Here is a 72089-nt window from a genome sequence, read left to right as displayed (position 1 = left end):
TTTCATTTTGTGCTAATATTTCACAACTTCTCTGCAGGACTTTTCTCCAGGGTTTTTTACTAGACAAAGCTTAGCAATGAAGTGACTGTAATGAAGTATTTCTGTGAAGAGCTCAGTGAGGCTGGAGGTGGAAATGGTTATCTTGGGCTGCAAGAGGCAGTTAAAGCATCAGACTATATAATGACTTCTATGTCTTATATTATACTCTGCCTGTATGTTTCTCCTATTTGTCTGAATTTTTATTTCCATATAGCCCTCACTGATGCTTCCTTAAAAGGATTCCCACACAAAGATCACAACTGCAGGGCCCAATAGCATTAATATATACAGCTCAACCAACATAGAAACAGAACCCTTGCATTAGCCAGTGTTACTCCTGAGTTGAAAAGTCCCATGAGCTGGGCATGACTTGTATGACTTCACTGCTTCCAAAATCCAGAGTAAGGATAACTATGGGCTCTCTTCCACCCTTCACTCCAGAATGAAGAAAATTCTGAGTTTTTCCTGATGTGTTTATCCTTTTTGGAGAAATCCACCTGCTGTATTTACTTTACACCCATTTATCACAAACTGTATCAACAATTAATCCAACTGTTAATCGCTCAAAGGGATCTTTTTGGTCGAATCACTACCCACTGTCAGAAACCATCAGTGTGGTACTTTTTAAGAGGTGTTCCTTGCTCTGGGCTTATTTATTGATTTTGGATTAGCAGAAAACAACTTCACACTCAAGGAAATTAGTGTGACATGTAAGAAAGCTACGTAGTTAGAAGGTTTATTCTGCTGATTTGGTTCCTAGAAAGCCGTGCCTGTAATTTGAATGGTTTGGTGACATCAAGGTAATTTTTCTCTTCTTCTTTCACTCTACTCTCACCACACTGGTGAAAACACTTAAATTACTAGACTTTCAATCTGCTAAAGGACTTACAATTAAGTATGCACCTCAGTTTTGGTTAGTCACCATGGCACTTAAACATTTCTTTAGTTCCTACTGATATATATAAGCTTAAACTGAAATACACACTTATTTGCTTTCATGAAGCAAGGCTCAACTGAGAAATAAATTTGAAATTGATTTATCCAAGAAAAGCTTCAAGCTGCCATCTGATTCCATTAAAATTAATTAAAGATTTTTATCCTGCTCAAAATCCCTGAGTATAGCTGCAGAGATTAAATTGTCAGCATCTGAAACCTCATCTGAAGATAAAACCTTTCCATCAAAAACCTTTAAATAAGTATCAAAGCTGTCACATTATGTTCAGCAAATAACTACTGTGGGTTTTTTTAGAAATAGAAATAAAAATAATATGATGTAATGAGATTAAGATAAGCAATATTTGTAATACTGCTAAATAAATGCTGATAGTCCTTTTTAAATTCATGAAAGCCACTTCTCACTGAATCTCAGAAATAAGATCACTGATTATTCTCACATCGCTTTGCAAATGTAGAAGACATTGTACTATCTCTTAGAATCATAGAATCAACCAGGTTGGAAGAGACCTCCAAGCTCATCCAGTCCAACCTAGCACCCAGCCCTAGCCAGTCAACTACACCATGGCACTAAGTGCCTCAGCCAGGCTTTGCTTCAACACCTCCAGGGACAGTGACTCCACCACCTCCCTGGGCAGCCCATTCCAATGCCAATCACTCTCTCTGCCAACAACTTCCTCCTAACATCCAGCCTAGACTTCCCCTGGTACAACTTGAGACTGTGTCCCCTTGTTCTGTTGCTGGTTGTCTGAGAAGAGATCAACCCCACCTGGCTACAACCTCCCTTGAGGTAGAACATTGTACATCTGTGCTATCTCTTTTCTCCTATCAAGTATTACAAAGGAAAGAAGTTTGGTAGAACAACAGACTACGCTGTTGAAAACCTTAATATTTATAGTGAATGGAATATCTGCCAATAGTCAAGTAGAAGTTACTCTATCCCAAATAACAGAATAGAGAGTACCAAACAAAACATTTAATGTTTTCATCTCTCAATTTAGCCTTGTTACTCTACTGTGTTGCAATCATAATATGATTTTCATGTATGAATCTTTTTCCTAACTTACGAAAACCTGCCTGCTTGTTCCTGTGTTAAGACCCTCGGTCATCCTTCATGACATTTGCTGGGGACACTGTCTGGCACAGTTGGGTATTTCCACTGTCAGAAAAAGGAGGTGCTCAGCTGTTCAGCCAAAAGAGCATTAAGTTCACTCAGAAATAACGGACCAGGTGATCTCCTAGTCACCTGTACCCTAGAACCTGTATCAGTATTTTTTTAATGTAACTTCATCATTGCTTGTTTGTGAAATCCCTGTGTTCCCTTACCTACATTCCTTTCTGAATTACAGTCACTTCCTTCTTTTCTATATGTCCTGAGTTCCACCTGCTCAAATTCAGGTACTAAAACTAACTAACTAACCCAGATAAGTCCTCACTAATTAATCTTTTTATTTTTTCCATTAATTTTAGAATCAGATTCATATCTGGAGTCTGTGTCAAGCAAAAGTTACATAAACTACAGGCAGTACAGATGCGTCGACACACACAAAAAGGTGCTACCATATGTGCACTTATTGCCCATGGGATTTGGAGTGGACAGAGATGACCAGGAAAGTGATGTTGTGAGCCATGGTATGGTCAAATTCAATTTACCTCTTCAGTAGTTTCTTACAGACTGGGCTTCTCAGTCACAAGTGAAATGTTAATCTGCCATTCCCTACTGGAAGTTCAGAAGGAAGCTGGGAAAGAAAACCATGCTAATGATCTCCTTTGAGAGGCTGTCTCCAGGACTCAGAAACCTTCAGCAGCTCTCCTCGGCACTCTCACCTGGAAGTGATGCCCTGGCACTCACTATCCCACCCACTCTGCATTTCACTCAGGAAAGTGTTTTTAAATAGGAAAACTCTTCTTGGCCCTGTATCTCTGCAATTATTTACTACTAGCATTTGTCATTTTTCACATATTATGTTTTTCTAATTGAGATAATTCTTCATAATTGGTATCAAGCCATCTGGCACAGTTTTCTATTAATTTCTAAGTAGCAGCCTTCTCAGCTGTGTAAGTGTCATTGAGAGATATGAACCTAAGCAAGGAGAGTGCTTGGCTCTCTAATGAAAGGGTGTGTGAAAACAGAGACAGATAAGAAATATGCAGCATATAAACATGAGAACAGTTTCTTATAACATGAAAGCAGCACCACTGATAAAGTAGTTGAGGCAGCAAAATATCTGAAGAACAAGTCGCAAAAGAGGAGTAACTAAACAAAGATCAAAACCCTATCCTCATGCTACAGGACCTACCATGTAGTTGAATGCAGCCCAAGGCTGAAATAGAATTAACTAGACAAATAAAAGACATACATAAAATACGTATATATTTTTAGTAAAATAGGTTATGTACATCTATGTGGCTTTCATGACACAGAAAACAGACATGAAAGAGAAATATGGGGGGGAAAAGAACTGTTCAAAATGACAATAATTTAAAAAACCCTCAGCATTTCCAAAATAGGTTCAGAAGGAGCACTCCTATGCTTTTTGTCCTCTCCCTCACCCTGAACTCTAATCTTCCCCCTCCTATTTCTAGGTAATTTGCTGCAAACAAACACAGGCACATCTGAGAGTGCGATGACATCAAGAGCTGTATTTAAATGTGGGGAAAATGTGAGTGCAGACACAGTAGGTAACATAGATTACAGATACATTCTGTATGTAAAATGTATTAAACTAATCAATACATACTATTAAGGATCGAAAAACTGTAAAAAGCCATGCCTTATACCACACCTAAAAGAAAGAGCATCACTTTATTATTGTGTATCTGTTGATGCATTAGACTATCACACCAAAAGAAAGGTGTTTCAGTTCTCAAGCATAGCTATAAACGGAGAAGCAGGATGTTCAACAAAGGATGTGAACCCAAGTGTTTGCCTTACAAAGCCCATCTGGAGCAGATGGCAACTCTGAAGAGACAAGCCATGGCTGAAAACAAAAGCTCAGAATTCATTTAAATAGAAAACTAGTGAGAGGTCTCTCTTGCTCTATGGTGTGCTGATTAGAGGTCAGCTCCATACCCCCCAGATGGTGAGCCGTGTGAAATCAATAGCAAAACTCCTCTTGTTTTCAACACAACCAGAATCACCCATTACGTTTATAACAGATAGCAGCAGCTACAGTGTTATCTGCAGTTCAGGTACAATCTTGTAATCTTCTATCTGCGTTTTCGGTTACCTGAAAATACACCTCAATGGGAAAAAAGCTACAGACAGAGCCAGTGAAAGCCTCTTGCACGAGATGAATAAAAACACACCTGCAAAAACTGTCCACAGCATTTCAGACAAACTGAAAGTATTACAAGAACTGCCTACAGTAATGTCAAGGAATTCTACCTGTGCTTTCTGTTACCTGAAAATACACCTCAACAGGAAAAAAGCTACAGTCAGAGCCAGTGAAAGCCTTTTGCACAAGATGAATAACAGCACACATTCAAAAACTGTCCACAGCATTTCAGACAAACAAAGCATTACAAGAATTGCCTACAGTAAAACATTTGACATATTTAAATGGCAATCTTTAAAAGTGGATTCTGAGTTATAATAATAAAAGTAATCTTAAATACTACTTACAGTTGTTGGGTTTTATATCTAGACATATACATCACAGGAACTGTGAACAAGCATATAATACATTTTGTGACATTTCCTAGAATGGAGAGAGGAAAACATCAGAAATACAGATAATTTTGCTGTAGCTTCTTCTTCTACAAAATTACATTATCTACTGATCTTGGAGTGCAAAATTCATGTTAATTTCCCCTATGTTTGAGTCAGTATCTAAACATTCATCTTGCAACACTTAAAGAGCATTGTTACTAATTAATCACAACAAACCAACCAACAAATCAGTCAACCCCAAAAGGATGCAGATTATAGTTCATACAAAGCCTCTGTCATCATCAAAATATCCCTAAGAAAAATAATCATGGGAAAAAAAGAGGTAAACATGTTGAGAAACTTTTCACTGTGATAAAGTGAATTTGTTAATTATAAGAATGATTTCTCTGCCTCATGATGCACTAAATTCAAACCTGGCACAGAATGCTGCATTTATTTTACTGACTAAAAAGCCTCTCCTCTTCCTAAATGAAATTTTCCTCTGATTCAGGTCATTGTCCCTCATTTTTCTGAGACTCACAGCAAACTGTCAGTGTGTCAGTTACTTATTTCCTAAAGTGGTATTGGCTTGAATTCCAGTTGTCAGATTTTGCATATAATTAAATAACCCTAATTTCATCTGTAGAAAGTTTCTAAAATCACAGAAGTCTGAAACCTGGATACCAGAATGGCTGTGCACCAAACCCTGACTTTCTAAAGGTTTTTAACTTTAACAGTACTATATTGCAAGTGTTCCACTCCAGCTGTCCAAAGAAATCATCAGAACCACAGAAACTGGAAATGAGATCTGCTCAAAGGCCAGAGATCAGCTACCACATATAGCTGTTTTGTAATTAGGTATTTGGCAGGATGAATGAACTACTGGGGAGCTTATATGTTGCTGAACTAATCTACATTCACATTCTGTATTGCCCAACATTCACTACACTATTTGTTACTGCTGACTATTTTGCAGGTTTTATACAATGCAAAAACAATAGAAAAGGAAAAATAAAATGCACCTCAAATGTCAGAGTACAAAATGAACTCCCATGTAAAGCCTTTGATGGGAAACTCTTCAAGGGTGAATGGGACAAGCTACATAGCATGTAGGCTTGGACATTAGCTAGAGTTTTTACAACTCTATAATGACCATTTATCAACCTAATTTTTACAAAAAGCCACAATGTTTGTTTCAAATGTTGGTTCTGGGCTTTTTTAATGCTGATGTTCACAGTTAAATGTGCAAGATGCATGAGTAAAATTGATTTCATTTTCTATTTGAAAACAGTTGCTTGAACAGCGTTGTGGGTTTGGGTTTATGCTCCCACTCATAAAAGAACACAGGTGTAGGCATGGCTTTCAGTTTGCATGTAGACTCAAGCACAGTCACTGAAACACTGCACCTTGTGACTAACTCCATTGGCTTTAAGACATGCTTAAAACTGAGAGAAGTAGTTGCTTGAGTACTTCCAATAATGAGTCTAAAATAACTCTCATGTACTAAACAGTTCCTGAACTGAACTGTAAACAAAAGAATGAATCACAGTGATATCTCTTTATATATATATGCAGCAGTATATACATTTGATTTGCAAAAAAAAAAATACACTTGTTCATACAAGTGAGTACAAAAAACAAATTATAAGAACTCTAAAATACATTTTGTCACCTTCAGTGGTGATCAGATTGTGTAAAATTATAAGCAGAAATATTTTGAAGGCTTTTATATCCACTTTAGCTCATGTTTCAGTAATGATATTAACCAACTGTGGAAGACAGAAATATAAATCAGGCCAGCTTGGCGTTTTAAAGTAGTAAGTGCACCATTACAGAATGAATTTGCAGAATTTATAGTATTTCAACTAAAATAGCTTACTTCACAGCAGAGGACAGCAGTTTAGGATAAACATGGAACCAGAGAATACTTTATATTGGAAGGGACCTTTAAAGGCCATCTAGTTCAAGCCTCATAATAAAGATATATCAAAGCAAACTGAAATGGAAGAAGAGAGTCTACAGATTATGGCAGGAGGAGCTGGTCGCTTTGGAGGAGTATAAGATTGTTGTCAGAGGATGTATGGAGGCAACTGGGAAGGCTAAGATCTCCTTGGAATTCAACCTTGCAAGGGAGGTCAAGTACAACAGAAAGGGCACTTTCAAAAACTAACACTAGAGGCAATGCTGAATGAGGTGGGTGCCCTGATGACAGAAGATACAAATAAGGCAAAGTTACTAAATGCCTCCTTTGTCCCCATTAGAATTAGGTAATAGTTACCTGGGCATCCTTAAATCCATGGGTCCTAAGGGCATGCACCTGTGAGTGCTGAGGGAGCTGCCAGAGGTCATTGCCAGACAACTCTCCACCATCTTTGGTAAGTCACAGTGGACAGAAGAGCTGCCTGGGGACTGAAGGAAGGCAAATGTCACTCCAATCTTAAAAAAAAAGGCAAGTAAGAGGACCCAGGTAACTACAGACCAGTCAGCCTCACCTCTGCTCCTGGAACAGTAATGGAACGACTTACACTTGATGCTGCACTAGGGCATATCAAGGACAAGAAGGTCATTGTGAGCAGTCAACATGATTTTACCAAGGGGAGGTCATGTTTGATCAACCTGATAGCCTTTTATGAGGACATAACCAGGCAGATAGATGATGGTAGAGCACTGGATGTGGTTTCTCTTGATTCCAGTAAAGCATTTGACACCATCTCCTACAGCATCCTACAGCAAGCGAGGCAGTGTGGTCTGGATGATCAGGTAGTGAGGTGGATTAGAACTGGTTGAAGGAAAGAAGCCAGAGAGCTGTGCTCAATGGGATGGAATCTAGTTGGAAGCCTTTATCTGTTGGAGTCTCTCAGGGGTCAGTACTGGAAACAGTACTATTCCATGTTTATCCATGACCTGTATGAGGACACAGAGCTGAAACAGCTTGCTGAAAACAAAACCTGCCCCAGAATTCCCCACAGATGATTAAAGCATTGAATGCCCTAAAACCTTGTGCACGGCAATGGTTTGGGGAACCAAACAGGCTAAAACCCCCACTTATTTTATAAATGATCCCAGAATTAATTCCTGAACTGGCTCACCAGAGAGTTACTTAAATGTCAAATGCATGGGATGTGAGTAGGACTGCTGATGTGAGAAAGGAAGGAGGATGATAGAATCATGGCAGACAGGATTTAGATCAGCTTAAGATAAACCACACCTTTCTAAGCCTGAAGCCCTCATAAACTGCAACACGGGGAAAACCTGACACTAAATCAATGAAGACACGATGGAATCTTAAGCCTGGCATCTTTCTCACTTTGATGCCTGTGACTAAAGGAAAATCTTAGCTGTTTCTCCTTCCTTATGCAAGTCCTTAGCCTTGGATATGAAGATAGCAAATAAAATTTCAAAACCTGTTGAATTAGAAGACTTACTCTGTTCAAGTATTAGATATATGTGCCTTAGAAAAGACATTATATGCCATTTCATTTTCAAAGTCCTTCAACTACTCTAACTATAGGGGGAAAAAAAATGTTTGGCAGAGAAATTTTACATTAATTTAACAGGTCACCTAAAAGAGATTACTTAGTTCACTAAGGTTGTTAGCAACATATAGGTTTTGTTACTCTGACTATCCTGAATGTTATAAAGTTCACATAATGCAAGTCATGCTACAAAAAAAAAAAATGTATAAACCTCATAGTAAATTAATAATAAGTGGAACTTATTTTACAGTAATCCTTGCCAACCCTTGCTAAAAACAACCCACAGTTACACATACTACATATTGTATACATAAATGTGGCTTGTACTATATTAATTTCTACAGTACATTTTTTGCACCATTCCACAGAGAAGTGAGCCAAAGATTGTGTCTCATGGTACAGTGAAAACAGAGTGTTTGTAAAGTGGGAATGCACAGTATGGGACAAAATGTCCTGCAGTTGCCTTCAAGAATTTATAAGGAAGGAGACTGGAATAAGAACTCCTTTCATTCAATGAGGACCAAAAATGCTAGATATTCCATTGTCTGAGTGACTGCTAAAACCAGCACACTACCAAAGTATTCAAAATGAGATGTGCTAATATAAATATACATAGCTAGTTCACTAGGGAAAAGAACAACAAAAACATGTCCTAGTGCATTGCTGTTCTGCTCTGCCTTTCACCTCAAGAAACACCACCACCTGTCTTTGAAGAGCTTGTCTAGCACAGAGTTATTTCAGTGTCTCCTATTAGATAACACAACTATATTTTTCTTTCTTTCAATTTTTGAGGGAAGTAGTTTTACATATATGTGAGATATGCTTTCAGAATGCTTAACAGAACAAGTTCCTCAGCAAATGCCAGCAAAGCAACATCTTGTTTCCAGATTTCAATCTAGTTTTGGCAGAAGTTAGGTATAAACCTGCTCAGACTGGACAGAAGTCTAGACACAGTAGTAACAGCATTTCCATGTCTAAACTAACTTAAGCCGATGCACTTCTGAAGTGAGGATTCAACTCAGCAAGTCCCTAAAGAGTCAAGATTGTGGATGCAGGCATACACATTGTATTCTTGATGGTTAAATTCTTATCTGGATTTATCCACAATACTAATAATCATTTAAATAAAAAAAAATAAAGATAACCATATTAAAATACAAGGGTGAAAAGTGTCTTATGATCATGTAGACACATTCTCATGATCTGTGATTGCTCATTCTAAGAATGGTCTTAGCTCCATACAGTGAAGGAACTACTACAGATGGGTGGAACACCTTCAGCTCCCGTTTGTCATAGGCAGGGATTTCTTGCACGAAAGGATACTTCATAGAACTTGCCTTATCAAGAGTTTCTTTAGCAAAACAAAACCATATAGCAGTAATAACTACCTTTCCTAACTATTCTTCCTCCTCAGAGCAGTCCCATACTTCTAGGCACTGTACACAATGTGACAACAACCAGATTGATAGAGAATTATTTATTAATAGTAATCACCATGGAAGGAGTCCTCCATTTCCTCCCTACATGTTTGTACAGGTTCTCTAGTAAACCTGTTGTAGTAGTTTTACTATGACGGTGATGGCAAAGATATGCTTTAATATGATTTGTAAGGAAAATGATACATTTGCAGGGAAGAACAAAGCATGCTTTCAGGCAGACAAATGCAAACCTGCTTAAAGCACAGGAGAGACTCTTTTGTCTGCAGTCATGGAGACATTTAAATGACTGATTCCTTCCTCAGAGGACAAAAGACCAAGAGTTAGGTACTTAAATCATGAGTATTGAGAAATTTATTTAAATTACTGTTCTCTATATGTAAGAAAAAAAAAAAAACTCCAAATCTTTTAGTAAGGCATTCACTGTCTTTGAAAAAAAAAATCACCTGAAACATCTGCTGCTTTTAAGAGAAAATTAAAATAGAGCTAACCTATGGTGTAAGCACCTACAAGGTACAGAAATGGAAACATAAAGCATGGCCAAAATGGGCAAGAGCCTAAGTTTCATATCCACTATCGCAACCCCATGGCCAGCTCTGCTTTCACCTGCAATTTATGAAGCTATGAGTTTTGCTTCTCAGTTTTGTTGTATATAGAAAGAACATTGTTTTCTTTCTCTGAAATACTGTAATAATTACTATCTGCAAAATACATTCTAAGCAGGTTACACAGAGGTGATAAAGTACACTAATAATATGTGTATTCTAAATATAAACATTGCAATTATATTGCTACAACTACAACTAACAAATGCTTTGGATGCCAGTCTAGCGAGGCAGGAAGCTAACTTTAATCATAAGAGATGAGACACTGCACTGAATGGAGCTAATCCTGTGCTTACAAAACCTTGCTGAATCATAGCCTTTTTAAACGAGTATTGTCATACAGGCCTACAGTTGAAGCATGGCAGTAGGAGACTTAAAAAGACAGTTTTAACTTCCCAAATACAAGTAATGCAATCATTAAGTATAGTTTGGAGCATGAACAGAAATACCAATTGAAAATAATCAATACTATCTACACTTGAGAGAGTAGTTTGCCATTGGAATGGGCTGCCCAGGGAGGTGGTGGAGGCACCATCCCTGGAGGTGTTCTAGAAAAGCCTGGCTGAGGCACTTAGTGCCATGGTCTGGTTGACTGGCTAGGGCTGGGTGCTAGGTTGGACTGGATGATCTTGGAGGTCTCTTCCAACCTGCTTGATTCTATGATTCTATGAAATACTGGGGGAGAAAAACAAACAAACCAACAACAACAAAACCCAAACAACTTTCAGGAAGATCACTTATTGTTCATCTTGGATAGCCTGACGTTAGGATACTCTCTCTTGAAAATTATGATCACAATCCTAAAAGAAACCCTCAACTCGCAAGTTTTTAGCCAAAACCCAAAGTTACATAAGATTTCTTCAACATATATTTTTATTTTTTCAAACTCTTATCTTTCAACAAATATTCTAATATTCATCAAAGAGGTTTGTTGGCTGGCTCATCTTTTGACCACACAAGTAATAACTATAAAACCTGCCAGAAAAAAAACCCACAATTTGCAATTAAGAAATCTTTAGCATTTTTGATTGAAGGCATGAATCACAGTATTTGTTTTGTATACAATGTGCAGAATTTAATACAAAAGGAAACTAAGTAAAGTAGTAAATCAAAACAGAAGTGCAAAACCTGCATTCTGAGTGGTGTACAAGTGAAATGTGAAGTTTTGTAGCAAAAGTAACATAATCCTTGACTGGTGATTCTTGTCAGGCTGACAGGAAGCAGAGGTGAACTAGCATTTTTCTGACTTAGGCATCAGCCTTCATGTCAACAAGCTAAAAGGTAAAAACATATGTGTATCATCTGGGCATCATGACTATAAATGCGACTGTAGGGACCCCTTAAGATTCAGGAAAGATATACACTGATTTGTAATACATATATAACTTACACATTTATGCTTTTTTGGTTGTGTACGCTGTTATTTCCTTTTATTATTGGACCAACTCCACAGAGAGACTCGTAGGCCCATGTTTTCATGTTTAATAGAAAGGAGATGCCAAATGCCACCTGTGTGACGTGATTTAGACGCCGCCATAAGAGATACCCTACTTATTGGAGCACAGAGTAGGAGCTGTAAGCAGTGTGAAATTGGGGTGAAACAAGGCACGGAAAAAAATAGGTTTTCCTTCCCAATTTTGACAGGAATGCTTCTCAGTGACTTGGCTCACATACCAGCTTTCCCTGTCTTTCAGCGCAATGGTCAGCAGTTTCTTGGCCGCTGTGGCGTATTAGGTGCGTGGCTGCTGCTACATCAGATGCTCTCCCAGCTCGGCCGGGCGCAGCTCAGCGCTCCCGCCAAGCCATCCCGTCACCTAAATGTTTTCCAGGCTCGGGCAGATGACACGGAGGGGCTGTGGCCGTCGCAGTACCCACACCTACTTGAAATCAGGAAGCGACGTGGGAGTAACCCTGTGAAATGTGCGTGTGAAGGAGGCTCGCCAGCCCTGACACAGCCGAGTTACTGCAACAAGCGCTTCTATGCGACTCCTCCTGCAGCCGTCAATGCAAAAGCAGGCAGGCCGGGTAGCCACCTTGCAAGGGCCTCAGCAACTGCTAACTTTCCGCGGGGAGCGGACGGGACCTCCCTCTGTCCCTCGGCAGCCGCGGCACTGAGAACGCGCAGGAGCGGGCGCGGCAGCCACTAAGGTCCACTCCACCCTACACCCCCACTTAGCAGAGCGCCGCTGCCTCAGGCAGAGCGCAGGAGTGGCAAAAAACGAGCGTAGAGCAGCGGCGTCACAGGGCGCACGGGGCAGTGCCCACGGCAGCGAACGAGCTCGGCACCCCCGCGGCGCGGCGGGAACGCGCGTCCCTTCGCCCCGCCCCGCCCGGCCAGCCCTCCGCGGGACCGTGCCGCAGCGGCGAGAGGGAAACCCCGCCCCTCCGGCCCGCGTGTGGCGCGGCTCGGCTCGGCGCGCCGCTGGCAGGGCTCACCCTCGCCATTGTCTGTCTGTGCGGCGGTCCCTGCTGCGAGTGGCGGACTGCGCGGCGGCTAGCAGCGATGCTGAAAGGCTCCGCGCCCCGTCACAGGCGGCAGCGGGAACGGGCTCCATCTTCGGGGAGCAGCCACTCCGCCTGCTGAAGACTGAAAGTTTGTGTCCCCGCCGCTCCCTCTCCTCTCCCTTCCCTTCGCCGGTCCGGCTGGTCCTTCTCCATGCGCTGAGCGGCCGCGGAGCGCCCGCTCGGCCCCATGGACGCCTTCAGCGCCGCAAAGGCCAAAATGGGGGCGAAGAGTGGCGGCGAGGCGGCGGCGGCGGGGTTGTCCGTGCCTCAGCCCGCCGCGCCGGCCTCCAGCCCCACCGGTCCTTGCTCGCTCGCTGCGCCCGAGCCGGCCGCCTACAAGCTGGAGGACCTGGAGACTCTGGCGACCGTGGGTGAGTGTGGAAAGGGTAAGACGGAGTGACTGGGGAGGAACAAAGGAGCTGCCCAGGTGCCTGCCTGTGGCCGTGCCCGGCTGGAGTAGGGCGGGCAGCGTTCTCGCCTGATGCCGCCGGGCGCGGCCCCCGGAGGTATCCCAGAGGCCGTCTACACCTTCTCTTTTTCCGGGAGCTTTCTTTTTTTGGAGTGTCCCGCTGCTCTTTTCCCCCGCCGCACCTCGGAGCCTCGGCCGCTGGGTATTGTGGGCCCGTTCGGAGGCAGCGGGGTTGGACCGTCGGCAGTTTAACGGCTGGCAGGTGCCGCTCGGGGCTGTTCTCCCTCCCCTCCCCGCACACCCGTGGCGATGGGCAGGGTACGCTGGCTGGCATAACGGCTGCTCTGCGCCGCAGGGCTGCCAGTGGTGGCTACTTGCAGCTCAGGAAGACACACTGCAGCCTTCGTGTAGTTTGAGAGGTGTGCTTTGAGCCTGCGGGAGGCTGTCGGCATTGTCTGTCCCTGGCGTGGCTGTGCGGGTGGGCTGACGAGCCCCAGCGCTGCCAGTGTCCTCGTCTCTGGCTGCGAAATCATGCTTTGATCTGCGACAGGACGACTCTCTAACCGGGTTTGGCCTGTCTGTGAGATAGGGACAGTCACAGCTGAAGACGAAAGATCTTTGGGTGTACCCGATTTGCCTGATTTAACTTAATTCACCTACATCATGATAAAAAATTCATCATGTAAATGTAGTTGCTCAGTGAACAGATCAAGCAGATTAAATTAATATCTAACCTAAGTATATTTTAAAACCCCAACACTCTTGGCCTGAACACTGATGCAAAGATGCTTTGCATGTACAGAATTTTGGTAGAGGGCCAGGTTGCATCTCGCATCTACAACATTGCTGACAACTGCCCATGTTCAGCAAAACTGAAGAGTGAATACATGTGTAAGGATGTTGTGATCGTATTCACTGGTTTTGTCTGTGCATTTGTGTTTGAATGGATGTGTGTATAGTTCCATACGTTTTTATGCCTGGTTTAGGGGCTTGTATGTTCATCTACATGGACACTTTATTGTTTGTTTTTTTCTTTATGAAATTGTGAAATGATTTTTTGATATGCTTATTCCAGTCAACACTGTAAATCTTAATTGCCTCTAAGATCTTTTCAGCCAGAAAAGTGCGATTTGAGCTCTTCCTTAGTGAAATAGATGGTTTTAATAGGTCTAAAATGAAGTTGGAAAGTTCTGTTAGTGTAATTGGAGAAGACTGCATTATCTTCCTTTAATGTGCATTGTTTTTTGAGTTTTTTTTTTTCCCAATTTGAAATGTGAACAGGCATTTTATGTGGAAATTAATTAAGATTATTAACAGACTACTTGGAAGGTTGTGGGGTTTTTTTTTTCCTCCACTGGAAGTGATTGATGTTGTTTGTTACGTTGTAACTGGTTGCCATGGATATGATTGTCATCACAGAGGATTATGACTTCAAATGAAGCATAGGCTACAGAAAATTAGCAATTTTTACAGAGGCATTATAGTCATGGTAAAGTTCCTGATGGCAGTGAAGAAATGTGGAAATAATACTGGTGTTGTTTTTTCTTTAAGGTATGATGTGATTCTACAAGGTATCAGGAGAGGCTTTTAAAAAGTGAGACTGCTTAGTACAAAGTCACAGAGAAGGGAATAAAATTTAAAAGGAGACATAGCTGCTTATTAAGACACTGACAGGATACTAAAAGAATAGTCTTCTTTCTCTGTTTTACCTATCTTGATTCCCCCCACCCCCTTCTTTTCTCAGACAGCTCTGTCTGAGATGACCATTCTTGATATCTCTTATCAATGGTGACATTGGCTGTTCTGTAAGGAGAAGGAAGACAAAACTCCAAACTTCAAGGGTATAAAAATGCACATGGATAAATAAATACATAAAGTATCGCTTTGTCAAAAAGCTGCCCTGGCTTCTCTTAAAATAATAAGTTGGTATAAAAATTAATTTATAACATGCCTTATGTGCCTCAAAATAAGACTGTTAGGAGGGAAAGGATCTATCCCCTGACCAGGAAGCAACACAGCAGCCCAAAAGTGATACTGAAACTGAACACATTTGTACTTGCCTCTGCATGGCACAGCGTATAAAAGATACAGTGGAGTACTAATGTGTCTCTAGTGCACCTGAGATCTGAGCCCAGTAACTTTGCATGAGGTTGGGCTGCTCAGTATGCACCTACTGGCAGGCTGCATTGCATTCCTGAACTAAATGAACTACAGGTTCAATAAGTGCAGAGTACTGTGTAGATGTCTAGTTTAGCTTGGAAAGCTCATTTTTTTTCTTGGCTTAAACCTTTTGTAATTAAGGTAATAATTAATGATCACATATACTGAAAAAGTATATCTATGAGTTTATTTCAACAGTAATGTCAGTATTTCCATATACTCAGTGTTTCATCTTCCTGCACAAGTGTTTGAGATTAATGTATTGTTATCAGTTTCACCACAGTATTTGAGAGTTGCGTGCAGTTTGATTACTGTGATAAGAACAGCAATTTGCTTTCTGTTGATGTTCTCAGAAACTACATGCTCTGGAATATTTGGAGGTGTTCGTGGAGGGGTATGCCTAGGACAGGAGTTCTAATATCTTCTCTATTAGAATAATTTGGGTTTATAGACATGCCAAGGTTTAGAAACTATTGAGACAGTGGCAAAATAGTGTGGTGAGCTCCACGGTCTTACAGCTCTTGATGAGTAATATTTGAGGAAACAAAATGACATGTTGTCTGTGTGATTGTGGTCATCCCTGACTTTAGGCACCTTCTCTTGTAGGGTGGAATAAAGCTATTGTAAAAATACAAATAAATAATAATGTAATAGGAAACAGTACCTGCTTTGAATAGAATAACCACTCCTTTAAATATCCTTTGAATTCTAAGAGTATTAAAATCCCTCTGTTAACCTGACCACCATGATTTGGCATATTCTCCATGATTTCTATTGGAAACTCTGTCTGGTGTAGCAAAGAACTCAATTTTGAGGGTAAAAAACAATCAGGGAGAACAGTTTAGCATAATGATTAGGAGGGTATTTGCTTGCCCCCAAATATTGCAGGACTCAGCCTTAGTTTTAATGTTTGTGAGTACTTTGGCAAAAGGCATCAGGAGCAGAGACTAGAGAACAAGTGTGCTTCTGGGGGAACTGCCCTAATAGGTGTAGTTGATAAAATGAAGTTGTGGTTTTAGGGAAAGCACATAGATGGGGTGCATACTGATTTCTGGCACTAAGGGGTTGAACAGGAAGATATTTGTTTGAGGGTACATGCTGAGTGATTGAAGATGTGGTTTTGAACATTTGAAATGTATGGGGTTTTTCAACTAGTCCTCTTAGAGAAAAGGTGGATGTTCTTACTCTAGAGCTATAGAAGTTGTCTGGATGTTCACTTCTGCTTTTGAATTAATTTTCACTTCAAAGGATTTCAAAATGAGTGTTCACTACAAAACTGCTGCTTGGACCACACTGAAATATGTGAATCTCAGCTGAATTTACGTACTCAGCTGTGCCAAGACTGAGGTACTTCTGTGATGCACAGAAGCAAAAATAAACATGCCATTGCCATATTCTTTGAAACTTAACTGCTGAAAGTTCTTGGCCCACTGGAATTTATCTGAACCCATTTCAAACTTTTTGTAGGTCTGGTCAGTGGAAGACAGGTTATGAACACTAATACCACAGTTTGTGAATCATCCTTGGTTTTGATGAGCATTTAACAAGAACAACCATTCTATTCCAGTAGTCAGAGTGGCTGCAATCGGGAACCCAGAGATAGTAAGTTTTAATTGCATGTAATTTAGATAATCTAGAGCAATATCTGCACTTCTGGGTGTGTGAAGCTGGAAGAACAAATGTTGTGTTCCTGAATGAAGTGTATGGTAATAGGGAAGGGGGGAAGAAAGAAAGAAAACTCGATGATCAGAAAGGTGTCTTCTCTCCTATGAGCTCTGTTTCCTACCCATTTTTCAGATTACAATTAATACTGTAACAGACTTCATAAATGTAAATTGGGTTTTCTACATCTATTCAATTGATTGAAATATTTTTATAATAGTATTTTCATTCAAAACATTCTTTTACACAAGTGTTCCCATGAAATACTTTGCACTAAAGAAATGCAGAATTAAAAATTGGGCAAGCCACTATTTTAATTTTCATGAGCGTGGGAAAATTGTTAAAAGTACATGGGAAAAGTAAGATGCAACATGTTTTTAAATGCTTAATTTCAGTGCATTCACACACAAAATATGCTGGCCAGATACATTTCAAATTGCATTATATCAGCAAGACACTAGGTACAGAACTGCAGTCTAATGTTATAAGAAGGAATCTGCTCCTGTATAGGACATTACAGTACTTTTTTCTTTGTGCATACCCTGAGTCAAAAAATGTGTACCAGCATAGCTAAGTTATTTACTACTGAGGAACACTGGTGGCTTGCTTTTTTTCTTTCCTTCTTTTTGGTTTGGTTTGATTTTTCTGAAGTGGCTCAAATTAGTTCTCTTTCTTACCAAGTGTTATTGTTTGTTTCACTACTGAGGTTCTGACCTATTTTAAAATACTGTATTCTAGGGATACATAAACATTTGTTTTCCTGTTCTGTCACCTTTCTAGATACTGAAATGACAAATAATAATCCATAATTTTACTTGGCAATGTCCTTAAATGCCACAAGTTTTGAAAGAAAACATACTATGAATGTTGTGACTGTAATGGTGACCTGAATTCACCGCTGCATTTGTACGTCTTTGAAACTTCAGTTACAAAGCTAAATGACTTGGATTTGGTTTTCACTGTCTGTCTGTGGAATGTCTTTCTTGCTTCATTTTCTCCTCCCACAAGATCATACTTGTCCCCAAAATAAATGCTTAGTATTGTTATAGCTGATGTTCTAGAGAGCAAATTACCAGGTGTGACTCAGCTTTCTTCTCTTGTTTTTCCTGTTATGCACTGCTGAGGTGAATTTCAGCAGGATAATATTTATTGTGGAGTTGGCAGCAGCAGGTACTTTCCCGAGTGGTTCTTAATAGGCTGGAAAAATGAATTGAAACAAATACTCTCTTTTATCTTTCAGAAAGGTCAGAAAAGTGAGAGTATATGGAAGAAATCTGAATATATAAAAGCTGAAATTTCATATTTCTGCTTTTTTATCTTCTCTGATCAAATCAGTATTGAGTTAAATGGCTAGTGTTTGCCTGTCACCTGTTTCTTTTCCCTTAATCTTACTTAGATATATGTGGAAAGAAATTCAGAATTCTTTCTCTGTTGTTGAACTTGGTGGTATGTTATAGAATGGGCTTTACATTCATACACTTTTTTAAGACAAATAATTTGTGAAGTCCAGAGGTGCCCAGAAGTGCTTGTGCCAATGCAAAATAATCAAGTAATCTGGAACCCAACTAATGCTAATGTTTCAAAAATAAGAAACATGCAAAACTCCTCTCCCACAAAATGCAAAGTGTCTAAAGCACTACCTTTCTCATGCCAAGTTTATGCCTAAACAAAACACATATTCCAGAAAAGGATACTATTGAAAACCTCATCCATCAAAAATGTGGTGTGTCAACTCCAACTGAAAAAAACAGAAGAGAAATAGAGATTTTTTTTTTTTTTTCTTCCTTTTTCCTCCTCCAGAAGGAGGGAATTAGAAATTCAGTTGCTGGTGATCAATGACATGTAGACTTTTAGGGCTTGACTCACTTTTTCTATGTTTAAGTTCATGAGTTTGCATGTCTGGACTGTTTGTACTGGACAGGGAAAGCAGCATTTTGGCAATGGATGTCTTGGGGTTTTTTTTGTCTTTTACATCATGAAGACTCAGGGAAACAACTTGCAAGGTGAAGTGCACTTCATTCTAGTTTGGCCCCATTTTAAGGGTGATATGCAATATGTAAATATCAGAAGAAAGAAAAGGGTAGTGAAGTTTATGTGCCACTCTTGTTTGTTATGTGGTATAGGTATGTGTATACAGCAACAATGAAAGAATTTTTGTGAGGTAAAATGTGGGAACTTTGCAAGGACTTGTCTGGGCATTAGCTGTTCTTAACCAAATTAGTTTAGGTTAAACAGTAAAATTCATTTACTGTTGGTACTTGGCAGTGTAAAATTTGCAGCATTAGCTTTTACTTCGAGAAGTAGTTTAGCACCATGTCTTTCCTCTGGAAGGAAAGCATCTTCCTCTTTGTGTGTAGTTTTAGAAGGTTTTTAGCAGCCCTAAAGGTGTTGGTAAGTAAAATTTTGTTGAATATTGTGTATTGATGTGCACTTGGGATATTCAGCTGATAGGAAACAGCGATTCTCAACATTAGACTTAATTATGGTTTCTGACAAGAAGACAGTCGAAATGAATGTACAAAGACATTTGGGGTTTTGTGTTCTTAGAAAAAGAGGGATGAAGTGTGGGATGCAAACTGGTTATGAGGATGTTGTGTTTTACATTAAAGTGGTTTATTCTTTATTAAATACCAAAGGTGCATTACAGATTTTCCCTTAGTATAGCCCCTTCTTCACTATAGAGACTAAATTTAGAGTGCTAAAGAAATTAATCTGGGAGACACGTGAGTGAATTTTGAAAGTAGTTAACAGAATGCGTTAGTGAGTGGAATGTTATAGAATGATAAAATATTTAAAATATGCAAAAAACCCATGTTGGCCTGAATAATTTTAATCTTGCTTTGTTAATTTTGTTAAAGGAAATGCTTACATTTTTGTCCTTTGTGTCATGTTTACTGTTTTGTTTTGGATAATGTATTTCAAAGGTATTGAAATTACTTCAGTTGTGATGGCGAGACTGTAAGTCAGCAAGTTAAAGACTTCTTTCTCCACAGATTTGAAAAGATGTTACCTCTGAAGCACTGAGCAATATTTGTTATATTATTAAGTTTGTAGGGACAGGGTATGAAATAGATACAGTGATTCTGTGAGCAGTTGTGCCTTAAACCTGTTGATAATCTGAAAAAAAAAAAAACAACAACTCTGAGAACAATATAGATTCATCATTTTGGAAGGCTTCTTTGAACTTGAAAACATCTTGTTCTACTCTGAAGAGCTTTCTGAAAATACTAAACTAGCAGTTTAATTATGGGGATTAATTGAAGCATTTGTTTTTATACAGTTTAAGGGCCACAGTGTTATTGAACTCTAAATTTTGTGGGTTTACAATCCAATTTAAGCAACTTAACTGTTCAGTGTACATAGCTAGGTTCTTTTACTGAAAGACTAAAAGATGATTGGAACCCTAGGGAACATAGTGCAAGAACTAGCATACTGGAAGTATTCAGAATATGCTTTTGTGGATGTAACTATTGTTGTAGAGTATATTATTACAGTCTTCATACCTAAACTATATTTTCAACTGTTTTCACTTTTTCATTTTAATACAAGTGCTACTTGTATTACTAAAGTGCTTGTGCTTTCAGGTTAGTAAAATAAGCTTGGCTGAGCTGCTATTTCATGCTCATGCTGAAGAATTTGTATTAATATCAATACTTATTTTAAGGTAGTTGAAGATGTTTGTGTTGCCTAATTGCTCTTCAGATGAGTGGATGCTCAAATTTTTGTGTGAATTCTGACAGCTGCCCCATCCAGTGTTAAATAGTGATCAGTAGCATCAAGCTGCCCTCTTTCTTCACTCCCATCCCAGTTTGAAGCAGTCGATAGCTTGTCTGTTAATTGATTGACAGCAACTTTTGTGTAAATAAATGGTATTTTTTCTCCTGGGAATCAGTTGATATGCTTAATCTCAGACAAAATGCAAGCAGGTGTGGTTTATTTACTTACAGCTAAAACACATTAAAATCAATGAAGGAAGCATCCTTTCCATGTGACCAAACTGCATGGTATAACATATTTCTGCATAACGTCATTTGTGATCGAACATTAGATGTGTCTGTTGGGTTGACCTGATTAATGGAACCATTGCTGAAGTCTTGCTTTGGTCCTAATCTTTTTTAGTCTGTTAAGAAAACATGAAACCAGCTCAATTTGATTAACATTGCAGACAAACAAATCTGAACTGCACTCCTTGTTTGATTTTAATACTCTGTCTAATATCTGGATTTCTAGTCTTGGGACCCCTTACTTGTTGGGAAGTGTTTATTTAACATCAAAAGAGAACAGATTGGTTATATCCTTTTATTTGGTTAGCAGCCTACTTCCAAAATGGTATGCCAACAGGTTATGGTGTCTAAAACAGACACATGTTTATGTAAATACTTCTTTGCTCTTGTTTGTTTTCTGAATATTCAAGAGCTATCAATACAATACATTGTTTTGCGTGGGAAAAGTGATTGTTTAGTCTCCTTCCTATATTGTCTGTTACAAGAGGAAAGTATGAGGTTTGGTTTAGGGTTTTTAAAATTTTATTGACATAATTTTTACATTGGAGGTAATGATTTGTTTTTAAAATTACATAAACTGACCATTTATGGTGCTCACTATGCAACATTTGAGTTTTGCTATGATTCTTCACTAAAAGTGTAACACAGCATTCGTGGCATTTGCTTGATTGCTTTGTTTGTATTTGGGAATATGGAGCAGTCTGAAATATTTACAGTAATGACAATGTCTTCATCGTTAGGTGCAAGGAGCTGTCTGGATTAAACAAAAATGTCTAGTTAGTGTTGCTTTTATACCTCTCTGATAGTGCTCCAGTCAGTAAATTCAACACTCCAGAACTGTTTTAAGTTGATGTCAAAAAAGCTATCTCTTCATAGACACTTTAAAAACAGGCTAAACTGGGTACAGAATTCTTAACCTTACTGATCTACATATTACAGTGCACTGTAATATCTATATGGATAGCAAATTAAAACCAAAACAAACAAACAAAAACAAACCCCCCCCAAAACCCAAAGAGGCTGGAAGCTTTCTGCTTATGTAAAACTTGTGGGTGCTCTAATAGCAGACTCGTCTAGCTACCTTCCCCAAAACAGATGACGGACTGCTAGCCTCAGATCTCTTTCCCCCAGCTTGGTATTGCCTTCTTAAAACTCTTTAAGTGCAGAGTGGTAGTCTGTGTAGTTCTGGTTTTTGCACCAACCTGCAAAAAATAACTTCAGAGAATGCACTGTAAAATTTTCGTTTGTTTTCAGGATAATTAGCAGGCAACTCCTTTTCTGCCCCTGGAGAACAATGAGGGCAGTTGCTGATCAATCCGTTTCTAAACTGAGATTCTTATCCCCCTCTTCCATCAAAGTGTTTCAGATTGCATGTCAATACGGTGGAATTCAGTTGACTTGTGACTCAAATATCTATGAAGCTTTCTGCAGTTTGTCCTCAACCCACTCTGCTGTCACACTCAGAATTGAAAGTGTTGCATGTGAAAGTTAACTGAATCAGCAATGCTGTTCTTCCTCCTTTTTAGTGACTGATAGTTTAGCCCATTTGAAATAAATTCTTATTAGAAACAATATGTGTACACATTCATAGATGTCTTTGGAAATAGTGTAATTTGGGAGATAATAAATTTTAAAATATCTCTAAAAGTTTCCCCCTATTGCAACTTCAAATTATTCTGTTTAAAAGCTTTCCATGTCTCTTTTAGTAATTTCACAGTGAATAGTAGTGATTCCTTGGATCTGTTAATGAAAAGAAGTTCTTGATTGAAGTGGCTTTTGTTACTGGCAGTTGTTGTGCTTTGGTTGTTTTGTTTTTTTTTTTTTTTTTTGTTTATTTGGGTTTTGTTTGTTTGTTTGTTTTGTTTTCCTCCAAGTGCTTTGATATTTTAGGGTACACTGCTTTTCTCACAGCTTCTTCCCAGCTGCCTTTTCAAACAAAGTCGCTGAGAAGAGAGTTGAAAGGAATTGGAAGGAAAGAACTAATGGCAAAGTTAATGTAAGATGTTTTAGAAGACATAGCAGTATTTTTCTCCTGGGGGGGGACACATCCTCAGATTTTGTGGAAAAAAAAAACGTGTAGGGTTTTCACTTGTATACATTTCATCGTTTATCAGTTGAAAAGTAGAAACTAATTGAGGCACTTCCATTCCTGATGCTCTGAAGCCTGTGACAGCTAACTACCTGAAGGGAGGGTGTAGCCAGGTGCGGTTGGTCTCTTCCAGGCAACCAGCAATAGAACAAGGGGACACAGTCTCAAGTTGTGCCAAGGGAAATATAGGCTGGATGTTAGGAGAAGTTCTTCCCAGAGAGAGTGATTGGCATGGAATGGGCTGCCCAGGGAGGTGGTGGAGTCACCGTCCCTGGAGATGTTGAAGCAAAGCCTGGATGAGGCACTTGGTGCCATGGTCTAGTTGACTGGCTAGGGCTGGGTGCTAGGTTGGACTGTCTGGTCTTGGAGGTCTCTTCCAACCTGGTTGATTCTATGTTTCTATCTATCTGTTTTAAGCACTTAATAAACTATATGCTTGTTCTGACTGAAGGGAGATTCTAGAATTCTCAGCTGTTTTTTATCTGCAACACTTATTGTAAGCTATTTTTTTGTTTGTTTGTTCTTTGAGTGCTAGTAGAAATTTTTTTTAATGCCTTTGTAATTAGTTAGGCCTACATATTTTCGTGCTCTTAATGCACTGTCAGTTCTAGAATAGGCCTTTCTGTCTTGATTTGTGATAATTCTGGGAAAACACTGTTCTGGAAAATCATGACATGACAATTTGAGTGGCTCATGTGCATGTTGTGAAATAACAGTATTTGTTATCTGAAATATAATCAGTATTTTGGAATTATGCTTTCTTCCCCTCCTGCTCCCCACCCCCAAAATTAAAAAAAAAATAAATTATGATTTTTAACTTTGTGAACAGAAGTCAAGCATAAGATGGGGCTAGGTTGCAATTCCATAAATATTCAACCTGACATTAGAGGCAGAGTGAGAAATAGAGTAACAAAATCCTGTTTAGCAAGGATTTTTAATTGTCTTTTAACATGAAACGTGTATGAATTGTACCAGTCTGCAGGTGGTGTTACTTATCAGTGAATTCTTTACCTATTGAGAAGAGCTTGCAGTATATGGTAATAGTAAATTGACAAGCAACACTGTAAAATGGTAAACATAGAAGACAACTGGCTTTGTGGCTAATTAGCCAGTCCCTCAGCAATCTTCATTTTTTCCAGACAAGTCTTCAGGTAAACTGCTGAAGCTTACAGGTAAATCAGGCATTGTTTGCGCAATTATTGATTTCATATAGAGTATGCCTGTTTTGCATTGCATTTAAAAGTTTCCTGGGAGTGTACTTTGGTGATAAAAGCCCACAGTATAAATAATTTTACCTTTGAACCTTGACCTCAAGTGTTTAATGCAAGTGAAATGCTTTGGAACTATGCATTTGGGGATAAGGGTTCACACCTCTGTGCTAATTTTATACATTCTTTTGGAATTTTACTGAATTTTGGGGGGGTTTTTTGCATGGTTGCTATTTTTATTTTAGTATGGAGGGTTCTTAGTGACATGAGGGTGAATGAAGTGGGTGAATAGTCAGACAAGGCTGTCAGGCAGTAATGGAGATGAATGCGTTGGTGAATCTGTACCTTTGATTCTGAATGCTTGAATTCCCACTTAAAAATTGTATTGGAAAAAGAGAGTAGGATGAGGAGACTTAATGCTGTTTTGAGACACTCTGTTTTGTTTAGGTAGGTTTGTATTTCCCCAATACTGTTTATTTTCAGAGTAAACCAAGAACAGAGTGAAAATCCACCTAGAAGCAGGAGTTGGTATTCCAAGTGCTTTCATGCGGAGAAACAAATGTTACTATTTCTCCATTTGGTAGGTGTATTTGAACTTGTAGCTGTGGCTTGTTGATACTGAGTGTGCAATGTCTGCAACTTTGTGTTACTGTTTCATCTGGAAATAGGGCTTTTATGGATTCACGGATATCCTAAACTTAGGTGGTCTTGCATGAAATATTGACAGTTTCTCTACTGTAATAAAAGACATTGATAAGCCTTTCTCTAATCTTCAGTCATTCTGGTATTTAAAATTGGAGGGAAAATTTCTGCTGGCAGTCGGATGACTGCTAGGGAGAGATGGACGACGCTACAGATACTCCCAATGTGTCTACTTCTTGTCTAATTGGATTTCATTTGTGATAACAGTATTAGAATCTGCATTGAGAAGAAACAGAACTTTGTTGATTGTCTTCACATAGTGCTTCAAAACAGAATTCTTGAAATACAACAACAATAGGAGTGATAGGAAAAAACCCAGCGTGACACTTGCAGGAGAGGAAGAGCAGAGAGGAGAAAAGTCATGCTATTTAATTACTTTGCTTTGCAGATCCTTCCATAGCAGAGTTGATTTCGTTTTGTGGTTAGTTTTGTAATGTAACCAACACTCATCTCTTTGAGGAGTTTTGCATGTTGTGCACAGACCTAATTTTAAAGACTGAGGAGCTCAGTAAAGTTGACGAAAGAGGGCAGTTCAATGAAAAGAGGGACTTTTAAAGCATTGGTTGTACTTATGTATTAACAAGTCCTATTAAGGGTAGCATTTAAATTTTATGTCAAGAGGTAAGATGTTTGTGTTAGTCATGGGCACAACTTTCTTCTGGTACCTTCAGAGGAGGTATATTTTGGATAGTGCAGTTTTAATTTCCTCTTTCGTCAGGGATGTGAGAGGGCCTCATGTGAAACTATCTTTGAAAAGATAATGAGCACATGATGTAAACTCTAGATTCATAATGCACCCTTGCTGGTCTCTTGGGAATCTCGGTGGATACTGCCTTACAAATACAAACAAAACCTACCCTTTGAGGAATACTTTGTTCCACTCGTGAGTTCTCAGCGTATTAACCCTTAACTAATAGTACATTCACTTACAGTGTTTATTTCAGACTGAAACGGTGTCTTAGGAGAAGTTTCTTACTGGCATGTTGGTTGAATTTTGTTTCATAGAACTTAATTTATGGAGGATAGAATAAAAGATCTCAGTGGCCCAGCACATTATTCATAGCCTATACATGCAAAGACATTGTTTGAATCTTTTGAGAAGGTACTCATTTTGCTTTAGTTAGAACCCTTCAGTCTCGTGCATATTTGTCCTGATTTTGCTAGGACAAGATTTGAGGCCAGCCATGGGCTGCAGACCATTAGCAGTTCTGAGTCAGCTAGGACACTGACTAGAGTTGGCTATAGGTGTATGCCATAACATAAGCATCACACTCAATATAGAGAAGGAACTTTGCAGGATAGAGAGGAGCTTCCTCCTAAAGCCTTTCTTTGTGGGTTCTTCATCCCTTTTCAGCCCTTGAGGCCTTCATTCTTGGGTATTGTGACTTGTGACTGCTGTACCATTGATTGGCTGAGTATAACTTCATGTCTTGCATTGACATTGGTGTGAATTTGACTATTAAACCAATTTTTATTTCATCCTGTGAGTTTTTTCTCTCTTTTCCTGGTTAACGTTTTTTGCTGGAGAGGGATCATCAGTTAACAGAGCAATTATTATAGTTTAGCCCCAGATACAGGCTGAATGCAGACAGTATTGAAATATTTAGTGCTCAGCACAACCCATTCAAAATGAAGGTCAAAGTAATGAAAAAGTAAATGAAATTTCCATTAAAAGGGCTTTAGATGTGTTAGAAATATATTTTACTTCATGTCTGCATAACATCTTTAGCATAAGATAAACATAATAATACATTTAAATACCCTCTAAAATGCTCCTATGCTCTATACATTTGATTAACATATGTTAAATTATAGATTCTATGAGTAAATACAAACTTGCAAATGGGATATGTTTGAGCTGTAATTATAAAAACTATCTCTTCTTGTGTTTAATGTCAATTACCTGTATCCATTTGGGGTGTTTTAAGTTGCTAGATGAATGAGCTGACTTCTTAGTATGTTCATAACATTGTGCCAGTAGGTTTTTAGTCAGAGAGCTGGAGATTATAAAGTGTATAGGTATCATTTGGCATAGTTTTGGTGTTATGTATGAAGAATTTAGTGATATGCTAGCAAATTGGTTTTGAAGCATCACAAATATATGCAAATTAGAATATTCTGTGTCAACTTCCACATCATGAAGTCCCACTGAGCCTTTTTAGACCATGTAACTTGGGGGTTGGTTTCCTGTGTGTGGATGTGGACCTGTGCAGTGTAAATGACTATCAAACCTGCATGCATAGAATCACTTTATAATTAGCTGAGGAAAATAGGTACTTCTGTGTTCATAAATTGGGAGTGTAATACTGCTCAGCTGAATACAGAAGTGCCTTTTTCTTCCCTCTGTTGTCTTGGAAAGTGTTTCACCTGGCTGGTCCAAAGGTAAGCTCTCTAATAAGTGAGAAAGTTCTAACACAAGGTGTCTGGGGAGGTTGTTGGTTGTTTGCCATAAACATGAAGAATTTCTGTCTCTGTGTTTGGGATACAAATGATCTGGTCAGTTACGGCCTGTACACTGCAATTTTACTACTTTTTTTTTGTTTGTTTGTTTTGTTTTGTTTTTTTGTGAAAAAACATTTTAGAACTTCCTACCATAAAATGCAACAGCCCAAGAGCAACTGTCTCCTTTAAGGGCATACATCCATTATATGCTTTAATATCCAACTATAAAGAGAAGGTATGGGACAACATAGTCCTCTGTGGTACTCTTCTGTCTTAGAAAGGAGAATGAATTTCAGTTTGTAATTTGTCAAAAATAGTAGTCTTAAGGTTTGAAGGTATGATGTGAAGGATTTCAGCCTGGCCTTTCTAGCTAAACCTCAGCTTTGCTGCTATGTGCATATAAATATGCAAATGTGCTTCTGGACTGGGGCTTTCTGTGCCTATTTCTGTGATAACATGCAAAGTTGTAGAGATTAGGTAATCTTGAACAGCTATTAGTGCTTTCCTGAAACACATGAAAAAAATAAAGTGTGCTGAGTCTAAGTACTTAATCTGTCATCATCCAGGAACTCTTTAACATAATTTGCCCTTCAGTCTTACTGTATTTTAAAAGCATCGTAGAAATGTCGTATTAAGTAGTGAATATACAATCTATTCCAAAGTAGTTTAAAATACAAGTTTTGTGCACTGGGTGAAATGTTCTCAATTTTTCTTTTTTGGCACTGGTTGAAGGAAGTGAAGTGTAATTGAAAGAGAATGTATTATAAGAGCTGCTAGTCTCTAGAAGGCTTCTCCCCAGTACTGGTAAAGAAGGAAATCAGTCAAGTACAAACAATGTGGCTTTTATTACTTTGGTCAGCAATAATGAACCTTTGTACTTCAACAAGATTTTTTTTCCTTGCTTTTTAAAAGTACACAATCAAAGATAAGCCTGATACTTTCTTTGTATTAATATGGGACTGACCTGCATGAAAGCAATTCTTTCAGAGAAAACAGAAGAAGAGACCTCCAAGAGCTGAGTTTCAGGACAAACAAAAATGTGCTGATGGTATAAAAATCCTCAAAGTGTGAAGAGGCAGGTGTTTCTGAGTGGAAAAGGAAAGTAGCTAATGAGATGTTGGACACTTGCTCAGTACCCCTAATAAGTGTTACATAGTTCAGAGGGACCTGCTGTTACACTTTTGATACATGCTGCTGCGCATCTATCTCTTGATCTTTATCAAACTCCATGTGACTTTAATTTCTGTGGAATAAACCAACTCTTGAAATCCTTCAGGGATTATTGCATTTGTTTCATAGCCATGAAAATGTTATCTGTATTTACTTTCCTTAGATTTACACACGAGTTTGGGACACAGCCATGTCTGCGGTTGTTTGGCTGATCAACTGTATTTAAAGCTTTTCTTTTGGTACAATCGTAAATGTTGTCCTTAGAGTAGTTCACAACAACATATAGAACCTAATAAGCTCAGTTGTGGCAATTGACAGAGCAAAAGCTACTGGAACAATCTGTTAAGTACCTGAACTGTGGTGTATCATCTACAACTATGCCATTATAAACATTTAAGACCATAATGATTGTTTTCTTTAATGGAAGTTACTTGAAAAGATTTGAAATTTGGTCTTGACTCTTTGACACAGAAAATTGTGTTGTGAGGTTTTTGGTTTGGTTTTTGTTTTTTCTTTTTGATATGTATGAAAACTAAACTATGTGTCTCCATGCTGAATTTGAGTAAAGTAACTATAATGGTCTAAATACTTCTTGTCAATAGAGATGCTAAAGGCAAAGATAGAAGTCCTAACAAACGATGAGAAAGCTTTACTGTCATCTTAGGTAACTATTTGATTGTGGGAATAAAACTTTCCAAGTCCTTACATGGGTTTGACCATATTTCAGCCTTCATTGGGAGGGAATAAAAAAGGTTTGGGATATATAGCTAATAGGATTGGGATATGTAGTTTATGGGATTGTGATTAAAGGTTATGCACAGAACAAAGTGAAAAATGTGTTATTAATGATTTTCCAGAATTGATTGTCCATCTACTACCAGAGATGAACTGCAAGTTAATTGTCATCATATAAAATTAGAGGTCAATTCATTTTGACTTAGACTGCTTCTAGGACATTCAGTTATTATTTTTTTTTTAACCCAACTTGAGATTGGAACCATGTATTCATAACAGCAGACACAAAAATAAAGAGCATCTGAAAGAGAGATCAGGATTCATTGTTTGGAGTTATATTATAAAACTCTCCTAGCATTTTTTTCCCCTAAAAAAAGAGAAGGAACATTATAGACTAATTTTTTTGTTTTATTTAGCCTAATTTTTTTTTTGTTTTGAATAATATTAGACTGATCATCTAGTTTTTCTTCTCTTTGCCTGAGTCTGGATGTGATGCAATATATTTATGTATTTTACTTGTGGAAGGTGAAATTAATTAAAAATTTCTAGCCTAAATGTTTGTTTCAGGTTTCATTTAAGGAAGATGGGTCATAGTGTTTTTTAAACACTTAACAACTGCTATATATTTTTTTATCTTTGAAAGATTAACTTTGACCACAAATTAATTTGAATCCTGAGTTATGTTAAACTTGACAGGAATTTGGAGCACTGGTTAGCGGACAGAAGGCAAGTAGATTCTGAGTTTCTGGCTTCTGTGGTTTGAGAGGGTTTTTTGGAGAGGAAAAAAACCAAATACAAAAACATCCTTCTCTTTAATATTTATGTCCCAAGAATTTCTTAGTTAACATGCTTCTTCTAATCTCTCCCTACTTGCCAGAAGAAATTATGTGAACAGCTCTTACAACCTTAAAATGTCCAAAGGTGCACTAACCAATTCCCTTCCTACTATTAAAAAGTTTTGGTAATGTTTTAATTACCTGATTCTTATCAGATAAATTAATTGAATACTTTTTAGTGTTTTATCTTGTCATGTGCTGCTAGCTAGACAGGTATCTAATTCTTAACTTAATTGTGCTTGTCTTTAAAACATAGCAGACCAAATGTTAGTTTTATCATGCGGGGTTGGTTTTGTTTTGGGTTGTTTGGTTTGTTTTTAATCGCATCAGTACAAACTGATATGCTTTACTTGTAGCAAGGGTTTGGTGTCATTCACAGTATGCTACTTCAGAAGGCCTTAATTTAGCAAAAGTAGTACAACACAGTTTCTAGGTGGGAAAAAAAAAAGTATATCTTTAAAGGTTTCTATCTGAGCTGTTTTCTAAAGAAAACCAACCACCCAGTTTTGCAGTTGAGGTATATTAACATTTCATATGCAATACTTAAATAGGTAAAAGTAGGAGTCATAATGACTTTGTGCTGTCATATTATAAAGACAGAGGAAAAGCTGTATTCAGTCACCTGTTCATATTCCTTTTAATCAGCACAGAAATCACAGGTAGTGCAAAGCACGGGAAGAGTTATAGCAATTCCATTGAAGAATCAAGTGGGAAAACACCAATTTTATCAGAGTTGTTGAAGATGTTGGATATTAAAGTTTTGGGAAGGGACATGGGCATGTGATTAAGTGTTGTAAGAGCTGGTTAGAGATGGAAAGGATTGAAGGTTATCTCATCACCTGCAGATTGGTGACTTTCTAATTCCACTTCAAGAAAAGACTGGATGAGGCGCTTAGTGCCATGGCCTAGTTGACTGGCTAGGGCTGGGTGCTAGGTTGGACTGGCTGATCTTGGTGTTCTCTTCCAACCTGGTTGATTCCATGATTCTATATGATTCTATGAAAATAAGGAACAAAGAGAGGTTAACCTTTAAAGGAGTCTGGTTATTTTGCCAGACGCTCTGAGGTTCACAGTATTTTTATAGAGACTTAATTTGTGAGACAGAAAGAAAAATTACTCTGAAATCAGAAGGGAACTCCCATCACGCCTCTTCTGTTGAATGGCACTTCTTAGAAGTTTGGAACCTGTCTTTGAACTGTGTGAAAATCAGGAAGCTGACCTGATGCACTTAGTGCCATGGTCTACTTGACTGGATAGGGCTGGGTGCTAGGTTGGACTGAATGATCTTGGAGGTCTCTTCCAACCTGGTTGATTCTATGATGGGTGTTAATTAGCTTGGTGATTCCTGTGTTCTTAATTCTTCAGGATTGTAATTCAGAAAGATTTAAGTGGGTTGGTCCGCAGTGAAAATTGTTGATGCAATTGCTTGGCATTCACTGGTTTATCAAATCTTGTGGAAAGTCAAAGAGACTGTACCAAACTCCCAATCAGTTTTAATGGTCTTTTGTTATGCTCTCCCTTCCTACCACGTAAGAAAGAACCTGAAAATGTCAGACCTTTAGAAATTGTTTACACCAGGATTGTTGAGACAAAAGCTAAGATGTACTTCTACCATGCATTCCTATTTCCTTTTTTACTTCATTTTAGCTGGGATAAAGAATTAATGATACTGGGCTTTCAATTAAGAATGAGTTGACAAGGGATGAGTCCAGAATCCAAAACTGAAATATGAGAGAACCATTGGTATGCCACTGGCAATAAGATATCTGGATTAGATAACCTGAAATGTGACAATTGTGGCTGGAATGTAGCTGGTACATTTCTTCCTGTGTAGTGTCTTTCTCTGTCCAAAAAAATCTTGGTGTGAAGTGAAACAGAGCACACTGGATGAGTGAACAAAGTTATGGAAGCATGCTGCTCTGGTGGAGCTGTATATAATGAATACTACACAAAGCATCTCTACTTTCTGTACTTTATACACTTCACCAGGCTGTCTCCTTGGATATACAACCATTCAATAATACACAAAAGCTCTGCAAAAAGTACTTTTTGTTGTTTACTTAAATTTGGTAGGATGAGATACATAGCTCTAGACAGAACAATAGGCAGTATTGAAAAACTTCTCTAAAGTTCTTTATTTTTCTTGTGCATTTTTCAGCTTTTGAACCCTTTAGAGCTCTGTAGTGTCCAGAATCATCTTCCTCATTCCATGTTGCTCTGTTTACGTGAGGCATCTTTTGTTGTAGAACCCCACAGTTGCTTGCATTATGTAATTTCGCCATATCTTTCTCTCAGTTGATAGTCTGATTACCAGTCATTAGGGCAGGCTGGTTTCTGTTGCTGTCCCACTTCTTCCCCTTGTTTGTGGAGGATTATTGACAAACTCCTGCTCTCTTTTTTAAGACATGTTGTTAGGCTCACCAAGTCCCCAGAATAAGATGGAGATTCAATGGCAGACAAATCTGACATTCAGTAACGAGTCTGTAGTCTGATACAATTCTCTTAGTTATCTCTCTGATATTCAAAAGAATTAAGTCTGTCATGCTTGTGAGAACCAATTAAGATTAGTATGTGTCACATTGGGATACGTTTCTTGTAACTGTAAATAAAAGCAAATGCATCTACTGCTTTTATAGGCATCTGTGGAAGTCAGAACCAACCCTTTGGGACTCAGAAAGCAGCTCTCAGGGTTGTGGATCTCACTTGACCTAGTTTATTCTTCATTAAAACAGATGGCATATATCTGAGCAAGGCAAACTTGGTTTTAAGAGTGAGCTGGGGATTAAAAAGATGGGATGATGGAGCAGCTGGGCCTAATTAATGGGAGCAAATGAAGAAGCAAACCAAGCATTAAATTAGTCACCTACATCAATGGCAAAATAGTCACTTCATGACTGCTCACTCAATTGTTTTAACTGATCAAAAGTTTCAGAATTTGTTTTCCTAGCATCAAAAGTATCTAAAATTGCATCAGAAATGTTCCCACATTCTTTATTCTTTTCTACCAAGCTTCAAAGAAAGTCAAATCCTGGAAACTGGTTATGGTATTTTGGCACAGTGTTAGAGAATCCAGCTTGTTTTGTAAAATGAGAATGTCCTCTTTGCATTTGAGGCATAGGTCAGACTGGTCCTCAGCAGTTTTTGACCTCCTCCTTTTGCATGTGTTTAACATGAGGAGGTTGCCAAAATGAGACAATTGCTGGCATTCCTCCAGATTCTGCAACCACATGAAATTTGGTGGGGGGATCCAAAAATTGTATTGCTTCTGTTGTAAACAGATTATACTGGCTTAGTGGTTAGCATTTCACATGTTTGCCCATTTAGCTTGGAAAATCTTCATCATATTGCAAGTTGCAAATAGTGAAGGCACTCTTGCTGTCACTGCTGTCAGACAGAAGCTTCCATTTGCTATCTGCCTTAGCAGGGGGAAGGGGACTGTGCAGATAAATTGCAAATCCTCCTTCAATTCAAATAACTGTTTCCATGAGTTGTTTTCTGATCTAAGCATGGTTTTGCTCTAAAACTCTGGCATTACATGCTAGAATAGAAAAAGGTTGGGATGTGCATGTATAGATTTGTTTTTTTCTCTTCCTTCAGCAGTATACCCCAAGACTCATCCAGAGTGATACACAGTCCCTGCCGTTCTCTTGAAGTAAATACTCTCTGTCAGTAGTTCTGCAAATCACTGAGCACTTTCATTTCATTATTATTTGCAAAGTGGGCAAATAGAAATTATCTATAGTTGTCATAAATAAAGGGCATAAACCTACATTCATGCAAACTAAGGCTTTCACTAGAGTTACAGAAATCAAGCCATGTACAGGCCTGGGGGCATGGGGAGTCTCCACCCTAACGCACACAGTTTGTTTTTAACCTCCTCTTTATATATCCTGTTCTAATACATAGAAGCGTAGAAGCATAGAATCAACCAGGTTGGAAGAGACCTCCAAGATCACCCAGTCCAACCTAGCACCCAGCCCTAGCCAGTCAAATAGACCATGGCACTAAGTGCCTCATCCAGGCTTTTCATTACTATTCATTACTAATTCTAAGAAAAGGATGGATTTTTCTTACCAGTTCCAGGAATTGGAGGTGTTTTTTCTGCACATGTCCTGTTTTATCCAGTGGTCCCACTGGTGGTCTTCAGTGATGAAGTAAGAGGTCTTCCTCAAGTGACCTTTTCACGAACTTGAAGCCAGCAGTGTCCTTTGCATGACTTTTCCGTTTTGCTCATGGGCACAGGCTGTCTTCACCTGTTTTTTTTCTCCCCCATCAGCATTTCTGGTCTGTAATTATTTATTGCTCTGCTCCTCATGTGGTATCCCAAGCTAAGCACATACTTTTGTAGTGGTGCAAGGGGGAATGCAGCTCCATTCAAAATTCCCCTCCGAGAAGACTGCATGAGGCACTTAGTGCCATGGTCTAGTCGACTGGATAGGGCTGGGTGCTAGGTTGGACTGGCTGAGCTTGGAGGTCTCTTCCAACCTGCTTGATTCTATGATTCCTTATCTGTGGCCTCTTGCCACGAATCAATCGGATCCAAAATCTATTTCTCACATATTTTAATGTAATGTTAAGAAATATTTACCTATCTGTCAGAGAAGGTCAAATTTAGCTGCTTCATACAGCTGAGCTCTGAGATGATTAGGGCATAAAACTGAACAACTCTTTCTCAAGGACTAGAATAAACTGTTCTGTGAGCTTAGTGTCTCCTTCCTGAAGGGCAGAATGCAGTGGTGCTTTGATGGGAGGCTACTTGTAAATCTGCTATTTCTGCTTCCAAAGCCCTTCCCTCAAATTTGTGTGTGTTTGGCCTCCATCTTGCATACTGCTATTTTGCTTTTTGTATTTTTCTTTGTTTTTTTTCTTTCAATGGCTGGGAGGGGCTGGATTTCCAACTAGGCACACAATAAGAGCATTTTTTGTAGAACAGCTAGATTTTCATGACTGTGTGAAACAACTGTGACAGCGCCTTGTTGCAGCCTGCCACCTTTCAACCACCGTGTTCCATCGCCTTCTCCCCACAGTTTGCACAGATGGATTTTTCAAATCTTTTCCAAAATTACTGCAAGTATGAGCAGGAGATTGAGACCAAAAGTTTGAAGTGATATGTGAATCGTAGTCTTCTTTCTGTGTGAAGTTTATCCAAGACTGGCTAAGCATGAAAAACTGCCCAAAACCTCAACAATTAATCATGTATGAGGCTGTGCAATGGCATTAAACCCATTTGCATGCTTTATACAAGCATTCTTAGTTTTCAACAAGCTCTCCTATTTCCCCTTGTTAATGGCCTCACATGATTACTTGAAAAAAAATAGGTAGTATTTGCCTTGTTTGCTTTTTGCTTTCCTTTGCAGTGAGAGGAGTTCAACTGAACAGCTTAAGAGTGGTCTAAGCAAGTTCCAGAACACAACAATTAGTTTTCTTTAGGGCTTTTGTCAAAAACGCTGAAGAGTGATGGTTGTGTGTCTAGGTGCTGTTACTGCCAACTGATGTAGACCTTAGGGATTTTCTGAGTAGACTTGAAAGGGAGAAAAATTCATGGCCTGAGAAGTCTGAAACCCAATGTTAGATGACTTCTTGGTTTCCATAATTGCTTGAAGCTGGGCTAAAGATGTTTGAGGGGAAAAAAATCAAAAACATGTTTGAAATAAGTTGAACAATAAAACTGGTTGGGGAGGTTGTATGTTCTAGCCTGTCTTGTATGGTCTTCTCATTTTCCTGGATGCTCCCTAGCTTAGGTGCTTGCCAGTGTTCTGGAATAGCCTGCCAGACTTTGCTGGTCCTGGCAGAGGTGTTTTAAAAGAGATTACATTTCCAGTGTCAGAACTAGTGCTAAATAAGTCCCTGACAGATCCTCCTTTGAAAATGAGTGGAACTTCTGATTGTTGCTGTAACTATTATTTCTGAGCAGCACCATTAGATTTTTCCTTATTGTGTTGATACAACTTTACAAAAGTTGTCTAAAACTTCTAGAACAAGTAGAACAAGTCATGAAACATGAGATCATTAGAGACTTAGAAGTGAACACCTACCTGATTGTTCCTGACTTTCCTGTTGAAGACGTCTATGGAGGCTCTTTGTTCATACGAGTATCGGAATGCATATAAACCCAGGATTTACTTACAGGGTTCATGCTGTTAATTTCCTTGACTTCACATTTGGAAGTCTTAAAAATTATTTTCAGTTTTGGTATCTGCTACAACTATAGTTATTATTGACTGCTTTTGCTTAACTTAGATCTCAGCTCATAATTCTGAAATAACTTTTGTCTGTGCATTCAAATCCTATTTCTTTACATCTATATATTAAAGTGACTTGAAGAGATAACTGTGCTTGGAAGCTTTTGGGTTGTGGGGGTTTTATTATTGTTTTGGGTTTTTTTGTGTGGTTTTGTTTGTTTTTTCTTATGTGTTTGTTGGTTTCAATTTTTTTTACTGCTGAAGTCCATCATCATGCAAATAATGTTGTTTACAGGTATGGTCCTGTAATGAAACTTACATTGTTAAAGGAACTTGTTTCATGATATTTTTTTTCCAAGATTATCTGATGGCTTTCTTCACTGTAATAGTAAGCTTTATCTGAGACCTCTTTATAGTTTCATTGTTAAAGAAGTGTAACTCAGGACAGGTGGGAATGTAAAACTACTTTGATACAGACTCTTTTGTTCTTGGACAAGTAGTCCTTGGTGTGGGTTTGTGTAGTGAGGAATTTTGTTTTGAAAGGCACATTTGTAATGAAGCTACAAGTTCCATAAAATTGGATTGCTGAAGCCATTGCTTAGTAGTTTATAATGAGAGTATTTTAGTTTGGATATTTGATAGAGACCTTGCTCTTAAATACTAGAAGTGCCTGAAAAGAATAACTGTTTTCTGCATGAGATTCTTATTTGAAATATACATATATTTAACACTTTTTTATCTCAAATTTCTTTTCCTTTCCCCAAGTAATGCAGATTTGGAAGCTCATTTTTTGATCTCTCCCCCTCACATCCCCAAAATCCATTCCTTTTCATCAAAGTGCACTCAATCTGAAATAAATTGATACACCAGTTAACACTGAAACAGGTCTACAGTCTGCCTTGCCAATGTATGTGCAGTTGTGAGCCTAAGTATAAGATTTAGACTTTTTTGGAAGACATTCCTCAGCAGGAGTGTCACCTTTTACAAGTGAGTCAATTGGTTTGAATGCCAAGCATATTTTCTAGAGTCACATATTTCTGTCAGACAATAGGATTAAAAATATCATCTGTATTGTTTTAATGCAACCTACACGGTGTGGTATAATGAGGGAAAAAAACAAAAAGCAACCACCCATTGATCAGAAATGTGTATTCATCTTCAAATGTATAACACTTTACTGCAATGTAAGTAGCTAAAGTGTGGCTAAATGTACTAGTTTTAATTTCTGTTTCAAAATAAAAAATACTCAGTTCAATTATGTATAATTGTCTTGAGGGCAACACACTTAAAAGGATCTTTAATGATTGCTATATTGAACAGAGAAATGCATAATGCATTATTTGAAAGATGGTATTTTTGTTTTCTGTTAAGAACAAAAATTGAATTGAAAAAGGAATGCATTAACTAAAAAAGAAGCAGTGCCTCAGGTCTGCAGTTACTAGGTGATGCAGCACTCTAAGATTTGTTTGCTGTTTTCAGAAGGGTCAGCAACTTCCAAGTATTTTTTTACTCCTATGCCTACTGGATCACTTTCCCTCTGCACATTTAAGGGAATAATCTCACCTGAATACTTCCAGACAACTGTTCATTGAACCTCGGTAGATGGATGCATTTTTTTTTTTGGTGGTGTCATTTTTATATGTTCTGTACACTCAGGAGTTCTTGCATTTTAAACCATGAGTGGTTTGTTGGTTTTGGTTTGGTTTTGGTTTTGATTTGGTTTTGGGTTTTACTATTCTGTTTCAATTATAAGCACATGGAAAGTTAAAAAGCAGTCCTTTTGTTGGGGAATTAGATCCATTACAATTGGACATTACTTTCTTGCTCTTATTTTGTGTGTGTGTGTTCTTTTGTGCCATACACTGGATATCAGAAGCTGAATGGTGCTTTTGAATTTATTCTGCACCTTTCCACTCACCTAAATAAAAATTCTCTGAAATATAAGAGTATTTCCTGGCCTTTCTTCTTCACTGGATAGCAGGTTTGCTTGTTTCATTTGTATTGATTACATGTGGATCTTACATATAACATACTTTTTTAATTTAGTTTGAGTTGATTTGGGTTTTTTTAATAAATAAAGGAGCACTTACTTGCAATAAATGCTTCAGGTATCTATCCAAAGAGTAGCAGTACCACAATACTATTATTTTTATTGCATCATTATCTCTAGACATTTAGAAATCTCGAGGAAAGAAAACAGTGCATGAAACCAGGTCAAAACATGTACTATATCATGATGAGTTAAAAACAGACAAACTAGGAAGTGAGTTTCTCTGGGGTTTGATTTAGCAAGTTATCTTTGCCTTTTTTCACTATAAGTTGACATTTCTTCTTCAACTTTTCAGGCACAGGTACATTTGGCCGTGTTCATCTGGTGAAGGAAAAAATGGCCAAACGTTACTTTGCACTGAAAGTAATGAGCATCCCTGATGTCATTCGACTCAAGCAAGAACAGCATGTGCACAATGAAAAGTCAGTCTTGAAAGAAGTCAACCACCCCTTTTTGATCAGATTGTAAGTTGTTGCATTTTGAACAGTTGGTCACTGGAGGCTTCTAGAGAATCTTTACTGACATGTTTGATGTGTCATACATTATATTATTCTAGTCACAGCTTCTGTGATATTTTCCCTGTTGTGCTAAAATATCATTCAAAGCAATCTCTCTTGCAAATGTTGAAGTTCTTGCTGTTTTTCACATGTGCCAAATGTTTCTTTACATTTTCCTGTGTGCAGACAAACCTTTTAAGATTCACTTCTTGAAGAAATTAATTCTGGGAAAAGAAATCTTTATTTTAATAGTCTAGGTCTTCCATTTTTTTCTCTCTGCATTTGTCTGATTTTGTCCTTCCTATATTTTTAAATACATGGTTTGGTTTGATTTGTTTTGACCATTCCTCTGCCTCTTTGTTTATTGTAGGTTCAACTTTGAGAACTTAAAATACATCACTAGTCAATAAAGATAGTGCAGACATACTTAATAGCCACTTAATGGTATTTATGGTTTTCATAAAGAGATAGTGCCACAAGAGTAGAAGGCAGTCTGGCCTCTGCTTTCTTCATAACTTTGAAAGAATGGAGGATCTGTTGCTGGTGTTGGGTAGCTTGTTTCATTTTCTTGGTTGCCTCAGTGCTGGTATCAAGAAAAAAATCTTATTAAGTAAAAGTAATTTATGGGTGTAGGAGCTCGGTTTGCTCTGCTTATCTTTCTTAAGATTATATTCTTTGATTAGGAACCAGTTAATGAAGAAAAAAAGGAAGATATTTGATCTTTCCATTCTTGAGATAATTCAGAAGCTCAAGTAACTTCTATTCTTGTATCAGTTAGGTAGGGATATAATGTTCTTTATCTGTTATCGTAGTAGTAGAGATAGCTGGCTGTTTTTAAATGGTAGAATTTTCTTCGAGACAGTACCAAATACTTTTATTCTTAACTGTTGAGTACATTTGGATATGTGGTATTTGAGTTGTCTAATGTGGTTAAAAGAAAAAAAAAGTGTGTGTGTGGAAAAGAAATAGTGGGACAAAAAAAGCAGCTTAGTTTTGGGAAATGTGGGAAAGGACACTCTGGTATTCTGTAATGAAGCATCTGAAAGCCATACTGAATGATTTTTCTTTCTTGCCTAGCTGCTCTTTACTGCACTCGTGATTGTATCAGACTCTTAAAGGCAAGAGTCTGAGGAATGGAAGGTACTTACTAGGTTAATTGTGAGGTACAGAACTGGATCTTTTTTTGCAGTCATTTCTGCTTTTCTACTGCTTTTGTCAAAGAGCAAGAATTGTGATGTGATAATTTGGTCATGTATTTGTGGGGAGGAAGGGAGAGAGAGAAGCTGAAATCTCTGGTTTGCTGGTTTTGACCATACTTTCATAAATATCTTTACAAAAGCAGATCCTGCTCAGCTCCCATCCCTCTGGCAGTATTTGATTAAGGTGTGTAAGAATGATGTAGTCTTAGTAAACTGGCAGTATACTAAGTCAGTTGTTAAGCGCTTAGCAGAGACCTGTTTTGTACAGTGCAATGGAGTCAGTCAGATGTGCTTTGTTGGCCTGTGCTGTGCACATCTTGAACTATCTGATTTACTTTTCTTCTGAAGTGAGCTACTTGAGTAACTGTTACATAATCCTGCTAGATTCTTGGGGTTTTAATATTTGTGGAAGAAGAACCATAAATTTAATTATGTACATAGTTGGGGCGACAAATATATGTAAAATATATATTTACTTCTACAGTAAATCAGAGATAATGTGTTTATTCAATAAAATATTTTATTACAGGTTTTGGACCAACCATGATGAGCGTTTTCTATATATGTTAATGGAATATGTGCCAGGAGGAGAACTTTTTAGTTACCTGCGCAATATGGGGCGTTTCAACAACAGCACAGGACTGTTCTACTCTGCAGAGATTGTTTGTGCAATAGAATACCTGCACTCCAAAGAAATAGTTTACAGAGACTTAAAACCTGAAAATATATTACTAGACAAAGAAGGACATATCAAGCTTACTGATTTTGGATTTGCCAAAAAACTGGTGGATAGGTAAGTATCTTTTTTGCTTTGTTCATGTTAAACAATTGGAAGGAAAAGGTTTTGTTGCTGAGCTCAGCACTGCTTCTAACACTCCATGTGTTCTACATATGACAAATCCTTTAATGTGAAGGAAAGAAGGATTTTTAAATGGCTGTATAGAAACCAGTATTACTCTGTGGGTATAACTAGGAGCAATATTACATATAAGCTACTGTAGGAAAATGTTTTTCTGTGATTAGTTTTGTATATTTGAGTTTTCAGCATTCCTTTTGTAAAGACAGAGTTCAGTGAAGTAATATAACCAAACAACTGTGATTTTTGTATATCAGTATGTTAAATGGCACACTAATTGCTTATACACGTTGAATTGCTAAGTATTTTGTAAATCATGTTTCCTTCTGCTTGTAGGAGATTTTTGAAATAGGGTTATAACGTTTTAAAACTGCCTTCTGTTTTCACTAGCTTGTTGCTAAAACAAAATTGCAGAACCTAGACAGAAACAGTAAGGCCAGATTCAGCAGAAGTGATTTATTCAACTGTAACTTCTACAATACTGCCAGCCTTAGGTCCAAGAGCACAATACATGTTCTTAAAAGGAAACAAGGACTGTCATTTAGATTCAAAAACAGAGAGGAAAAAACTAGCCTTTCATGTCTGAAAGCAGTGTGACAAGGGTTGGTATTACGCTCTTGGGCTACCTCTTGAGGAGCCCATACGTGATTAGTGCATACTAAGTGTTACATAGGTGCTCATCCTCTGCACTCATCTGTTTACCTGTTAGAGGCAGCTTTTACATCAGTTCAGTGTGCATGACAAATTCTACAGATTTGATTTAAAATTAAGGTGGCTCTGAAGGAGCTATGTTTAATGGATTCTTTTATGAAGTAAAAGTCAAGAGACAATTCTGTGTGTTATGGAGGTCATAAAGGATGCTTTCCTATTAGTTGCAAGCTCACAGTAATGAATTACCACAGCACAGAATAATGATTGACAGCTAATAAATACACTGATTCTATTTCTCCTTAAGATCTATAACTGATTTAAAACCCTGGTGTTTTAACAGCAAAAAATTTGGTTGAATTCAGTTTCCACTGGACAAGCAGATAGGTCTACAAATGTTTGCAAGAGCAAAGGCTACTTCTATGTAAGAAACTAGGAAGATATCTTTATAGGACACTTTGATACAAGCTCTTATGGCTTCATTTTTACATGTAGATACTGCCACTTAGTGGTTATTCTTAATTTGAGTTTCTGTTGGTTGAATGCACAACTGAAATAACCTCTTTAACTGAGGTGATAGTTCAAATCAAGAGTACATTTTTCAGTATCAGAGATAAACCTGTAAGAGTAAATTTGTTCCAGTATGTTTTAAGGATGTCAAGATAAGTTAGCACTACTGCTTTTTAGTTTTTTTTTTGCTCCCTGTATTTTGGAGAAGTGGAGCTCACCCATTTGCAATGGATTGGATCACAGGACACTATAGTAGTTTTATATTTCTATTTTTTGTTTACCTACAAATATACAACAGGTAACAAACGCAGAACATAAAAGTTTGAAGACTCAAGGAGTTTAGCAGGTGGAACACAAGTACTTATGCAAGTCTGTTTTGATCGTGTGGTTTTTAAACACATATTATTCTCCTCACTGGCTGCAGTCATTTCCATAACACTTTTTTTGTCAGTGTGTAAATACCCAATTGTCAGTAATTTATCCAGTAGTGCACTCCAGTTGCTTATTTTGTTTCACAGATTATTTGGTCAAAAGTATAGATGTTTTGTCATCTTTGTACATGGCAAACATCCATATGTGATCATTCTGTGTGTGCACGCCAGTTTATATATATACATATATATATAAGTACATACAGTGTATATGAATTACAAAAATGAAAACCACAGGTACTTTGTCATCTAAGCAGCTGTGAGGAAGCCTGATGGCTAGGAGCAATAAATGTGGAGAAGACACGATGTGCAAAATGGTCTGCCGAAGACCTTAAATACAATTTCCTTTTCTTGATAAAGAATACTTTCTGTGAATGGTTCTGTAGCTGTTTAGTTGAGGGTTTTTTGTACATTATTTTCCTTTCTTCCTATTCCCATTTGTAAAATGGTGAAGTGTTCTCTACATCCATTTGCAGTTACAGAGGGAGCTGGGGTTGTTTAGCCTAGAGAAGAGGAAACCCAGGGGGAACATCATTACTGTCTACAACTACCTGAAGGGAGGGTGTAGCCAGGTGGGGGTTGGTCTCTTCTGCCAGACAACCAGCAACAGAACAAGGGGACACAGTCTCAAGTTGTGCCAGGGGAAGTCTAGGCTGGATGTTAGGAGGAAATTATTCCCAGAGAGAGTGATTGGCATTGGAATGGGCTGCCCAGGGAGGTGGTGGAGTCACCGTCCCTGGAGGTGTTGAAGCAAAGCCTGGCTGAGGCACTTAGTGCCATGGACTAGTTGACTGGCTAGGGCTGGGTGCTAGGTTTGGCTGGATGATCTTGGAGGTCTCTTCCAACCTGGGTGATTCTATGATTAACCTGTATGGTAATTGAGGGTCATTTCAGTTACATTCTCAACAGCAAATTATGGGGATCCTCGATGTCTTAGTCCACTGTTAGACTCATTTGTATGTAAATTACCTTGGTAAGGGATGAAAGCCACCAAAGACTGCATCTTTGCTGAATTCCTGCATTGATAGCATTAGCAATTTTGGTGGAGGAAAGCAAATGCTGTGAGGCATTGTCCTGCAAACTGCTGAAATAGCATGTGCCTGCCATGTGTGCTTTGCTTGTAAAGCCCTTCTTTCCAAATACAGTAAAACTGGCAATTCCTTCGTTGGCAGATCTGGCTAAACCAGTATTTAAAAAGAAAAAACAATCACACAATCGATTGTAGAACAATTTAGGACAATTTTATTTTAAAAGACACAATTTTGCTGTTTCATTTATCTCGTTATGATCTAGGTAACTGCTAGATGGCAGCAGCGCATCAAGCAGTGCTGCAGAGAAGTATTTTTTTTTGCAGTGTGATTTGGAAAAAAGAAAGAGATGATTATTTTCTGGCAATAAAAAATATGCTACCCTTTCATGATGAAGACTAAATATGTGTTCTTTAATTAAAATAGTTTCAAAACCCATGGAGCATATGAGTGTGTAATGTAGACACATGGGTTTCAACAGTTTAGCTGGAATAAAGTAGTTTTTGCCATATTAAAATCAACCTTAAAGAAATTAAACTTTGTGCATCATAAATCTTCATTTGAAGTCTTGACTAATTGTACAGCTCTTCTTCCTTGGTCTTAAGTATTTATATGAATCTAAGGCTTACAAAAACAGAGAGAAAAGCCAAAACAAAAATCAACAAAGCAAACAAAACCAAAGCAAATGCACAGCAGAACAAGGCTCTAAAACTCTTGTGTGCTAGTTTGAAGCAGGCTAGAATGTTTTGGTGAGAAGAACTACATTACAGGCTGTAAGAGGAAAACAAGGGTGATGTCTGCTTCCCTCATAGGCTTGCTGAGATGCATAAAAATATAAGTCAGAACATATATAACACACTCGGCACCACTCTCGCTGGGGCTGCTGGCTGAGCTGCATCTTGCATCTCTCTAACCTCACTCCCCATTTTGGGACTAATCCACTTTGCTTCCTAAGCCCCTGGCTGAACCTCCATTCTTCCTTGGGACTGGGGTAAGGTTGAGAGGGGTGGGGGGAAGGTGAAGGGATGGTCGAGAGCCCCTCCTGGGGAGTCAGGTCTCTGGGAGGGCTGTTGTGTTTCTGTATTACCTTTTACCTTGTATATTTCTGTCTAGCACTGTATCTGCTGTAAATATCTGCTTGTGTATTGTGCTAGCTGTAAATATAAGCTGCATTCATATTTCCAGAGTTGGCTGAGTCTAGTCTGGGTGATTTCTAAAATGGAGGGGTCAGGGAACACCCAAACCATCACACTCTGTTTTAAAAAAAAAATCTGCCAACTTGGAAGAATATTTTGTTCTGTTTCTTTTGGTTTTGTTTTAACAGTTTGAGATTCTGTGATGTGCATCTTGAATATCCATTTACAGTTAGGAAAAAGAAGGTTTAGATTTAGAAGAGCAGTGGCAGGGAAAAACTAGGACATGCACTGAGTTAGGTGTTACTTCTGAAGGTGATTGCTGTTCATCTTCATGACTATGTTAGCAGTTTGGAAAAAATTCTTCCTGCACACACACACAAAGAAAAAACAATTAGAGTTTCTTTTGCTGCAAATTAGAAATCATGTGCAGTGGTCATTAATTTTGCACCTATATACTTTTGTCATCTCTTACTGGGACTTCTCTTAAAATGCAACATACTTTTTATTTCTTTTTTCATATTCTATCCTGTTATTTCATTGTCTCTCGGATTGGTTAGCACTTTTTCATCTGCCTTGCTATCACAGAATTGTAATTTTTGGTTTAATGGCTTTTTAATTCATATTCAGACAGCACTCTGTTCTTTAGCCTGTAGGGAAATAAGGCATAATCTACATGGGTAATAGCACAAAGAAGAGTTAATATTTCTGAATGAAATGGTTTCAAAGTATTCTTTGTTTCAAATTATGATTTAATCTTTGTTTACTCACTGATTAGCTTCAGTTTCTTTAATGAATTTATAGAAGTCGACGTATACATTTCTGTTTAGGTGGCAATACAACCTTTTGAATCATAGAATCAACCAGGTTGGAAGAGACCTCCAAGATCATCCAGTCCAACCTAACACCCAGCCCTGGCCAGTCAACTAAACCATGGCACTAAGTGCCTCATCCAGGCTTTGCTTCAACACCTCCAGGGACAGTGACTCCACCACCTCCCTGGGCAGCCCATTCCAATGCCAATCACTCTATCCATGAAGAAAAGCTATGACTAAAAATTCCATATAAGTATATTAAAAATTGTTCTAATATCTCACACTTGCTTAACTACACCTTGTAAATATTTCCAATATTTAAAAATATGAAATGCTTTTTCTTTTTAATGGATACTGTGGAATTAATGACAGGTTGCATTTCAGTACTGTTTGAAAGACATTACTGAAATTGTAGAAGGAATCTTACTTGTGTTTTTAGCTAGTTACTAATTTAAACTGCTGCTTTTTTTTATACATCCCTTTCCTTTTTGGTTTTTCTGAACCATTTTTTTTTCCCTTCTGCTCTAAAAGTTCAATAAACCTGCCATTTGCTGGTCCTGTAAGTAGTCCATGAGCTTTCAAGGTCTGCAGTTTTTATGGGCTGAAAACCAGTTAGTAATTTCAAAGCAACATATACCTTGATGGATGGAGTAGCATAGCAGCAGTCAGGAAGCTCAGTGCACGGATGTTTCCTGCAGCCAAGAAGTTCTGTAATGTCCCTGTATCTCTGTTACAGGAGATTTTGTAGTGTGTCTTTTTCCTCTTGTTCTTACATACAATAACTATGTAAGTATACATTGGATGTTTCCTGTTTGTGTGTGAGTGTTGTTTGGATTTGGGGTTTGTTTGTAGTTACTAGCATTTCAGTTTCACTTCAGTCTGGTTTTGTTGTTTGTTTTGTGAGTTATTTTTTTCTTCTTTTTTTTTTTTTTTTCCCCAGGACATGGACACTGTGTGGGACCCCTGAGTACCTTGCACCAGAAGTTATACAAAGTAAAGGCCATGGAAGAGCTGTGGATTGGTGGGCCCTAGGAATTCTTGTATTTGAGATGCTATCAGGGTAAGTGATAATAGTCACAGTGTCATAGCAATGTTGTGCAATATGGTAATACAGGATTCTCTAGCAGTTCTGTTGACAATATTCTGAACAATAAATTTGGATGCTTTATTTTCTGCCTCTGAAGAAAGGAAACTGTACAAAAGAGCATATATCACTGTTGTGGGGGTGGGCTTTTTGGTATTTGTGTGCTTTGTTGGCTGGTTGATGTTTTGGGGGTTTTGTTTGTTTTGCTTAAGACTTTAAGAGCTACTCTTTTCCTTACCTGTTTTGGAGAATGAGGAGTTTTTATGTATTAAAGGTTTTTACATATAAAATCTTTAAAGTGTAAAGAAGGCTACAGGTTTTCTTTGAAACATCTAATTAATTTCTAGCATAATGAAATGTTATTTTCAGTGCAAGTTTCAGGCTGTTTAGGGGCAAACAGGAAGACTTTTATTAGTACAGCTTGTATTTATGCTAAGCACAGGTTTTTCTTCAAACTAAAGTAAAAGACAGGGAAAAGCTTAAAAGGTCTATCTGAAAATCAGTTTGCTCAAAAACTGCTTTTGATGTTTTCGAGTTTGATAAGCAGTATTGTCACAACATAAAAATTCTAATAGAAACTTTCTGGCATTAATATAATTGTCTGTTACTGTTAAATGTTAGGTAGATGAAAGTAACTGTCCTAATTTGCTGTGACTTCAAAAAAGAAATACTTTTTCCAGTAAAATAGCTAGTTTAGGGAGAATGTGAAATCTTTTTTGTGTACTTCATAAGGCATCTGCATAATTTTCCATTTTTGTCTTGGTTGCATCCTTTGAAGGTACTTGCACAAAAAATGGAAAAAAAAATGGTAATCTGTTTTGCCATTCTTGGGTACCAATGCACACATCAATCTGAAGAAGTCTCAGTATCATCAAACTTTATTCCACTTTGCTGGGGGGAAGAAGAATGGAAGGCAGCAGGTTAGGTGGGAGTGCTGTAGTTTGGTGCTACTTAGGACTTGTAAGGTTCTGGGGGTTGAGGCCTTGAGTGCAGCAGGCATTGTGGTTTGGGCTTGTTGCCTTTAGAAGGGCACGTTATTACACAGGACACACTTTTAGCATTTTTTCAGCTATTTGCTATTGGTGACAGCAGTGCTGTAAAATACTTTTGCTTGCTGACTTAAGATGTGGCTGGATGCTTACTGTAAAAGCTTTTAGCCCAAAAGCAGTCTTACATAAAACTTTATCCCTTGAGTTTCAAAGATTTAAGAAATATAAAATTGTTTGAAGGTGAGTACAACTTGACTTCAAAATGAACTTAACTGCCTGCAATTAAACTACCTAAGACATTTAGTAATTATTTCCTGAAGTTACTCTGAACCTCAAAAGCAACTGAAAAGAATTGGTAGATGTGTGGGTAAGGAAATGATATCTCTAAAACCTAACAAAACCACACTTTCCTGTTCTGCAGTGTCTTATTTCGCTAACTTGCTCTCTAGAGACCCATGGAATTCTAGTTCAGTCCATACTAGGCTTAAGGCAGGGTCCCATTTAGGTTTAAGATAGTAAAATGCAGGAAGGGAAAAGAACAGAGAAAAACAGAGTTGAGAAGAACTCTTTACAGAACAGATTAGTAATATTACATTCATACAGGTAACCTAAACAGGATAAACAAACTGTCAATATAAGGAGTTGAAAGATCTATTTATTTTGAGTAAATATGTTCACTTACAACCTACCATGGCTGAAAATACACTTGTTTAGCATTACATATGTTGGATCATAATTGTACTGTCATCAGATATGTAGCTAACTGCATTTTCTCATTTAGTGAGAGCTTTAGTTTCTCTTTTTTTGCTTTGGTGGTTGTATGTGATCTGCTGGTCTGTCACTGTAGGTGTAATGATTCCTGTCTATGGTTTCATGTTCTCAGACGTCTGTGTTTTCCCTAAAGGTTTTCCAACTTGTTTGGTGCTAAAACTGTTGTCTTTAAGACCTATGTCAGTGCCACTGTTATGCATCAGTTAGCAAAAGGAATGATTTGCAGCTGTTGTCCCATTTACAGAAACATTTCTGTTTTAATCTGTTTTCATTTAGTGGAATAAATGGAGCTTTTTGTGTTAGTATGAAGACAGTCTAAAACTCCAGAGCGTTTTAGCTGATTGATTAGGTGGTTTGCAGTATAGTGTGTGTTGTTGTATCTAAAATCTGTGATACGTTGAAGATTGACAAGTGTTATTAAAGTCAGGTTACTTGATTTGTCCATAAGAAAGCTTTATAGTCTTTCAGAGCTATTCTTATTTTACATGCAGTTCAAATGCACTTTAAGCAGTATTGCTATGAAGTTATTGTGTAGTGAAACATCATAAACAATTCTGAAGAGGTCCAAACGTAGTCGGTTTGGATTTTCAAAGTGAGATATCAAAGAGCAGTTTAAATGCATTTACATTGTGAAAACTTACATATACTTCTTACTCTTCTTGATTTCACATCTTGGTACAGGGCAGAACATTTAAAGTTGTGCCAGGGGTAGTATAGACTAGATATTAGGAGGAAGTTCTTCACAGAGAGTGATTGGCATTGGAATGGGCTGCCCGGGGAGGTGGTGGAGACGCTATCTCTGGAGGTGTTCAAGCAAAGCCTGGATGAAGCTGGTTAGGGCTGGGTGCTAGGTTGGACTGGATGATCTTGGAGATCTCTTCCAACCTGGTTGGTTCTATGATTCTAAGATTGAGGAGAAAAAACCCTGCATTTCATATCAATCTGCTTACTGCAGCTGCCATTTTTTGTGCATAGTTGCAAGTCTCATTCTGTTTGCTGTATGCTTATAGGATAATCTCTTGTGTGGGGGGAAATTTTCTGCACATCAAATATCACTTTTTCCTTGTTCTTTAGTGTCAAAGAAGGGATTTATTAAGAAACAAAAATTTTTTTTTTCCCTGAGATTCTTATATTTTCTTTTTTCCAGCTGAGGCTATTCTGGTTTTCATAGCAACACTAATCTGACTACCTGAACACCACCAAGAAATGTTCTTTTGTCTTCCCTTAACCCAATAGTTTTGTCACACTTTTCTGTGTTCTGAGGTGTTGTTATTTTTTTTACAAACAGCTATACTTAACTATTCTGATGGCATTTGGTTTTGTCTCTGTCTGAATTTTACAAGATTCCAAAGAAGTGCTAATCCACCTGGCCATCAGACAAATAATAAAGACATTAGTTCTTCTGAAAACACTTACATAATGGAAATAATACCTATTTCTTGTTGAAGAATAAGATATTTGAGTAGCATAAAATTATGGAAAGAATGTGAAATGAAGAAATGTTATTTTCACTTTTGATTTCCAGCATTGTATTTGTGTGTGTACACAGGCAGTTCAGTCTCTTATTTACTGTAAAATGCTAGAGAGAGGTGAAAATACATTAAATATTGGACTGTAACAGTAATTGAACATTATGATTATGGTTGATACTAAAAACCTCTTTCTTCTCTATTATTTTACAGAATTGAGATGAGGATAGTAAGAGAGATGCTTTAGTCATGTTACAAAAGTCAAGGTGGAACTGAAATTAGTGAATGAGTTGTTAGTTATTCCATTCCCCTAAAAGAGTTTCCTATGATAACTTCTAAAAAGGCAACTGCCATTCTGAAAACCAGGTTGGCACTTGGGCTCAACCTGTTTATACTAACTGTCCTGATGCATGCATACTCAGTCTTTTGCAGTGATTGGGTTATATATACACTCTAGCACAAGAGAAGACTAATTCCTTGCCATAGCTATTAAGACAAAAAGGAGTCAGTCTGTTAAATTGTGTAGTGTTTTAGTTGTGTCTTGACTTACTGATCATCTTGGAAAGGTTATGAAATAAGTACTTTAACTGTCCACCAAAGACAACTGCACTTTGGAATTTCAGGATTTAAACAGTGTCTTCAAACAGAACATATACTTGAATTCAAGACGTATAACAAACAACAAAACTGGACAGTTTATCACTTTCATACTTCATACAGATGCTGCTAGTGGCCTGCAGGTACAAAGACAAGATCAAAAATAGGAATTCTGTTTTGGAAAGTATACTATTTGGTTTTGTAGTTTAAGGCAAAACAATTTCTACTTAGGCTCAATTTTTGTTTTGTTATTTGTATTCTTTCTATATTAATATAACAAAGGTCTCTTGTAGTACTTCAATTTTAATTCAATACTCAACATGTGTACAAAGATGGTTTTCTTTTTGTTTTACCATAGCAGACAATTTATTCTTCAAGTTAGTATTTGATTCATGATGCCATAATAAAAAGAAAAACAATAATCAGTGATTTCCAGAGGGGATTACTGTAACATAATACTGCATATAAGATTTTTAGGATATTTTTCTCTAACCTCTAAAATTTATTAAACAGGTTTCCTCCATTTTTTGATGACAATCCCTTCGGCATATATCAGAAGATTCTTGCTGGCAAAATAGATTTCCCGAGACATTTGGATTTATATGTAAAGTAAGCCTGTGACTCCCAACACTGTCTTCTTATACTCTAAGCACTTCCTAAGCACTGTTTCTAAAGAATCTTTAGAGAATACCAAATTCTGATTTTTCTGAATCACTGTGTTGAAAGATGTTTAGGATTACGTTTACTCTGGCAGTCTAAGTAAAATTGTGTTCGAGCGGGAGATTCAGCTTTAAGGTAGTATCTGCCTCTCTTGCTTTGCTGCATATTTTGGAATATGAAATGTTTTCTCACCTTGCACAACAGTCATTGGTACCAGGCCAGTGCCTGGAAGAATGAAAAAGGGAAAATATGAAGAGATAATCTGAGGAAAAATTGTAAGGCTCAAATGAACTCTGATTCTTCAGAAGTTCCAGTCTAAGACTGACTACCACTTCTGAAAGCAGGGCTTCAGTTCAATTTGCAGTCTTATACATTCATGTGTGTGATGGTTTGGGTGTTCCCCATCCCCCCACACTTTAGAAATCACCCAGACTAGACTCAGCCAGCTCTGGAAATATGAATGAAGCTTATATTTACAGCTAGCACAATAGACAAGTATGTATTTACAGTCTATACAGATATATACAGAAATATACAAGGTAAAAGGTAATACAGAAACACAACTTCCCTCCCAGAAACCTGAGTCCCCAGGAGGGGCTCTCGACCACCCCTTCACCTTCTCCCTACCCCTTTCAACCTTACCCCAGTCCCAAGGAAGAATTGAGCCAGAGGTTCAGAAGCAAAGCCCAAATGGGGGGTGTGTCAGAGAGATGCAGCTCAGCCACCAGCCCCAGCGAGAGTGACGACGAGAATGTTATCAAATGTCTTTATTTCTTGTTCCTATACTTTTCAGTAAGACTGTGAGTGCAGTAGACATCACCATTGTTTTCCTTTCACAGCCTGTAATCTAGTTCTTCTCACCAAAACATTCTATCCTGCTTCAAACTGGCACAATGTGTAGGTTTGATTCATGGTGTTTTGCAATTGTTACAGGTATATTGCAAATTAACTACTTTTCCTCCCTATTTAGAACTCCCATTATTGAAATAATTATTAGGGAACATTAGAACAAAGGAAGTGCATTTTTAAACATGGAAGTTTCACCTCAGAAACTAAGGTGATTGAGTTAGAACAGGAAGTTATTCTTAGATTACCAGATTACTAATTCAAGGTGTTTCAAATAAGTGACCTTAGAGGAGTCACTTGCTTACAGTCACTACTAAGTAAATAGACAAAGCGTTGTACAGCAAATCTGAGGAAATCTATCTATCATTCTCTGAGGTTCTGTGAATTCTTTTGCAAAAGTAATCATTTGGGGAGTTTGATTTGGGTTTTTTTTTAAGCTGCCATTAAATCCTCAGGTGGACTGATTCAAGCATGCACTGATTAGGTTCTCATGTTTGTCTGTTCTTAACACTTTTCCCTTACCGTCTTGATTCCATTCCCCTTTTGGTGTAGTCTCATTGTCTGATCTTCCTAATCCAGTCTGTCTTGGAAAGAAAAATTAGTATCTTGCAGAGTGTGGTGTGCAATAAAGTCCGAGCACATGACCAGAAGATGAGCAGCTCAGTTTAAGTTGTTAGCGCTAGCAACTCATCTAACATGGTGAAAACACTGAAAAGTAGAGATGCTTCTGTTTTCTCTTGACAGACTGACACTAGAAACCATACTCTCCACAAGACACTTGGTACAATGAAGCTTCCTAGATGCAGCAGTAAACGTGTTGTATGTGCAGGTTTTAGCCTCCAGTCTGGATGTTACTGCTAGTGAATTAGTTGTAGGATGCATTAATCAGCATGGCTGTTGAAACATGTTTCTTCCCTCATCTTTTCTTATCTGTGTGTGCTTGGCATCTTGTTCTCATTACACTCCTGCTGTGAAGGTGCTCTCATGGAAATATAATTTGGGTTTTTATCCTTTTGCACCTTGGTTTCAGTGATCTTATTATTTTGCTTGGCTTCACCTACTTTCTGCAGTAAGTTACTAGTATAATTTGTCTCTCTTGTTCTGGCAACCTTTCCTCCTTATTTTAAATCACAGTATGCAGAATTGGATAGTCTGATATCTCTGCACCAATACCTTGAAGCAGACATGAGGACTTAATCATAGGAAAGGAGTCTGCTTATTGTCTTTCTTGCATCCCATTTGCTTTCTCTCTTTTTCCTTACAGTTGGTATCTCAGCAAAGAGAAAGACAATTTCAGATCCTGACATATAGCTATATCTAAAGTATCAGTGCTATGCAGGCTGTCTGAACTATTAGTACTGTATAATAGCATTAACTCTCAACTCTCAGGCAGCAAAATGATTTCTGAACTCTCAGAAAACTCTTCTGCCTAGAAGTAGTACATAAACTTACTGTCTGATATTTTTCTAACCACCCACCTCCTGCACTTTTTGTCTTCTGAATTTGTGCCCTTTTGGCTGTCCTTCCTGCTGCATGATGTTCTGTGTCTTACTGTGCTGTATAAACTGCTGGTTTACATCAGTGCTGTTCCATGCTGTCCTGAGTTAGCATCTCTTTACATTTCTGTTAACTATGTCCCTTGTCTTAGCCACTTTGCAATTTGATTAGATGTCTTCTCCAAGGCCTTTCTCCTGTATTCATGAGGTCTTTTGATGCATTTGACCCTTAATTCAGATCTCATCCAAGAAACAACTTCTGCCATGATGAAGATAATAAATGAAGCAAGTAGAAATTCCATAATATTTTTTCAGCACAATTTTGTTCCTTCATTTATGATAAAACATAATTATTTATTATGCTCCATCTATTTCTTTGGCCACTAATGAGTTTATAAGTTACTTCTTTATATATTCTTTTTTTCACTTATGCAAGGTTTTCTTTGTATAGACAGTTTTGGAAGATGAAACATAAATAAAACTTCAATGCTACCACAGCTGACAGCAGCATGCAAAGACCTTGATGTAGAATTTTATTCCTGAAATACATACAGCAACATACTGGATTGAATCTAATGCTATCATTTCTGAATTATTCTTTTAGGAACTATGTAATAAGGAAGCATTGAACTGTATTTTGTTTCAATTTAAGGGATATTTGTTTTGCTGAAGACAGAAAATGTATTCATCTTTAGTAACAGCATGTTTTCACTGTGCAAGCTCATCCTTTAACTGTTCTTATGTAAAATGAATTGTGAAGCAAGCCAGGAATGATCCACTGCATGTTTTCTGGCTATACAGAAATAGGAGACTCCATGATTTATCTTTAGCCATATTGGCTGTTATTCTTGTTCTGCCTAATGGCTGGTTATGGTTGTTCTTGTACACTTATCTGTGAGGAATAGTTACCTCTGCAAAGAACTAGAAGATTTCTCTGTGAAAGTGTCTGTAGAAGGAGTCAGTCACATGGTTCAGTTTAATCCAACTATTGATTTTCTGGAATGCTCATGAGAGTTTCTAAAATTGCTTTCTACCTTGACTTCTGTTCTCCATTTGTCTGGAGACTGAATATTTTTCCATGTGAATTTTAGAGCTGTGTTCCTGCCAAATACAACACTCTCCAGTCCACATATTCTTTGTGCATATCGTAGAATCATAGAATGGTTTAGGTTGGAAGGGACCTGAAGGATCATCCAGTTCCAACCTCCTGCCGTAGGCAGGGACACCTCCCACTAGAGCAGGTTGCTCAAGGCCTCATCCAACCTGGCCTTGAACAGCTCCAGGGAGGGAGCATCTATGACCTCTCTGGGCAACCTGTGCCAGTGTCTCACCACCCTCAATGTAAAGAACTTCTTCCTAACATCCAGTTTAAATCTCCTCTCTTCCAATTTAAACCCATTACTCCTTGTCCTGTCATTACAAGACCTTGTAAATAGTCCCTCCTCAGCTTTCCTGTAGGTCCCCTTCAGACACTGGATGACCACTAAAAGGTCTCCTCAAAGCCTTCTCTTCTCCAGGCTGCGGAGATTTTTGTGATTTCAAGGACAGGTGACAGATTCATGTTTTTGTTTGGGGATAGGAGGTGTTACAGTTAGAGATGAAGAGAGGCAGATGTCATCTTTTCTGTTAATAAACTGTTGGGTTTTTTTCAGACCTCCTGCAAAGTTAAAAATTGTAGTTAGCCATCCTTTGTAGATCCTCAGCATTCTATTCAGTGTTGTATCTCTTGCATCTCTTTGAGACAATAGAAAGGATGGCTAAACTTTTGTTCTTTGCATCACTGTTAGTTATGCAATGAGACCACAATGCTATTGCTCTAAAAATAAATAGCAAAAATAATCTTTGGGACAAGAAGTAACTGCTTGTTATCTCAAATAAGGCTAGATTTTTCTCTCAGCTTATAGTTAGCTAACTCAGTACATTGTGATACTCACTTGGATTTATGTTGGCATTTGTTTTGTACTTAGTATTTAAAGTAATTGTTGTTTAGCTTTCTGTGGAACTGCCAGTGACAGGAGAGACTTTTCATTTTCAATGAAGTTAAAGCTTATAGAGGTTACTTGTGTTACGCAGATGACTGATGCTTCCATGGTTTCTCTGAATATTAGGATGACCACAGAATTTAAATGCCAATGTATAAAGCTGATGATGTTGCTTTCTCTGTATTATTAATACATACTAATGTTCTGCCAAATTTTGTGTTATCTGGGCATTCCAGATCTCAAAAATACAACAAAAGATACAGTACTGCTTAGGGGATGGGAGGGAGGAGAGAGAAAAGTTTTGTCCCTTCTTTCCTAAAAGAGTCTAACAGGAGTTTGCAAGAGTTCTGCAAGTTCCTTTACAGAACAGATTATTCCCCTTTTTTTTATCATTTACTCTTTAAGTGTTATGAAATATGAAGGAATTGAATGGGCAAATTATATGCAGTATTAGATAGGCAAATGAACATGTATGTTCACATTCTGCAATACTTGTATGACAATCAAATATCAATTACTTTTGTTTAACATAGACCTTGTTTCCTTTACTGCAGAGACCTCATTAAAAAGCTGCTTGTGGTGGACAGGACAAGACGATTAGGAAATATGAAGGTCAGTATAAAATTTTAGATGTAACAGGAAGCATAGCAAAGGTTGAAAGAATTCTATAGAGAAGATGCAGAAAAGTTCTACTGTGGATTTTTATAGGCATGAAATGGAAGTGTGTTTTCCCACACACTGCTTCAGTTTTGTAATCCTAAATGTGAAGTTTAACTGTGTATTTCAGGAAATCATATTGCTATTTGTCTGGATTCATGCTCCCACACCTCATTCCTCCCCACTGGAAAGAACAAAACAAATCAAAAAAGGAGCTCTACTTGTTTACTGATTAATTTGAGGACTTATATTAGGCCAGAAACATGCCAAATCCTGTATGACAGGATGGGAGCTGATTTGATTCCTTCTGTGGAATTGTTTAATCCTAAAAGGAGTGCTAATCAAATTTGAAGGTTGAAAAATTATCAAACAGACAACGAGCTTTGATCAAGTAGTTTGGTGGTGAGACTGATTAAACATAAATAGTCTTCCACCAAGAAGAATTACTCATCCTGTTCTGAACAGGCTTCTGAAGGCAGTAACTTTCTAGTCTGATGTCTCAGGCAGCATTCCAGTGTACCTCAGAAACACATCTATAGCTGTGATAAGTCAAGGGAGGAGCACAAAGCAATCCTGTGAATTCTGTGAGATATTCTAATGTGGTACTGTTTGTGATGCCTGGAAGATAATAGCTGTACTACAACTTTATTTGATTCTGCAGCTGTGCAGTAGCTCTCTTAGTAGTGCAGTGAGAAGTTAGTGGCAGATGAACTAATTCAGGTACCGTAGCAGGCTAATCAAAGCACTGTACAATTCAGTGTAGGTTAATTTGCTCTTTTACAAAGTAAATTCACCCTGTATTCTTTGACTTACTGCTCTTGCAGTGTGGCACATACCAACACTGGCATGGGTAATCCTTTAGTTCTTTAGAGACAGCTAAAATTTGCATTTCCCTGAGCAAGATTAGAGGCTTGGGACTTTGCACAAACCACAATTTATAGTATACATGAGTGAAGAAGGTAAAAGATACACAGCCATACAGGTTTCTTGAACATATTGATATAACAGTAGATACTAGAACCTCACATTCAAAGTTCCTTTTCAGAGCCTTTTATGGAACAATCTTGGACTGGTAAGAAAAGCTAGAAATGGAAGACTCATTGGGGTTTTATCTAGAATTAGGAAATGAATGTTTTTCATAGCTTTCAGAATTCATTGCAGTGTTGTTTGTTGTCACCTCTTTAAATATCAGTATTGGTGATCCCACTCCATATAACCCTGAAGAAAACAAGTGGAACTGAGTGCTTTGCATTAAAACTGCACTGTAATCAGACCTGAAGCAGTGAACCAACTTTTTTCAGTTTCTTTATGTATATGATTAAAACAGTCAGCCTAGAGAGGAAAAATCATTACAAGATAAAAATAACATGATTTTTTTTAATATTAAAAACTTCTGTGAGCCTCATGTTCTTAGCATTAAGCATCTCTAATATTTGATGGAACTTATTTAAGATACCATCAGTCCTCAATTTGTTTGGGTTTTTTGTTGTTTTGGAGGTTTTATTAATTATTATTATTATTTTACATCCTTGTAAGAATTAGGAAGTATATCTGGATAGAATAATGCTCTAACTTACTGGAGAGAACAGAAGTGACTAAAACTGCAGCAAATGGTTCTATGGGTAATTTCAAACCTATTTTTGATCTTGCACATGTCAGATGAATACTGCTGCTAAATTTCTGGAACTTCCAGGGAAACAATACCATGAATTTACCCTGTAGAATCTTTTAAGTATTATCAACTGAGAAAAGAATATTACAAGCCATTAGTCAGCCTCAATACCACAGTTTCTGTGATGAAATGTGTACTTGGACATACATAAAACATTAAATTCATTTTTTGTCTTTATTTCCTTTGAAGAATGGAGCAGATGATGTGAAAAGACATCGATGGTTCAGGTCTATAGATTGGGATGCTGTACCTCAGAGGAGGCTAAAGGTATACTCTGCTAAATGCAGGATGTCTCAACGAGAAGTCATTGTTCATTGAAGCTGTTCTGTTGAACTTTTGTTGCCTGTGGTGTCTGTGTTCATGTGTGTATATGCACATGCCTTTTTGATATTTTACACTGAAAATTTGTATTAATTCTACTTGCATTTTTATTTACATATGAAATGTCTAATTCTATGTTTGGTTGAATTTGCTTAATTAATACAACATTTGGTGTTCAGGTTTAGGGTTTTGTAAGTAATTCCATTTGTTGTTGTTTAGGCTCATGAGAGGATTGGGGTTTTGTTGTTTGGGATAGTTTGGGGTTGGTTTGTTTTCTTGCTCTGAAGTCTATGGAAGTAGTTTACTCTGGGGTTTAAATTTTTAATGCCAGGTTCAGTTCAGGTAAGTGCTTTAATGAAATGTAAAGCATGTGGGAGTAGGAGGAATAGGAAAGGAATAGAAATCCAGAGGATTCTCTGAGAACAGAAATAGAAGAGATGCTTCTTTTGGCACTGCCAAGTTTCCTTAAAAGGATGCATTTGAATTAAGATGCCTTTACAGATATTCTTGTGAAATGAGTTTTTACAGTGCAGCAATTTCTTCACCAGCTTGTGTTTATTGCTAGCCTAGAAAAAAAACATATGAGGTAATGCACATAAGACATATGTAAGTTAGAAATTTCAGCCTCCTTGAAAGCAAACTATTTATGTGCAAACAAGAGAAGAGGAGGCTTTTTCCCCCCTCCTTCAGTTAGAAAGCAATTCTGGTCAAGACTTAGCTGAAAGGAACCTAATATGTTTACACTCCTTTCTCCTCATAGGTCACAGAAGAGGGGAGGGGTAAGGAAAGGAGAGTGGCAAGTTATTCTGTAATGGCATGTTCTTGGAACCTTAGTTGTAGTAAATTTTTTGCAGTGGTTACCTTTGATCTACAAAGCAGCCAGAAATTGAGTGTTAAATAAAACAGTTCTCTAAGTGTCTTTTAACCACAATATTGAACAGCAGCATAGACAAAGCACTGGAACATGCCAGTGTTGCTGCAAGCTTCTCTCCCTTGTGCCACTTGTTACTGGTAAAAGAGGTAGACTTTTATGATATGTATCCTTTTTGTTTAATCAGTCTTCTTACAGAATGATCGAGAGTAACTCATCCAGGAAGCTGTACTAACATTTTAATTGTGTTTGTTTCTGACTAGCCTCCCATAGTACCAAAAGTATCCAATGATGGGGATACTTCCAATTTTGAAGCTTATCCTGAAGATGACTGGAACAAGATGCCTCCAGTACCCCCTAAAGATCTAGAAATTTTCAAGAACTTCTGAGTGCAACATCTACACTGGACAGGGTATGTCTAAATGCCAGAAGTTCTCTTAAAAAACATTTCAGGATTGTAAGAAATGCCTGCAGAAACTGCATGTTCTGATTCATAACAGTGATACTTCCTTTTACTGTTTGTAAAACCCACATGAATTATGGCAATAAATAGCATTAAGTAAACTGTTAAAGTATTATACCTTAAAGTGTTACAGAATGGTAAAGGTAATTTATCTCACAGACTGTTTTCTGTAGTGAGAGTTACTTACTGTACAAATATTTAAGTCCTTCAGTCTGAAGGACACAGACTGTTTTCTGTAGTGAGAGTTACTGTGCAGATGTTTAAATCCTTCAGTCTGAAGGACACAGACTGTTTTCTGTAGTCAGAGTTACTGTGCAGATGTTTAAATCCTTCAGTCTGAAGGACACAGACTGTTTTCTGTAGTCAGAGTTACTGTGCAGATGTTTAAATCCTTCAGTCTGAAGGACACAGACTGTTTTCTGTAGTGAGAGTTACTGTGCAGATGTTTAAGTCCTTCAGTCTGAAGGACACAGACTGTTTTCTGTAGTGAGAGTTACTGTGCAGATATTTAAGCCCTTCAGTCTGAAGGACACAGACTGTTTTCTGTAGTGAGAGTTACTTACTGTACAGATGTTTAAATCCTTCAGTCTGAAGGACACAGACTGTTTTCTGTAGTGAGAGCTACTGTACAGATGTTTAAATCCTTCAGTCTGAAGGACACAGACTGTTTTCTGTAGTGAGAGTTACTGTACAGATGTTTAAGTCCTTCAGTCTGAAGGACACAGACTGTTTTCTGTAGTGAGAGTTACTGTGCAGATGTTTAAATCCTTCAGTCTGAAGGACACAGACTGTTTTCTGTAGTGAGAGTTACTGTGCAGATGTTTAAATCCTTCAGTCTGAAGGATTTTTTGAGTTTGTGGAAAGAAAATATATAGATTGATTTCATGAATAAAGAATTGCTATTGTTCCTTTTTGCAAGACTTTTATATTGACAGGCAGGCTTCAGTTTAAGGAATAAGATTGTCAGATTAATTCTCTACCTTGGATTCTGTTTCATAAACTCTGATAGCTTGATACTTGTTATTAATTTTGCATGCTCCACATTACTTTTTCATTATGTTTTGTCTTAGAAAATGGAAGAACATCGAAGTGCTGAAAAGTCTGAAGAAAAATGGAGTTGATATATAAATGAAGTCTTTGTGGACAAGAATAATACTGCATTCAGATATGCATATTAGTATATAATAAATATCTAAAGAGTTGGAGGCAGGCAAGAGTAATTTTTTTATATTTGACATTAGCCAAATAAATTGTAATAATGGTAGTCTACCCTGAGGTGGACTCACTAAAATGGTATATTTTGGAATTCTTTTTTTTTTAACTTATCATTTAGTTTCTTGCTCTTCCCAAATCCTTTTGTGTAGTTAACTCATAGACTTAATTTTATAAGTTTATCCTAAACTTGTGTAATTAAAAGCACAAATTAGTATATCTGTATATAATGAATACAGTACAACTAAAGCACAGGAACTGTGCAAAGATGTAAATTTTTTGTATTTTGCAGAGTCTATGATTTTTATTTTTCAATAATGTTTTTCACAAAGGTCTCTAGGAATAAAATTCGTAAAAGGAGAAATGAGTTTTTTCATCGTCTTATAGACATTTTATAGTTCTTTGTAAAAAATTAAAATAATTAAGTTTTTAAAAAGATTTGTACCTAAAATTTCCAATGCCTCACACTTGCAGCTGTAGTACTTGAAAGCAGAAAGACAAGGGCATGTTTTGTTGTTAAGATACACCTTAATGGCTGATTTATGATGTTCTGTTACAGTGATTTCTCTTTAAAAGCCACGATATTGGGTGATTGTATGCTGTCTGAAGTGGGATTACTTACATGAAGACTCTCTGTAACCATGCAATTCAGTGTCTGGTGGTACAAGGTCTCTACTTGGCTCTTAAAGGAGTTGTTCTCTCTCAAACTTGCTGTCTTCTCCACAAGTGAAGCATGAGCCATAACAGATTTTTTTCACTGTTGAAATAATTGTTGTTGAATGCTTGGTACTTTAGAGTTTGAAGGAAGACCACATATATATTAGAGCCCAATTTTTCAGCACCTGCTTTTGGAATTGACCTAACTGTGTGCTGCCAGAAGTTCCATATGTACAGTTGGAAGTCTTAAAAGTAAGGAATCTCTTTTTTTTCCATCTTCTACCTTTCTAGCTGCTTAAATACACTCTATCTGGGAAGTATTTGCAATACTGCATTTTAGGTAGCACTAAATATCAGTATGTGCATATGTATCTACATATTTGAATACATATAACATGAAGGTAGATTGTGTACGTGTCAGGGGGTTTTTTTGTGTTTTTTTTTCATGTTACATAGTGTGATACCTGTGTTAATACAGAGGAATTGATTTTTTTTTAAGTGCTTCAATTTAAACAAGTCATTGCAATCAATCAATCATAGTACAGCACAATCATAGAATCAGCCAGGTTGGAAGAGACCTCCATGGTCAGCCAGGCCAACCTAGCACCCAGCCCTATTCAGTTTTCTAGACCATGGCACTAAGTGCCTCGTCCAGTCTTTTCTTGAACACCTCCAGGGACAGTGACTCCACCACCTCCCTGGGCAGCCCATTCCAATGCCAATCACTCTCTCTGGGAAGAACTTCCTCCTAACATCCAGCCTTGACTTCCCCTGGCACAACTTGAGACTGTGTCCCCTTCTTCTGTTGCTGGTTGCCTGGCAGAAGAGACCAGCCCCCACTTGGCTTCTTTTTTGTGAAATTGTGATATTTAAACCAAAAAGATTTTATTTCCAAAAGCACATTAGCTTCCTGAGGTTCCACTCCTATGAACCAATGGCTCTACATGAAACTTATCACAAACTGCTCTATGCATGCTTGATGTGAAATGCCATAACAAATGTAGGCCTAATTCTGAATGCTTGTGAAGTGGACATTCTGGTAATGATTAACAAAATTGCTATGTTTCTGATTTTATGACATCCACAGGTGGAGTCTCATTATGTAAAGATGGCTTCCATTTTCTTTTGTTTAGCTCTAAACAGGGCAAAAGTAATGTTGAGAACTTGGAGTTTCCAGGGTGTTAGATCTAGTTCTTTATAATGCAAGTCTAAACTTAAGAAATCACATAAATCTGTAAAAGTGCACAATGTATAACAAAATCAGGATATTTCAAAGTGGTAGCTCTGGAATACCACAAAGGCTTCTTAATGTTACTCAAATGCAACAAGCTGTGGCTCCAACTGCCACTTGGTAAGTACTGTCTAGGAGTGCATAGTGAAATACAGGAAGGATGCATAGAAAATTATCACATTAACCTACTAAAAAAACCAAGTCATTCTCTTGAAAAATTAAATCTGCTCCACTGTATTTTTATCTGTTGAGTTAGTTACTCCTCATCAATGGGAAAAACTGAACATGAAACTCAGCTTACTTTGTCTAAGAGGAGCACAGTTCAGGGTTGGTTTGTTTGTTTGTTTCTATATGGAAGCTCACTGTGTTGTACTATTTAAAAGTGTACACACTGCAACAAGGAAGTGTGCAAAATATTTTTTTCAGATTTAGCCTCCAAAAACCTTCAGGTTTAAGCCTCCAAAGCTGAGGAAATGAAGTTTTGGTTGACTAATGTGCCATGTTGGCCGTTACAAGTTTTTGACTGCTTGGACAACAGGAAAGAGTCAATTTTCTTCTTATTGGTCTCGTCCATTGCTGGCAGTGGATGCACCAACACTCATTATGACCGAGACTAAAGGAACTAATATGAGCTTGTTGATAATGTTAATCCATTTACTTCTATATTGTTTCCAGAGCCATCTGTACATATAACTGACTCCCGACCTCGTCAACATGCTTTCTAGTACAAAACTTCTTTCAGTCTTTTAATTAAAGTCTAACTAAATAAAAACCAAAACCTTTTTTAAGCTTTTGTTGAATCCATCAGTTATTTTCTCTACAATCTTGAATCTAATCAGCTGCTATTACCCACTCATTTTATGTTTTACATGAAACAGTCTGGTTTGGTTTAGGTCTTTGCTGAGTCATGTGTGGCCCCTTTATGTAGAAGTCACCTGCTACACATCACATCAAGAATTCTGGATTTATGTGTGGCATTTCATTGTTTGTAGTCGTTGGTGTTCTGTTTTGGTTCTGATTTTGTTTTATTTTGTTATTGTTATTTCGGTTGCTTGATGGTTTCTTAGCTCTATTTTGTTGTTTTTCTTTTTAATCAGGCTTAAACATTTTCCATTTTCCATTCCAGTCTCTGAAGTTCATTTTCCCATGGTTGCTTCAGTTAACATGTTTTTGCATATAGTCTGTTGTTTCATAGGGACTGTTCTTTTACAAGAGCACATAGGCCTTTGGTATTCCACTTTGGTGAACAAGAATGTTAAAGCATTTAAAAAGACAACCTTTATTTTTGAGTCTCATGCATCTATCTATATATCTATATCTTTTTAATTGCCCAGTTTGAGGTCTTAAGTGATAAACATGCATTGTAAAAATTGCCTTGTAACCAAATGATAAAAATGCTTCATGATTTCAATGGAGAACATGCTGTAGATTGTTCTGTAAATTAGCTTGATCAATGAATATTGTGTGCTACTGAGCTTTAACTAATGTGATCTTCCACTGTAGAAAGTCATTGAAATGGATCAAATATAGGTACTAAACTATGTTTAAATGGATAAACAGGGATTTTGCAGTTTTGAAAGCAATTAAGATAGGGCTGTTCCTCAGTCCATCTGCTTGCCATTCAGAAGAGTTATAATGCAGTGCTTCCTATGCTATAGAATGTTGTCAGCTTTCAATGACTGTAGCATGATTCCTTTGTGTACTGTACTGTGTACAGACTTTCCATGTTTTGCACTTTTCTATGGCAAACCTTAACTGCTTTATAAATACTCCATTGTGTAGTAAGTAGTGATAGTGGTAGCAGGTATTTCTGTACTGCATAATCAGCTTGAACTGCTAGACTTGAGAGATTAACCTGGCTTAACTTTGTATGTTGCTGGTTGCTTGTTGTAGCTCACGTGTACAAGTACTGTTCGAAGTCAGCCCTCATTGCACAATGAAAATCACTGTGATCTGTACATAAACCCTAGTAAAATTTTGTTGCTGTTTAATTTATGTACTATCTGTCAACCCAAGATTCCTTTAATAAACCTTTATATCTTTTCAAATGTTGAAATCTAGTTCACTTCTGTTTGTGTTGGGAGGAGATACTTCGTCCAAGAAAGTTAGACAGGGGAGAGGAGTAGGAAAAAAAAACAACCAACCAAACTGTTCCTTCTTTTCAGAAGTTAAGTATTTCCAGAACAGAACACAAGTGGTGGAACATTCTTCAGTTGTTGTGGAAGAAGCACCAGAAAGTGCATTTTCAAATCCATTTCAGGTAGTGAACAAATAATGAGAAGTGTTAACTCAGACTTCTAATTAATCTTTGATTATATGACCCTAATTGCTTTGACATCTTTACAACTTAATGACCTGAATACTGTCCAAAACCCTCGTTTCAATCTGTTCCTTTAAGCATCAAAAAAATACTCTGATGTCAGGCATACCTAAATAAAGTTTTGTTTCATTTTCCACCAAAAACTTGAAAGCTCCTTTTTTAACAACCTTTGTGTAGTTATTGGAGTTAAATTACTTCTCCTGGGCCAATTGTATTTTATGTCTGACCCACTAGGTAGCTTAAACTTGCAGAGATAATTACAACCTACTAGATACAGTTTGGACAATGTAAGGGTTGGGTTTTTTTTTTAAGACAGAATTTTGTGCTTTCTTTCTGCCTGGCTTAATTCTGTATTTTTTGCATTGCTATTTTGCTCTCATAAATAGCTATGTCATGTGTTTCAAGAAACTGCCAGTGGAAACTGAAAGAACACTGCAGTGAGCCCTGGCAAGCTTTTAGTAGTGTCTTTGACAAGAATCAAGAGAGCTGCCCCGTTAAAACATACCAAATGTTTTAATGTTAGCAAGTGTCCCAGGTGTTTATAAAGAATTTGGTTTGGTGTCTTGTTCTTACTTCAGCCTTTTGCTATGTGGTAGGTTTTGTTCATGTGTTCTAACCTGACTGCTCTATCTTTTTTGACTCCGTACGTAACTCTGGAGCTAATCCAGCAAAGGTCATTTTAAATGTGCTTTTTCACCAGGACAGGTAAAATCTGTTGGTCTATAACTTAGGGCCATACTTGCAAAATGTTATTCACTAGTTCCAAATCCATCTCGCTCCCATGGTTCATTAACCCTTTTTACTGCAAAACTGTTAAACCAGCATTTGACAAAACCACACCTTTCTGTGACCTTCTGTTAGCCAGTAGCAGTATGGTTGTTTAGCCTGCAGAATAGGAGGCTCAGGGGGGACCTCATTGCTGTCTACAACTACCTGAAGGGAGGTTGTAGCCAGGTGGGGTTGGGCTCTGCTGCCAGGCAACCAGCAACAGAAGAAGGGGACACAGTCTCAAGTTGTGCCAGGGGAAGTATAGGCTGGATGCTAGGAGAAAGTTCTTCCCAGAGAGAGTGGTTGGCATTGGAATGGGCTGCCCAGGGAGGTGGTGGAGTCACCGTCCCTGGAGGTGATCAAGCAAAGCCTGGCTGAGGCACTTAGTGCCATGGTCTGGTTGACCGAATAGGGCTGGGTGCTAGGTTGGACTGGATGATTTTGGAGTTCTCTTCCAACCTGGTTGATTCTGTGTTGGGAGTCAACAGATTTTTGGTTGTGGGTGTTTGTTGATACTCTAAATGCTCTTTAAATGTCTTGAATGCCCTAAAGTGTAGGTCTTTGATAGAATCTTGCTTATTACCTTTCAAAACAGTGTTTACCTGGTGGAAAAGGAACAGCTGATATAATGACAGTGACCATATTTTTATCTTCCTGCATTCATAATTTACTAAGTATTTAGTAAACAGAGAGAGTGACTGGCATTGGAATGGGCTGCCCAGGGAGGTGGTGGAGTCACCATCCCTGGAGGTGTTCAAGCAAAGCCTGGCTGAGGCACTTAGTGCCATGGTCTGGTTGACTGGCTAGGGCTGGGTGCTAGGTTGGACTGGATGAGCTTGGAGGTCTCTTCCAACCTGGTTAATTCTATGAATGGATTTTTTTAGTTGGGGTTTTAAATTTTTCAAATTGGAAAAGAGACTCTGTGAAATAAAAGTCTCCATAGTCTGTTTCCTTTGATATTGTCTCCTCTTCCTTATATAAGGATAAAACCAAAACCAACCAAAACCATAAATTTCACCACGCATGAAGAAGTTGATTTAAGGCAGATGCAGCCTCTTGTTTAGCAGAGGGTACTGTAACTAAATGAGAACAATGTCTTGGGAATGGAAGAGGAAATATTATTTCCTTGGTTTTGAAAGTTTTATATCATACTTGATGTCTTATGTTATACCAGAGGGACTCAGGACTTGAAAGAGCAAATTAGGTAAATTAAGTTGGAGGTGGGAAAGGAAATACTTAGGAAAAGTTTTGACTTTCACTTGCCCATTTCACAGGCATTGGATAGTTGAGGTTGGAAGGCATCTCTGGAAGTCATTTGGTCCAACTTCTCTGCTTGCACAGGGCCATCTAGGACCAAAACAATACAGCAGTATTTCACATTCATCCCAAATGGCATTTTTAGAACTGTCCTCAAAAGTTAATAAACTATGCAATGCTCTTTTGGCTCTACCCCTCCCATTTCACTAACACTAAACAAAACCCAAAGCAAGCCAACAACAAAAAAAAAAACCAACCCCACATCTTTTTCCAGTTTTATGTTTTGTTTTCTATTTTCCAAACTGCCATCATTGTTCTCACAGCTTGGAACTTCAGCAGGCTTGAAATAACAAGCTGAGAAATCTGTTCAGTTCCTTGTCTTCTCAAATGCCATCAAAGGAGTGTTTGACCTCTACAGACAAAATAGAGGTCTGGATTTGTGGGAAGGACTGTATGTGGATATCAGCTGATGCATGGTGGCTGCTTATGGCAAGCAAGTTCTTCTGTTTGGAGGTGGTGCTGACTTGCTGCCTCCACATGCAGCTTTGGACTTTCAGTTGGAAGAAAACTGATTTTGCATGGCAACCAGCTCACGGTACAAAGTGTTGCCTCACTGACTAAAATGCAGAAGCAAGTTTTCAGCAGTTCCTAAACATGGCTACATTGAAGGGGTTTTAGGTGGCCATGCCCTTCAATCTCATTTGTCTTAAGTCTAGAAAGCTACTCTGGCCTTTCCCTGGCTTGTGGAGAGGGGCTGAAATCAGTGCAGGACGCAGCACTTTACAAACTGGGGGATAGAAGACTGACTTGCTCCCATGTAACTGAATGTTGCCTGGATCCAGAGTACTGAATGTTGCTCAAAATATGCATCTGAGGTGTCAGATAACAAAAAAACCCCTTCATCAGGAACTTATTTCCACCCATTTTTTTCCTATGGTGATGCAACCAGCTGGCAAATAGTGAAGTCTTGTAAGATTTTTCTTGAGTTTCCACCAGCTGTCTGGATGATTCATAACTGCTGAAGAGCTTCTGTACAGCTCGCTGGTGTGTGGAAGGAGCATGCATCACTACAAAAAAGCTCTTCCAGGAACCATGAGCCCAAGCATAATCACATTTGGCTTGCCAGCCAACTCTTTCATCACAGGCAGAAAGGAATGGAGAATGGTGAGACCATGGAAAAGAAGACATTACCTTGGACAGAAAAAGCATTCAAGGCAAAGACCAGAGCAGCTTCACATCTGCTCCTTGGGGTGGGTGACAGAAGAGTTGTATGATAGTTCTAGAGACATATACTTACCCCCACCCAAGCACCTGAAATGTATAATTACCAGGGTGTTTTTTATGCAGCATGCCTTGCATCAAAGGAATTCTCCTTAGTATTTTGGCTTTTACTAACACAGAGAGTGCAGCTCCCTCCTCCCCTGAAAGCTGTGTCATGGGAATTGGCCTGGAGTGTATTTAACTGAAAACAGAGGAAGACTTAAGCCATTTCCAGTTAATGTCTTTCTTGTGATGTACTCATTTAGTCAGCAATCAGTTTATGGACATACAGTAATAACAATGTCTCTTTTTGTTGGTGGTGTTTTTTTTATCCCTCTTTCTTGAAATACCATTTAATGAAAAAGAAAACAAACCCATTCCAGGCAAGAAATACCTGAACACAGTTAGTTAGCAGAATCTGAGCTGGGCTTGTCCTTTTGGTGACAGGAGGCTAGAGAAAGAATTGTTCTCCCTCTAAGGAAGTTTAAAAATAATAATAATAATAATAATAATAATGACAGGAACATAACAACCACAAAAGTGCTTTTATAGCATACTTCAGTTGCCTTAATTAGTTTTAAACAATAGTAAGTCATTCAATTGTTTCAACCAGGCTTAGTTACAAATAGTTCTATATTTGGGTTTAGATAATTGATCTTGAAAAGAGATGCAGGAAAAGAAGAAAACAAAGCACTCTTCCCCTCTCATTTCCTGTTTCAGCTGATGAGAATTCAGGCTTCTCTTCAGTTAATTTGGCAAGAATTACTCCCCCATGATCTGTCCTTTTAGTCAAAGATTACAGAATGTCCTCTTCTCATATGAAAAGCATGGATTTACAATCCAGTGTGTGGTGTTAGAAAGGCTTTTTTCCCCTTTTAAAATGAGCTGCAGCACTGTTAGAAGCATTTTAATGGTTTTACACAACTGTGTAGAAAAGTGATTCCACTTCCAGCTTGCTGTGTTTTGAGTACATTATGCATTTAGTGTCTTCCAACGCTAATGACGACCTTAGAAGTGTGACATAGAGCAATAGAAACAAAGCAAAGCACAGTGAAGTAACAAAGATGTCAGCTCTCATGCACCAAGTGCTCTGATTCTTCCTGATGATCCTGGTTCAAAAAGCAGCAATACTAAGTCTCACTGGTAACTGCAGAAACTAGTGGAAAGACGAGTTTCACTTAAATGCAGGAGCTGTTTGTGCACTTAGAACAGCCAAAGTGACTTTCTGGGTATTCTGCTATATTTATAACCATATGCTGAGAGTTGTACTGAAAATGAGAGCTTCTAAGGAATGATTGGTTTCTGTTTTAAAGTCATGGTGAAAAGAAGGGGGGGAAAGTGCCTTGCTGTGTGGTTTTTTTTCCCTGTGAATTGCAAAGATGTCAAATATCTCTACTGCTTTAATGTCTGTAAAAAAGGTGGGGAGGGACTTTTTAGCATACCAGGTAGTGACAGGACTAGGGGGAATGGAGCGAAGCAGGAGATAGGTAGGTTCAGACTGGCCGTGAGGAGGAAGATCTTCACCATGAGAGTGGTGAGAGCCTGGAATGGGTTGCCTAGGGAGGGGGTTGAGGCTCCATGGCTGGAGGTGTTTAAGGCCAGGCTGGCTGAGGCTGTGTGCAGCCTGCTCTAGGGTAGGGTGTCCCTGGGCATGGGAGGGGGGTTGGAACTGGCTGATCCTTGTGGTCCCTTCCAACTCTGACTGATTCTCTGATTCTAAGGAATCAGGAGATGGAGATTCTACTCCAAGAATTTAAGTAAATGACCAAGGAGCTTCAAACTGTCCTTTGATGAAAGGAGATTGCATGGATGCCTGGAGGGACTGGCTCCGCTTGTGTGGGACATCAAGGATTTCTTTGAGATGTTAAGTGTAGACTTGAAGTATAAGAATGCTCAAGGGTTTTGAGGCTTCAGCCATGAGATGTTCATGTTGCATCCTTCTGAGCCTGCCACAGTTTATAGCTTATAATTAAAATATGCATGTTGTGATATTTGTATCTGCAAGTGGTAGTGGTTCTGCAAGTGAAAGCTTCACTGGGATCAGTGAGTGTGGTAGACATCACTTACAAAACAGTCTGAGAAGCATCTAATGGTAGCATTTTCAAAAGAAAAGGTCACTTTGGGCTTTATTTGGTTCTTTGGTTTCCTGATGTTTTCTAAGAAGTTCTCCTCCAGGGTGACAACTGTTAATTTATTCTGATTAAAACTATGCAGCTATTTGAGGAGTTGCTAAAGGTTCTCCATTCAAGTAAGTCAAGGTTGTATAAGTAGCTCTGGTGTGATTTAACAAGACTCTGATGCTGATATGTTCTGCTACTCTTTCAGGCACTGAAAACCCACCTGGGTGCATTGCTATGTGATCTGGTATCCTATGTGATCCTGCTCTGACAGTGGTTTCAGAGGAGATGATTTTTCGAGGTCACTTTCAACTGCTCACATTCTATGACTGTGACTTTCCAAAGGAGAGGCAAGCAGCTGTAAGGTCAGTGTACATCATTTGCTGTGGGTCACATGTCCAAAGGTTCCTGTGCCCTTTCATAACTGCAGACACAGTGGTGATGTCTTAGCATTTGCATGCACTGTAGTTGTGGTAGAGCTGCAAGTTGTAGCCATGCTGCAAGTTACAGAAATGAGACTGGACAAAGCTCCTTCTATCACTCTTTCTCCAGCTCTGAGGTTTATACTTGCATTGTGTTGCAAAGGCTTTGGCCAAACTCCTTCCTTCCCCAAGGAACTTAGCACAGCTCCCTTGCCCATCACAAAATCCAAATCAGAATTGCATTTCTGGATGATGAGCTGGGCTCCTGGCCCCAGGCCTAGCTGCTCTCTGGCTGGGGGAACATACAACAACCTTGAAAGCTGCTCTGAATGTTCTGTGGAATAAGGCAGAGGGAAACGGCTTTTGCTTTTGGTAAATGTTTACAGCAGTAAAAGGAGATGGATATGCCAAAGTCGATGGGCTCTTGACAGTGTCTAGGTTAAAAGAAACATAGCATTCCCCCCACTTCTCAGATCGTCTCACTGCTTTTGTCTGATTTCCCCCTAGCATGAGAAATGTAGGTGGTGGAAGCTGAGATCATTTTCTGATAAAGCAAAAGCATCTGTTAACTTTGAGTGCTGTCATGCCTCCCTTCACCAGCCAAAAAACTTCCCTTTTTGCTCCACATTATTGCTGGGTAATACTTTGATCAGCAGGAAAAAGTCTAGTGAAGTCAGATTTATGGAGAACAGAGATTTGATGGTATGAGTCAGAAGGATGGCTGCTCTTGTTCGCAGCTCCTTTGAGGTAAAGGTCCTCTGCTTCACTTGCTCCTGAATTAGTTGTGCGTGGTCAGTCTTGCACAGAGGACGTGGAGAGGGAAGGCATTTGTGGTGAATGGAAAACCAAGAAACAGAGCACAGAGGCTGCAGAGAGGGCAAGTCAGTGTGGTCTCAGAATGACTTTGAGTGGCAATATTTCTAAAGGGGGGTTAGTGTATATGCTGCCGCTGCATTGTGAAACAGCATTTGAGTGAACAAAACCCTTGTGCTTCGTTCAGTTCCAAACTGTCTGTGTAATCCTATACATGCAGGGATTTGAGCTGAGAGCCAGCTCTCTTACACAAATAGCAAAACCAAAATCTTAGTTTAGGATGTCTGTGACAGCGGTGTCAGCTGGCACTCTCTCTCTCTCAGACATAGAATCATAGAGTCAACCAGGTTGGAAGAGACCTCCAAGATCATCCTGGCCAACCTAGCACCCAGCCCTAGCCAGTCAACCAGACCATGGCACTAAGTGCCTCAGCCAGGCTTTGCTTCAACACCTCCAGGGACAGTGACTCCCCCACCTCCCTGGGCAGCCCATTCCAATGCCAATCACTCTCTCTGGGAAGAACTCCCTCCTAACATCCAGCCTAGACTTCGGATTCTCACAGGACTCAGACAATTGGTACCCTGGCTTTCTTATCACGTATGCGAAAATGACAGCTAGCTAGTCTTACAGCTTGCTTTGATATTTAATTCTCCATATATCTATACCTGAATCATATCTCTAAGTGTCCTGAGACAATAGTAATTTTTTTCTGAAACACATG

At 38.2% G+C, this 72089-nt stretch overlaps 1 protein-coding gene across 1 annotated transcript; it reads left to right on the top strand.

The window, feature by feature from the left end:
* Positions 1-12528: 12528 nt before the first annotated feature.
* Positions 12529-60891, top strand: PRKX (protein kinase cAMP-dependent X-linked catalytic subunit). Its single transcript, XM_064143022.1, has 9 exons — positions 12529-13038; positions 38612-38780; positions 40542-40805; positions 46374-46493; positions 50857-50952; positions 55882-55939; positions 57846-57923; positions 59112-59260; positions 60382-60891. The coding sequence occupies exons 1-8, from the start codon at positions 12855-12857 to the stop codon at positions 59235-59237; spliced, it is 1095 nt and encodes a 364-aa protein (XP_063999092.1). The 5' UTR covers positions 12529-12854; the 3' UTR covers positions 59238-59260; positions 60382-60891.
* Positions 60892-72089: the final 11198 nt, after the last annotated feature.

This window comes from Pogoniulus pusillus, chromosome 5, assembly GCF_015220805.1.
Source record: "Pogoniulus pusillus isolate bPogPus1 chromosome 5, bPogPus1.pri, whole genome shotgun sequence".
NCBI classification, from domain to species: Eukaryota; Metazoa; Chordata; class Aves; order Piciformes; family Lybiidae; genus Pogoniulus; species Pogoniulus pusillus.
This window is presented reverse-complemented; position numbering and strand designations above follow the sequence as displayed.

Bases quoted from the DNA above. Each gene is read 5' to 3' on its own strand.
- PRKX (XM_064143022.1), top strand. From the start codon at position 12,855: ATGGACGCCTTCAGCGCCGCAAAGGCCAAAATGGGGGCGAAGAGTGGC. The intron at 38,781-40,541 runs GTAAGTTGTTGC...ATTTTATTACAG, and splicing joins CACCCCTTTTTGATCAGATT to GTTTTGGACCAACCATGATG. The intron at 57,924-59,111 runs GTATACTCTGCT...GTTTCTGACTAG, and splicing joins TACCTCAGAGGAGGCTAAAG to CCTCCCATAGTACCAAAAGT.